Below are 72,089 nucleotides of genomic sequence, written 5' to 3'. Positions count from 1 at the left end.
GGTATAATGTATAGGCAGGGTATTTTCCCAGAGCTAGGGCACTATTAAGCATTATACCCCATTCAATTGTACTGTTATGTATACGTAGAGGAGGGGAATCTGAACTGCCCTCCCTTGACCAGAACAACGATGTCTGAATTTTCAGGCCTTTTCCTGGCCTTGTCCAAAGTACAGATCTCAAGGAAAGGAAACCCGACGCCTGCTTGCAAGTCTGGTGTGCGTAACCAAGCAGACACGACAGGGGCGGCTGTGTGAGGCAGGATTGCTTTCACAATCATAGAGAAATTGCATGGCCCTGTGAAACCATATCAAGAAGGCAAGAAAGAACCTGGTATTGGCACATCCCATTTTTGATAAGCGAAAAATTCCAAATACAGCCATAAAACTGTTAATTAAGCACTTAGTTTACAACATCCTGAGCAGCAGGATGTACCCCAAATATTGGCTTAACAGGTATCTAACACAATATGCAGTTGATTGAAAGATATTATTAGAATGACCAAGACTTGCTTTGCTATAAAATGGGCTTAGTTAGAAGAAGAGATGGGAGGTAAGGAGCAGGATTAGATAATAGACCCTTCCCTCTGGCGATGCCATTGCAAGGCATTCCGAGGCATAGCAATCAAAGGGACCAAGACCTCCTGCCTGGTAATGTAGGGTGCATATGGGTGAAGTTTAAGTGAATTGGGTTGAATTATGGTATCATAATAATCTATTAATTGCATTTGGATTATTTGTACTGTATTAATTACTTTAGAATTTATATAAGAACAGCCGTACTGGATCAGACCAAAGGTCCATCTAGCCCAGTAGCCTGTCTGCTGACAGTGACCAGTACCAGGTGCCCCAGAGAGGGTGGACCGAAGACAATGATCAAGCGATTTGTCTCCTGCCATCCTTCTCCAGCCTCTGACAAACAGAGGCCACGGACACCATTTCTATCCCCTGGCTAATTGCCTTTTATGGACCTAACCTCCATGAAATTATCGAGTTTCTCTTTAAACTCTGTTATAGTTCTAGCCTTCACAGCCTCCTCTGGCAAGGAGTACCACATGTTGACTACACACTGTGTGAAGAAGAACTTCCTTTTATTAGCTTTAAACCTGCTACCCATTAATTTACAGTACTTGAGGATTAAATGGTATAATAACTGTTTTTAAAGCTTGTAAAATTTAAACTAAATTCATTGCTTAAAACTTCCAATAAATAATTAAGTGGTTAAGTTACTCTGGAGTTTCATGGTTTCCCTTGGATCTAAAAATCGAACCACACACCAATGTGTATAGCAAAATAAAGGCTTTGATGGCTGTCTCTGTGTCTCTACACCTGTCAAATGGTGTCTCATGCGGCTCAAATTCAAGAGTGGGTAAGTTGGCAACCAAGCACTCTACCACAGTAGACTCAACATGATTGAAGAGGTTGTGTAGAGGAGCCTAGATGGTCAGGTTTTAAGGAGAACAACAATATCTGCTTTCCTCAAAGAACTGATCTCTAACAAAGCAAAACCCAGGCCTGTCTCAAGTCTGATGAACGTAGGCAAGGTTGGGGCTCTTATGGGCTAGAATGTTATGGCACAGTCATGCGTATCTAGCAGAGCACAGTGTGATCATGCCAAGAAAACTGGGAGTAAACTGGTACATTTTATTTCTGATAAGCAAAAAGCAGAGAATGACATAAAAAAATTGTAAGCAAGCACATACTTTCGCAATATCCCCAGTAGCCGAATGTACTCATAAGGGTATAATAATAAGCATATTACACGCTACATAATTAATTGGTAGTTATTATTAGAACAACCATGTCCTGCTTTGCTATAAAATGGGCTTAGTAAGAACTGATGGGCAGTGGTGAGCAGGACTGACCCACAGGTTCTGCTCATTGTAACTAGAAGTAAAAGACCCTTCAAACCGGCCACAGCAGGGAATAGCATCCCGAAGCATAAGCGTCAAAGTGACCACAAATCTCCTGCCTCCAACTGTAGGCAGAAGACAGGTAAGCTGTTAGTGAACTAGGCTTAAATATTATATTCTTCTTCTTCTTGTAGTAAAGTGCATCTTCTATTAATTGCTTTTGTACAGTTATGTGTTATACTGATGGTTTTTAAATTTTATGGTATTTGAGGCTGAAATTCCGTGGTAATTGCTTTTAAGGCTTGTAAAAGGTAAAGGACTATATTAACACCTAGAAGGCTTGCAATATATAAGGAGGTAGTTAAGTCTCTCTGGAATGTTCTGGTTTCCCTTGGATCTAAAATACATTGAACCACATGACAGCAATGGATCCCAGGCTTCCATCCTAGGTTACGGTCTTCTCATGTCTCAGCCCTACCATCTCTTATCTTTTATTTTCTCACAGCCTCAGCTAGGCAGAGACTGGATTCAGACCTATCGAAGGAGGACCAAAAGGGTAAGTTGCATAGGGGAGCGGCTTTTCAAAGGAGTCCACAGCTCCTAGGTGCTATCACTGCTGCAGTAGGAGCAGCAGGAGTTGATAGCTCTGGACCTGTTTGAAATGCTGTGGCAGAGCTGGCCACACAGCACTCAGGACTGGTGAGGAAGGCCTAATTCCACATTCCAGATAGCGCTAAGGGCTGACTGCCATCGGACCCGTCCCTTCTTCCCAAGGCTACGTCCCTTCTGGGCATGTGAAGTCAAGACTTTCCCTCCTTGCCCCCATGTTCCCTGTGGCTGTCGGCCCAGCTGCCTGTCATCTTTCAATGATTTTCTTTGTTTATTGCCACTAAAGTGCACAGACTGTGCTTGTGATGCAGCAGTTTCCCTGAAGAGAGCACAGTGTGTTTGTCTCCTCAGTACCAGTCTGCAGAGAAAGTGCATTAAGAGTTCCAAAAACAATTGGGCAACAGCGGAAGTAGATGTCAATGCATAGAAATTAGATGTAATGAAGTGCCGAAATATAAGTGAATCTACTGAGATCAGGGAACACTCCATGATGGCAGAGACAAGGATAACAAAGACCTTATTTAAAGTATTTCAGGAAGAAAAGAGTTTCTAAAATGTTCAAGCTTACTTGGAGCTTTTCTTCAACTCTTAGAGAGCTGAGTAAGGTCAAAGGCTAGAGTCTTCCATCAGCAGAAGATGGCCCAGTGAAAGCTGTTTCCTCGCCCACATCAACCTATTGGTTCTCCTGGGAGCAATGCAGACCCAGCAGCTTTGCAAACCCTAATTTCTGGACCCAGAAGATTGAATTGGCTAGTGATATGCACATAAACATGTTACATGACACCTCCTAATACAGCACACTGCCATTGATCTGTCTGGTCAGGGGGATATTAAAATCACGTTGGTCACTGGGTGTTTGGAGGAAGGGAGTGCTGGTGAATTTAATGCTAGCGGCTAGAGGCAGGAGGTAGGGAGAAGGACGAGGCTGCATTGCTCCCCTGAATGAGGAAGCAATGTCCTGCCTGGACAGAGACGAGAGGAAGGAAGAGAGGAGAGGGGAGGAGATATACGGGAAGGAAAGAAAGAGGACAGAGGAAGGGAGGGAGGTGGACATAGCTGCAGGACACAAGAACATACTTAGTGCTGTTTGAGCAATTTCTGGCACTGACATCCTGGGGAACTGGCCCTACCCCTCATTATTTCCACTGGTGCTTCCATAGCTCCAGGTTGCCAGTGCTCAGAAAGAATCAATAGGAGCCAGAAACATATCTGCTGGGGCTCTTAGCAAGGTGGGGGGTCAGATCTGATCCTCTAGAAGAGCAGGGGGGATTCAGAAGGAACGGGCAGGGCTGAGAATTAGCCTTCTCTTGCCAATCCTGAGTATTACCAGTGGCTCTAGTAATAATTTAATGTTCCTAGGTTTGAGCCACAGCAGCTGCCCCTTTTGCCCCTGATAATCAAGCAGCTCCAAGCAGGCTCCTGTTTCCTGTCTCTCTTCCCTCCTTCTTACCTTCCCCCATCCTCTCTTTCCTGTTCCTCTCTGCCTCCTGTCTTCAAAGGACTGCCAATCATGCAGTTGATGTTTGTTAGACAGAAAACTATATTTTGCACCAACTGACGGAAAGGAATTTTTTAACTGTCTTGTACTGAAATTCTCCAGGAACGTTTGTGGAGGTGGATGAATAATACTCATTCTTTTTAATCAATTGCAGCACAAACTTTGTGAATGTGCAATGGTTCAAAATGATATGTCAACAGATCTACATGACGCAATCACCAGCCACACATTAATAGGGACTGTACATCTCCTCTCTAACTTGGGGTCTTGTCTCTCCAGCAACATTGAGTTCCCAGCCAACCTTCAGCCATGAAGATTCTCTACTTTCTCTTTGGTGTCCTCCTCCTGGTGACGCAAAGCTCTGCTGGTAAGAGCATAATGAAATGGAGGAACAATAGAGAGAGACGTTTCTGAGTCTGTTCTAAGACTTTAGAACGTTGTATCATATTCTCTCAACTTTTTTTTCTAAATCATAGCATGGATTTTAACAGAAACTTGATTTGACTCTTTTCCCTATGCAGGATTTAGGTTTTCAGCATATGAGAACGCTGCATGTACGGATGCTAAAGGTCACTGCAAAAGAAATTGTTTCTACCCATGGGTAGAGACTGGAAAATGCAGTAATTATAGGAAGTGCTGTAAGTGGAAGGAGGTAAGTTTGGGATTCCACACATGATACTGTACATCATCTTTACAGAAACTTAAATACTTAAAATACTGGGCGGTTATTATACACCCAAGACCCATGTTCAGATGTCAGGCACATTTACTTTGAAGCCAGGTGTGCAGCCAGTTCTTGTTTTTTGATAGATCTGACTGTGTTTATTAAAAGTTTGTAGCAGCATGTTGCAGTCTGGAAAATAAATCCCCTGCTCTGGCATTAGCCAGAGGTATCTGCACTCACCGTTCTCTAGGGGGAAATACCTACTCCACAATGCATTTCAAATGCAATTTTCTCTTGTTCTTGTTTTAGTGTATGTAAAGCCAGAGTGTGAAAGTTTCTTTCTTTTTTGTAGTTTGCACCGTGAGCGTTAGCAGCAGATATTGTTAATGCAGGATGTCAGGGTATCTGGCAGAGGACGCCTGGCTTCTAACGTCATTGGACACTTTTCTTATGGGCTGCAAAGAATTTCGCACGTCTAAAAATTCACAAGGGAGTCCTTGTGTCACCTCTAATAATTTCATCTTCTCCTTTTAATAAAAGTAGCAGTTTGTAGCCCAAATGTGTGTGTGTGTGAGAGTGCTTTGACTGATTGACAGCCCTTGGCAGTGCTCAAGAGCAGGCTTGTCCTCTATCTGCTCCCCTCGCCTCCCAAACCTCCCCATCATGTGGGCCCCTGTTTTCTACATGATCCTCCAGACAGGGACGTGTGTCAGCAAGTCAGGTTCCAGCGCAGGAATCAGAATGGCAGCACAAATCCCAAATTCTTCAGGCAAACTTCCAGTGTTGGCCACGTGCTTCAGGGCATAGGGCTGGTGGTGAGGACATGTAGTAGTCATGGCAGAGCCTTCGGAATCTGAGACGGGGGCAATCGGTGGGGGGACATATGAGAGTCAATGTATGGAGGATTAGGTGGGCTCAGAGTAAGGTGGGGGTCTCCTGTGGGGGGACTTTTCTCCTCCATCCCCACCTCCCTCTTACTGGCGAGGAACTTCTATTTCCCCTCAGCCCTCCGCAGCCAGCAATGGCCTTTTCTCTCCCCTCTGGCCACCTGTGTCTGGCAGCGGTTCTCTCTCTCCCCCTGAACCTCCCGGCTGGGTGACAGTGCCACTCTCCCTGTCCTCCAATAACTCCTGTCAGGAGGGACCTTCTCTCCACTTCCCCAGGACTCCCCAGACTGACAGAGCCCTTCTCTCCGTGTCCAGCCCAAGAGTCTCAGCAGGCCCCAGTTCCTATAGAGCACACAAAACCCCCAGCCCACACTCACAATAGCTGCCATCCTGGGAAGTCATCCTGTCATTTTTAAAGATTTGCAATGTCTCTGCAATGGGACTGGAGCATATGAACAGGAAACATTTTTTAAAAAACCCCAGTCACTTACGTAACTCTCCTGCCGGTAGCAGTCTGCAGCCAGAAGGACCGGCTTCAGTGTCTAGGGAAGTTCTTTCTAGAAGATCACTAAAACAGCTCGAGCCCTCACTCAGTAAGCTGGGAAAATTCCAACCTAAGCAAAGTACGATCACTAAAGTCTGCATGGCAGTGTCTTTTGCTTGAAGATCTTTAGTACAACCCCTATCTCATTTCGTGTGGTTTCTCCCCATTTCACAGCTCTGTCCTGTTTGTAGACCCAGAGTCCATAGCTATGTCATCCTGATGTCTCCACTCATTGAGCATGTGGCAATCTCTCCTACATGCTGCTTCCGCTGGCTGCGTGCTCCTGCTCCCGCCAGACAAATGCTCCTGCCACCTGCCTGTCGCTGTTTCCGCCAACAAGCTTTGTGATGGTTTTGGATGTGGGACAATCTTAGTGATTTCAGCTCTCTGTGATGTCAGCTTCTCAGTGATTTCAGCTCCTGGCACAGAGCATAGCCAAAAGATTACAGCTTCCACCAGAATAAGATTTTAAACTAATAAAGAGACTCCTGATGGAATCTCTTTTAGTTCTATCATTACAATGGTGGCGGGAGAGAAACTAGTCTTACAGCTCATGCCTGGAGGTCAAGCACCCTGATGGTTCAGAGCTCTGCCCTTCCCCCTACTTGACTTGTGGTTAACATGCTGCATGACCCCACTACAGCCAAATTGCGACGAGGAGTCCTGTGGCACCTTATAGACTAACTGAAGTGTAGGAGCATAAGCTTTCGTGGGCAAAGACCCACTTCGTCAGATGCATGTAGTGGAAATTTCCAGAGGCAGGAATAAATATGCAGGCCAGGATCAGGCTGGAGATGACCAGGTGGCCACCTGGTCATCTCCAGCCTGATCCTGGCCTGCATATTTATTCCTGCCTCTGGAAATTTCCACTACATGCATCTGACGAAGTGGGTCTTTGCCCACGAAAGCTTATGCTCCTACACTTCAGTTAGTCTATAAGGTGCCACAGGACTCCTCGTCGCTTTTGCAGATTCAGACTAACACGGCTACCCCTCTGATACTTGACAGCCAAATTGGTTACCGTAGGCAAAATACCATTCTACCAATTGCATATCTAGCAGGTCTAAGCAACTGTGTGAACTCTATTTACACAACCACACCCAGGATTTCCTTCTCATTCCAGTGTGAACTGTATGTACATAACAGCATTTCAATACCTAGCAGATCTAAGCAACAGAGTGGGCATTTCACTGGATGTGCTAGTAACCAGGACTACCGTTGTTGTAGCTCACTAAATGCAGCTCCTGGCGTTCAGGTTAGTTTGCTCTTTCAGGCTTTAATCTCAAATCTGATTCCCTTCAATTAGGGTCAATACTGCCTCACTGGCCGAGTCACCACATTAATTCGCCCTCATATACCCCTAGGGTATATATGGCTCTCTAGCCTAGTCACAAATCTGGTGCCCCTATTAGGGTATATACATCCTCTCCGGTCTAGTCACAAACCTGGTCCCTATTAGAGTATATATGGCTTCTCTGGTCTAGTCACAAACTCTGCTCCCTCCTCAGGGTACGGATGCCCTTGAAGGCCTTGCTCACTAAGGGTATGTCTACACTACCCCGCAAGTTCGAACTAGGAGGGTAATGTAGGAATACCGTACTTGCAAATGAAACCCGCCATTTTTAAAACCCCGCTGGTCCGAACCCCGTGCAGCGCGGCTACACGGGGCTCGATCTAGGTAGTTCGAACTAGGCTTCCCATTCCGAACTGTGAGGTGTACCGGTAGTTCGGAATAGGCACCCTCATCCGAACTACCTAGTTCGAGCGCCGTGTAGCCGCGCTGAACGGGGTTCGAACCAGCAGGGTTTTAAAAATGGCGACTCCCCGCTTATGCAAATGAAGCCCAGGAAATTCAAATCCCGGACTTAATTTGCAAGTGCGGTATGCCTACATTACCCCGCTAGTTCGAACTAGGACAGTAGTGTAGACATACCCTAATTGTCATCTCTGGGAGCTGGGTTTCTGTGAGGTGGGGGCAGTAGAGGGCCCGGACCCTTCCATTCCACCAAGTCCCAGCCTAGGGCCCGGTTGGCGGTGATAGCGCACACTACCTGCTTAGTGGGGACTCCCCCGGAAGCGTGCTGAGCTCCTGGAGGTCATTGCCCCGCCCGGGCTCCTTCCTAGTGTCCCTGGGTATTGTTCCGGTTTCGGGGCCTGGCTCAAAGAGATGGGGCCTCGGAACAGACCTTCCGGGCCGGGACTGTCACTGCGGCTGTGGCAGGGACTGCTCCACCTGGGGCTGCGGAAATAGCTGATCAGGAGCTCCAAGCCCAACTCCTTCCCCTCTCGTGGTCCACCCCAACTGCCCTGTGTCACCTTCTTTTATTCCAGAGCAGCTGGAGCATGCCCAGGAAGCTACACAAGGCATAGCCTCCTCTACCCTCCGGGTTGCGTTAATCCCTTCCCGCCTAATGTGGAGGGGACTCACCCCATCACAGGGCATAACCCCACACCGGATTCCTTTCTGATTCCTGATGGCTGCAATGGAACCACTGAATCACACCCTTCCTATCCTTAAGAATAAGAATCAACATTGTGTAAAAAGGTACATGACCTATAAACACACAGTTTGCTTCCAAGTCACTGTTGAAGGTGAATTGTTCCCTGAATTCCTTTGTGAACCATGGCCCCTGCAAAACCCGATGGCCCCGTGAATCTATTTCTCTTCCCTTCTGTCAGTTTTTTACCAGGCCGAGGATGATTCTTTGCTACAGGCTGAGGAGAATCATTTGACACAACCTGTAATCCTGGCCCAATGAGAATCTATGACAAGACTCCCATGGGGCTACGTCTACAATGGCATGTTTTTGCACAAGAATTCTTTTGCGGAAGAGTTCTTATGCAAAAACTCTGCCAGAAGAGAGCAACTACACTGGCATGTGCCTTTGCGAAAAAGATGTACTTTTGTGCAAGAACATCCGTGCCAGTGTAGACGCTCACTTGCGCAAGAAAGCTCTAATGGCCATTTTAATCATAGGGCTTTTTTTGTGCAAAAAATTCATGTTGCCTGACTACACTGGCCTCTTGGGCAAGAACAGTTGTGCAAGAGGGCTTATTCCTGAGCAGAAGCATGATAGTTCTTGTGCAAGAAGCACTGATTTCATACATTAGAATGTCAGTGTTTTTGCACAAAAACATGTGGCCAGTGTAGACAGGCAGCAAGTTTTGGCGCAAAAGCAGCTGCTTTTGCGCAAGATCGCACCAATGTAGACAAAGCCCCATTGACTTCTAAGGAGCCAAATTTCAACCAAGAAAGTAACTTCCTACAGGCAGTGAACTTTCGGCTATGACAATGAAACAGAAAATTTGTAGTTAATTTTAATAGTGTCATATATTTACAAAAATTGACAAGAATTTAGAGCTAAGCTCTTAAAATCTGTCAAATCCTAGGTATATCTGGCTGAAAGAGGAATTAGACTGAGTAAAAGAAAGAGCTAGGAGAAGAGTTAGCCATAAACTCTCTCATTTGTGAAGTAATTTCAGCTTTTATCAGTTTCTTCTAAATTATTTGCTTTATACCTAGAGCTTTATACATAAGCATCCAGCACCCCCTTGTCCTTTCTCTGGGGAGAAAGTGCCAAGCAAGGAAATTGGTAACCTCTATTTATTGACAGACATCTGTATTTGGTATTAGGGTCAGAAATGGGAGGAAAAATGAAGAAGATGATGCAGGGAATTGTTATACAGAATCAGCGAAGCTTTACAAGGTTTTGAATGAATATTACAAAGAAGTTTTAGGTGACCGAAGAATCATCTAGTTATAATTTTAGTCCAGTCACTTCCTGCTCTCTTCTTACACAGAGAATGAAACAAATCCCAGAATTATCTGGTAAGAATGGCTTCCACTTTTGTGAGGCATCAATATTGTATGTTTTTACCTATATAGTTATGAGCAAGGGGGTGGTGTTAGTTATGGGGCGAATTGAGAGCGCAATCCAGTATTCACTCATGTCACTAAGCGTGTGTCTGGACTACATGGCTCCATTGATGGAGCCATGTAGATGAGTTTACTTAGCAAAGGGAAATGAAGTGGCGATTTAAATAATCATCGCTTCATTTATATCAAAATAGCCACCGCCTGGGGCCAAACACCTGATTGTTGGCACAGCGCGGTAGTCTAGATGGGGATTAACTGTGGATGTCTTCAGTTCATCTATACAAGAAAAATATATCATCTATTTCTGACACACATCGAGGGAAGTTTTATTTTATTTTATTTCATCTCTCATGTTAAAAATAAATTTAACCACTTTAATGGCCTTGGGTGCATGAAACTTAAACTGTGCTTCCTGGGTACAGCTGTGTTCTCTCATTCCTCTCTGCACTTGGACTCCAATTTAAATGTCATGAGAGGCATTCCTTTGTCTTCAAAGGACTTCTAATAATTCAGTAAATGCTTGCTAGATGGAAAATAACACATTGCAACTATTTTGCACAAGAAATTATTAACCATCTTTTCCTGAAATTCTCCAGGAATGGTAATGTTGCTTTAGAAATAATAATAATTATTATTATTAAACAATTGCAGCATAAACTTAATGTTTCAAAACATAATTTCAACAGTTACACGTTTCAAAATTCCTGGGAAAAGGGCAGTATCTTGTCAATTGTTTTAACTCGTAATTCAAATAACTATGTTTACATTTGGACAAATTAAATGTGTGTATTACAGCTACTTATGCATTGAAAGATGCAGGAAGGTGTGTCCTAATTATTTTCAGAAACCTGAGTGATTGCTCAAGAAAGCTAGAAATTTTATTCAGAGAGTTCACTGACTCAAGAGAGTATGACGATTGTGGTTTTCTCTTTCTGGATTTCACAGATGACCCCTTAGACAGGACTTTAAAGGAAGACTTAATGCGGGGTTTGGTGGAGATGTGACTTTAGCAGTTGCAAGACAGTGTGAAGCTCTCAGTAGTTGGTTGAGAACTATCTTGGAGCTTGGTCCTGCCTTGAGGGCGGGGGGCTGTACTCGATGACCTCTCGAGGTCCCTTCCAGTCCTATGATTCTATGATTCTATGATCTCTCTCAGTAAGACATTTTAGCTTCTGGGACAGACATTTCAACCCAAACCACCTCTTTCATATAGAATTTGAAGACTTGGTGTCTTCTTTGCTAAACAGGTGTAGGCCAGTCATAAAATAACCCCTGGTTCTAGGGAAGATTTGAAATGTCCAGCTACAATTTAGACTTTTTCGGAGAGGTAGCCATGTGCGTCTGGTTCAGCAAAACAGCCAGGATTCTGGGACCAGGTTAAAGACTAACAAATATATTGGGGCATATATTTTCTTGAGGTACGACTCAGATGATTGATGTGAAAGAAAGACGGAGATGGGACTGTAACATCACTGCTAATTAAATCAGGGTGAACGTGGCTCATCTTCAACAGTGATGAGAAGGTAAGTGCGTGAAGGCAAAATTACTTATTATAATAAGGGAGCCAATTATTCCATTTTTTTCCTCTGGAAAATTCCCTGGCCTTTGTGCAAAATATGTTGTGTCATTCCAATTTGCATAAGACACTTTTGTCCACAGTGGTTTGTGTAAAATATTTTGGGATATATAACGAACAGATCTTGAGGCTCATGCCTGAGGACAGGGGATCATCATTGCCACGGGTGCGGGGGTGCACCTGTTGGATCTTCACCCCTGAAAGTAACTTAATGTCTATGCTGGGGATATGTCTAAATCCCCAGGAATACTTTCATATATTCTCTTTAGATGCTGTTAATCCTATGCCAATGAGTTATGAAAGATTTTGAAGGACAACATATTGTAATTGAAACAAGAATAAATGTAAAAAGAATTCCTGCTCCACATCTGATATCTGTCAACTTGACCTGTCCTTCCATGGCTCTACTTCTGTACAGAGCAAGATCCACTCTCCTCCATTAGCAACCATCTACTTACTGGGTAACCTGGACCACAGACAGTATCTCTAATGTGTGTTTTGGATTTCCAGACTGCATTTAGATCCACCTAAATGCACTCCAACTGCAGTAGATGGGCTAATCCTGTGCTCATCCCCTGGATGCAGGAGAAGAAAGGTATTCAAAGGACAAAGAGGGACTACACACTGTGTGAAGAACTTCCTTTTATTTGTTTTAAACCTGCTACCCATTAATTTATAGTACTTAAGGATTAAATGGTATAATAACTGTTTTTAAAGCTTGTAAAATTTAAACTAAATTCATTGCTTAAAGCTTCCAATAAATAATAAAGTGGCTAAGTTACTCTGGAGTTTCATGGTTTCCCTTGGATCTAAAAATCGAACCACACACCAATGTGTATAGCAAAATAAAGGCTTTGATAGCTGGCTCTGTGTCTCTACACCTGTCAAATGGTATCTCATGCGGCTCAAATTCAAGAGTAGGTAAGTTGGCAACCAAGCACTCTACCACAGTAGACTCAACATGATCGAAGAGGTTGTGTAGAGGAGCCTAGTTGATCAAGTTTTAAGGAGAACAACAATATCTGCTTTCCTCAAGAACTGATCTCTAACAAAGCAAAACCCAGGCCTGTCTCAAGTCTGATGCACGTAGGCAAGGTTGGGGCTCTTATGGGCTAGAATGTTATGGCACAGTCATGCGTATCTAGCAGAGCACAGTGTGATCATGCCAAGAAAACTGGGAGTAAACTGGTACATTTTATTTCTGATAAGCAAAAAGCAGAGAATGACATAAAAAAATTGTAAGCAAGCACATACTTTTGCAATATCCCCATTAGCCGAATGTACCCATAAGGGTATAATAATAAGCATATTACATGCTACATAATTAATTGGTAGTTATTTTTAGAACAACCATGTCCTGCTTTGCTATAAAATGGGCTTAGTAAGAACTGTGGGCAGTGGTGAGCAGGACTGACCCACAGGTTCTGCTCATTGTAACTAGAAGTAAAAGACCCTTCAAACCGGCCACAGCAGGGAATAGCATCCCGAAGCATAAGCGTCAAAGTGACTACAAATCTCCTGCCTCCAACTGTAGGCAGAAGACAGGTAAGCTGTTAGCGAACTAGGCTTAAATAGTATATTCTTCTTCTTCTGGTAGTAAAGTGCACCTTCTATTGATTGCTTTTGTACAGTTATGTGTTATACTGATCATTTTTAAATTTTATGGTATTTGAGGCTGAAATTCCGTGGTAATTGCTTTTAAGGCTTGTAAAAGGTAAAGGACTATATTAACACCTTGAAAGCTTGCAATATATAAGGAGGTAGTTAAGTCTCTCTGGAATGTTCTGGTTTCCCTTTCATCTAAAATACATTGAACCACATGACAGCAATGGATCCCAGGCTTTCCTCCTGGGTTAGGGTCTTCTCATGTCTCAACCCTACCATTTTTTATCTTTTATTTTCTCACAGCCTCAGCTAGGCAGAGACTGGATTCAGGCTTACCGAAGGAGGAGCAAAAGGGTAAGTTGCACAGGGGAGCGGCTTTTCAAAGGAGTCCACAGCTCCTAGGTGCTATCACTGCTGCAGTAGGAGCAGCAGGAGTTGATAGCTCTGGACCTGTTTGAAATGCTGTGGCAGCGCTGGCCACACAGCACTAAGGACTGGTGAGGAAGGCCTAATTCCACATTCCAGACAGCGCTAAGGGCTGGCTGCCATCGGACCCATGCCTTCTTCCCAAGGCTACGTCCCTTCTGGGCATGTGAAGTCAAGACTTTCCCTCCTTGCCCCCATGTTCCCTGTGGCTGTCGGCCCAGCTGCCTGTCATCTTTCAATGATTTTCTTTGTTTATTGCCACTAAAGTGCACAGACTGTGCTTGTGATGCAGCAGTTTCCCTGAAGAGAGCACAGTGTGTTTGTCTCCTCAGTACCAGTCTGCAGAGAAAGTGCATTAAGAGTTCCAAAAACAATTGGGCAACAGCGGAAGTAGATGTCAATGCATAGAAATTAGATGTAATGAAGTGCCGAAATATAAGTGAATCTACTGAGATCAGGGAACACTCCATGATGGCAGAGACAAGGATAACAAAGACCTTATTTAAAGTATTTCAGGAAGAAAAGAGTTTCTGAAATGTTCAAGTCTACTTGGAGCTTTTCTTCTACTCTGAGAGAGCTGAGTAAGGTCAAAAGCTAGAAGATTGAATTGGCTAGTGATATGCACATACACATGTTACATGACACCTCCTAATACAGCACACTGCCATTGATCTGTCTGGTCAGGGGGACATTAAAATCATGTAGGTCACTGGGTGTTTGGAGGAAGGGAGTGCTGGTGAATTTAATGCTCTTTTAAAGAAAAGAGTTTCTAAAATGTTCAAGTCTACTTGGAGCTTTTCTTCTACTCTGAGAGAGCTGGATAAGGTCAAAAGCTAGAGTCTTCCATCAGCAGAAGCTGGCCCAATGAAAGCTGTTTCCTCACCCACATCAACCTATTGGCTCTCCTGGGAGCAATGCAGACCCAGCAGCTGTGCAAACCCTAATTTCTGGACCCAGAAGATTGAATTGGCTAGTGATATGCACGTAAACATGTTACATGACACCTCCTAATATAGCACACTGCCATTGATCTGTCTGGTCAGGGGGACATTAAAATCACGTAGGTCACTGGGTGTTTGGAAGAAGGGAGTGCTGGTGAATTTAATGCTAGCGGCTAGACGCAGGAGGTGGGGAGAAGGATGAGGCTGCATCGCTCCCCTGAATGCTGAAGCAATGTCCTGCCTGGACAGAGACGAGAGGAAGGAAGAGAGGAGAGGGGAGGAGATATACGGGAAGGAAAGAAAGAGGACAGAGGAAGGGAGGGAGGTGGACATAGTTGCAGGACACTAGAACATCCTTAGTGCTGTTTGAGCAATTTCTGGCACTGACATCCTGGGGAACTGGCCCTACCCCTCATTATTTCCACTGGTGCTTCCGTAGCTCCAGGTTGCCAGTGCTCAGAAAGAATCAATAGGAGCCAGAAACATATCTGCTGTGGCCCTTAGCAAGGTGGGGGGTCAGATCTGAGCCTCTAGAAGAGCAGGGGGGATTCAGAAGGAACGGGCAGGGCTGAGAATTAGCCTTCTCTTGCCAATCCTGAGTACTACCAGTGGCTCCAGTAATAATTTAATGTTCCTAGTTTCGAGCCACAGCAGCTGCCCCTTATGTCCCTGATAATCAAGCAGCTCCAAGCAGGCTCCTATTTCCTGTCTCTCTTCCCTCCTTCTTACCTTCCCCCTTCCTCTCTTTCCTGTTCCTCTCTGCCTCCCGTCTTCAAAGGACTGCCAATCATGCAGTTGATGTTTGCTAGACAGAAAACTATATTTTGCACCACCTGACGGAAAGGAATTTTTTAACTGTCTTGTACTGAAATTCTCCAGGAATGTTTGTGGAGCTGGATGAATAATACTCATTCTTTTTAATCAATTGCAGCACAAACTTTGTGAATGTGCAGTGGTTCAAAATGATATGTCAACAGATCTACATGACCCAATCACCAGCCACACATTAATAGGGACTGTACATCTCCTCTCTAACTTGGGGTCTTTTCTCTCCAGCAACATTGAGTTCCCAGCCAACCTTCAGCCATGAAGATTCTCTACTTTCTCTTTGGTGTCCTCCTCCTGGTGACGCAAAGCTCTGCTGGTAAGAGCATAATGAAATGGAGGAACAATACAGAGAAACATTTCTGAGTCTGTTCTAAGACTTTAGAACGTTGTATCATATTCTCTCAACTTTTTTTTCTAAATCATAGCATGCATATTAACAGAAACTTGATTTGACTCTTTTCCCCATGCAGGATTTAGGTTTTCAATACATGGGGACTCTGCATGTACGGATAATAAAGGTTACTGCGCAAAAAATTGTGACCCCCCGGCGGTACAGATTGGAAAATGCTTTCATTTTAGGAAGTGCTGTAAGGTGAATGAGGTAAGTTCGGGATTCACACATGATACTGTACATCATATTTACAGCAACTTAAATACCTAATATACTGGGGGGGTATTATACACCCAAGTACTTTATTTGTTGTAGTTGTCACTTCTAGTGTGAGTCTCCGCTTCCTTTACTTGAATGTTAGAGGTACAGGGAGGGCAGACTCATGTTCAGAAGTCAGGCACATTTACTTCCATAGCCAGGTGTGCAGCCTGTCCTTGTTTTTCGATAGAAATGACTGTGCTCATTGAAACTTTGTAGCAGCCTTTTGCAGCCTGGAAAGTGAATCTCCTGCTCTGTTGTTAGTCAGGGGGATCTGCACTCACCATTCAATGATTGGAAAATCCCTGCTCCACCGTGAATTTGAAATGTAATGTTCTATTCTTTTCTTCTTCTAATGGGTATAAACCTAGAGCGTGAAAGTTTCTTTGTTTTTTGTAGATGAGCCAGTGAGTGATGGCAGCAGAGATTGTTAAAGCAGGATGTCTGGGAATCTGGCAGAGAACGCTGGGCTTCTAAAGTCATTGGATGTCTTTCTTCTGGGCTGCAAAGAATCTCACACACCTGAAAATTCACAAGGCAGCCCTTGTGTCACCTCTGATAGCTTCTTCTTCTCCTCTTAATAAAAGTACCTGGTTATGCGCAGCATCGCAATCGTGTATGCGTGAGTGTTTTGACTGATATTTTGGGGCTGTTTAGCTATTTCTTTTTCCAGAACATTTTAAAATTGCATACAAATAAAATAAAAGGCTACGTGTATTGGTAACTCTAGCTGCGAGGGTTCCTAGAGCAGGAGATGCACATATTTATGTGTTTCCCTAATGTCCTGTAGATAGATTTTTGCTTTTTCCTTCATCCTGTTACAAAGCCCGTCAGTTTGTGCAATGGTCAGAAGAGCTGGGTTCAGTCACAATGTGGTTGCACAGTATTGATAACCCAGGACAGTGTTCCGGGGCAGGCTTTTCCTCTCTCTGCTCTACTCGCTTCCCAAACCTTCAGAGCGTGAGGGCCTCTTTTCTCTATGTGACCTTCCAGACAGGGCCGTGTGTCATCAAGTCAGGTTCCAGCACAGGGACCAGAATGGCAACACAAATCCCAAATGCCTCAGGCAAACATCCAGTGTTGTCCACGTCCCTGAGGGCATGGGGCTGCTGGTGAGGAGGTGTAGTAGTCAAGGCAGGGCCTTGGGTATCTTGGTGGGGGGCATAGGAGAGTCAGTGTACATAGGATGAGGTAGACTCAGTGCAGGATGAAGGTTTCATGTGATGGGACTTCTCTCCCCTATCCTTATCTCCCCCTTACTGGCAAGGACCTTCTATCTCCCCCCAGCGCTCAGCTAGCACAGGCCTTTTCTCCTCTCCCTCCCCCCCCCCGCCTCCTCTGGCTGTCAGAGGTCTTTGAACTCCCCCTGAACCTCCAGGGTGGGTGACAGTGCCAGGAGGGGTCCTCTCTCCCCTTCTTGAGGACTCTCCCAAGTGCACTTCTCTCTCTGCCAAACCCCACAGTCTCAGCGGGTTCCCCTTCCTGTTCGGCACCACAATGCCCCCAGCCTGCACTCACAATACCCGCCCTCATAAGAAGTCATTCTGTCATTTTTAAAGATTCAGAATGCCTTTGTGATAAGGTGGAAGCATATGAACAGGAAACATTTTTTTTTTTAAGAGACACATTCGCATCTGTAACCCTTCTGCTGCCAGCAGTCGAAAGCCAGAAGGGCCAGCTTCAGTGTCTAGGGAGGTTCTTTCAAGAAGGTCCCTAAACTGGCTCGAGACCCCACTCAGTAAACTGGGACAATTCCAACTACCCGTTGGGTCCCTTTCTAGGCCATTCTTCCCCTCTCACAAGCATAGAGTCGGAGATAGAAACAGTCTGTTTAATAACAGCAATCTAGTATCAACCTATAGGAACACACGTAAACAAAGAAACCCTGTAAGCAAGCTACGATTACAAGAGAATGCAGGGCAGAGTCTTTTGCTTAAAGATCTTTAGTCCAACCCCTACTTCATTTCATGTGGTTTCCCCCCCACGTCAAATACCACGCACATGGCTCTGTCCAGTCTGTGCAGACCCACAGTGCATACGTACGTCATCCTCATGTCTCCACACATTGAGCGTGTAGTAATCTCACCTATACACTGCTCCTGTTGGTTGCCTGCGCCTGCTCCCCCCCGCCAAACGCTCCTGCCAGCCATCTGCCACTGCTCCCGCCGGCCGGCCTTGTGACAGTTTTGGCTGTAGGCCAAACCTTGTGATTTCAGCTCTCTGTGATGTCAGCTTCTCAGTGATTTCAGCTCTTGGCCCAGAGCACAGCTAAAAGATTCCAGCATCCACTGGAATCATATTTTCAAATAATAAAGACACACCTTATGAAGTCTCTTTTAGTTCTATCCTTACAAGGGTGGTGGGAGAGAAACAGGTCAAACTAGTCTTACCGCTGACGCCTGGAGGTCAAGCAGCCTACTGGTTCAGAGCTAAGCCCTTCCCCCCAGTTGACTTGGTTTGGAAGAGAAAGACTTGTCCATCCCAGATTCTTTACAATGACAGTGGCTCTACTTTGAACTGAGGTAAACACAGTCTGACTTTTTCTGATAGAAATGTAGCCGTGTTAGTCTGGTGTAGCTGAAACAAAAACCAGGACTATGTAGCACTTTAAAGACTAACAAGATGGTTTATTAGATGATGAGCTTTCATGGGCCAGACCCATTTCCTCAGATCAAATAGTGAAAGAAAATTGTCACAGCCATATATACCAAAGGATACAATTAAAAAAATGAACACATATGAAAAGGACAAATCAAATTTCAGAACAGAAGGGGGAGGTAAATGTCTGTGAGCTAATGATATTAGAGGTGATAATTGGGGAAGCTGTCTTTGTAATAGGTAAGATAATTAGCGTCTTTATTCAAACTTGAGTGTAAAGTGTCGAATTTAAGCAAGAATGACAGTTCAGAGGATTCGCTTTCAAGTGAAGTCTTAAATGGCCTTTTTCTGCATGCCCAATAACTGCAAGCATTGCTGGTCACATTTTACAATTAGGGTTAACACAATGTATGACTCCCCAACAGCCAAACTGGTTACAGAAGGCAAAATACCATTCTAACAATTGAATATCTAGCAGGTCTAAGCAACAGGGTGGACATAACCACACCCAGGATTCCTTTCCCATTCCAGCTGGCTATAATGGAAGCATTAATTCAGACCCTGCTTACCCTTAAGTATAATAATCAACATTGTGTAAAAAGGTACATGACCTGCAAATAGTTTGCTGCCGAGTCACTTCTGAAGGTGACTTGTTTCCTGAATTCCTTTGTGATCCATGGCCCCTGCAAAGCCCAATGGTGCTTGTAAATTCCTTTCCATCTCCTTCTGTCAATTTTTTGCCAACCTGAGGAGAATCAGTTGATACAGCCTGGAATCCTGTCCCCATGAACATCTATGAGAAGATTCCCATTGACTTCCAAAGAGCCAAATTTCAACCAACATAGTAACTTCCCTCAGGCGGTGAACTGTCAGCTGTGACAGTGAAATAGAAAATATGTCGTTGTTTTTAATCATGTCATATTTATTTAAGTTTTATTTAATTTCACTCTCATTTGAAAAATATAATTTTAACCTCTTTTATGGCCTTGGGTGCATGAAATTTAAAATCTCCCTAAAGAAATGTAAATCTTGTTTAAATACAGTAAACTTCCGATAATCCGGCACCGTTAGGACCCAGGGGGTGCTGGATTATCAGATATGCCGGACTAATGGAAGGGGGGGCTATGAGGGGTCTGGGATGGAGTGTGGGGGATGCTCCCCGCTGCGCTGCGGGACCAGCACCCCGGGCTTCCCGGAGTCAGCCTCTGGTCAGTTTCAGCAGCGGCTGAATCGAGGAAGCTGGGGGCAGAATAGCTCCAATTGTTTGGCTGCCCAGAGCACTTCCAGGTTCCAGATGGTGCCGGACCATCAGGAGTGCCGGACCATTGGGTGCCTGACCACTGGAGTTTTACTGTATTGTACAAAATAAATAAATCGATGCACACCTCTACAGCCAGTGCTTCCTGGGTACAGCTGTGTTCTGGCATTCCTCTCTGCACTTGGATCCCCATTTAAATGTAATATGAGGCATTTTGTCTTCAAGGGAATTTTAATAATGCAGTAAATGCTTTTTAGATGGCAAATAACACATTGTAACTATTTCACAGAATTTTTCCTGAAATTCGCTAGGAATATTTATGTTGCTTTAGAAATAATAATCATTATTATTAAAAAAATTGCATCATAAACTTAATACACATCCAATGTTTCAAAACAAAATTTTAACATTTCCACATTTCACAATGCCTGAGAAAAGGGCATTATCTTGTAAATGGTTTTAACTCATCATTCAAATAACTATGTTTACATTTGGACAAATTGAATGTGTGTACTACGGCAACTTACGTGTTGAAAGATGCAGGAAGGCGTGTCCTAGCTATTTTCAGAATGCTTAGTGGTTGCTGAAGATCACTAGAATGTTTATTCAGAGAGTTCATTGACTCAAGCGATTATGACGATTGTGGTTTTCTCTTTCTGGGTTTCACAGATGACTCTTTAAACAGGAGTTTAAAGGAGGACTTAATGGGGGCTTGGTGGAGATGTGAACAGTCCCTCCTCCTATCTCACTCAGCCCAATGTTTTAGCTTCAGGGATTGACACTTTGACCCAAACAGCCTCTTTCATACAGATTCTGAAGACTTGGTATCTTTTTTGCTACACAGGGTTGGACCAATGAGAAAAATGACCCTTGGTTCTAGTGAAGGTTTGAAATGTCCAGCTACAATTTAGACATTTTTCAGAGAGGTAGCCATGTGAGTCTGTTTCAGCAAAACAACCAGGAGTCTGGTAGCACTTTAATGACTAACAAATATATAGGGACATAAATGTTCTTGAGATACAACTCAGATGCTTGAAGTGAAAGAAAGACGGAGATGGGACTGTAACATCACTGCTAATTAAATCAGTGTGGACATGGGTGATGAGAAGGTAAGAGTATGTGAAGGGAAAATTGCTTATTGTAATAAAGGAGCTAATTGTTTCATTTTGTTCCCCTGGAAAATTCCATGGCCTTTGCACAAAATATTTTGTGACATCCCAGTTTGCATAAGACACGTTAGGCCACAGTGGTTTGTGCAAAATGTTTTGGGACATATAACAAATGGATCTCGAGGCTAATGCCTGGAGACAGGGGCTCCTCATTGCCATGGGTGCAGGGCCCACCTATTGGGTCTAAGCCCCTTGAAACAACTTAATGTCTGTGCTGGGAATGTGTCTAAAACCCCGAGAAAAGTTTTGAATTTTCTCTGCAGATGCTGTTAATCCTATGCCTATGGATGGTGGAAGCATTTGAAGGTCAACATATTGTTATTGAAACAAGAATAAATGTAAAAACAATTCCTGCTCCACATTTGATATCTGTCAACTTGACCTGTCCTCCCATGGCTCAACTACTGTATGTAACTAGAACTACTCTCCTCCACTATCAAACAGCTACTAACTGGGTAACCTAGACCACAGACAATATCTCTAATAAACAACAAATAGTCTGGTAGCACTTTATAGACTAACAAAACATGTAGCTTTTGTAGGCACAGCCCACTTCTTCAGATGACCAGAGTTTTGAATTTGGGATGTGCAGACCCAAAGTAAATAGGGGAGAAGGGAGACGGGGAAAGGGGAAAAAAGGAAGGGGCCTGAAACAAGGAACAGAGGGTATGAAAATATCAAAGGGAAAAACAAGTAGGCAGAACTCGTAATCTATAAGCACTTGAAGATTGGATATTTAAAAAGAAGCAGATAAGGATCAAAGAATAGCAATTCGATACGAAGGTAGTATCACAAGAATCTACACAGACAAAGAGCTACAAGCACCTACATTGAATGTTAGGCTGATAATGTCCCAACCATCCATAATCTCGATTGAGAAGATGATCAGTGGAGGAATTGGATTTGTGGATGAATTGTAATTCCAATGCCTCTCAGTGTATTTGGCTTGTAGAACTGGTTTGTGAGAAGACAGCCACCTGGAGATCTTTTAAAGAGTGATTTAGGTAGATTTAAGTGTTCTCCAACAGGTTTCTGTATGTTCCCTTTACGTATATCCGATTTGTGTCCATTGATTCTTTCCCATAGGGACTGTCCAGTTTGTCCAATATATATATACCAGTGGGGCATTGCTGGCATTTGATGGCATAGATCAAATTACTGGATGTGCAGTCAAATGAGCCTTTGATTTGGTAGCTTATGTTGTTGGCTCCAGTGATGAATTCTCTTATATAGATATGTGGGCAGAGTTGGCACTGTGGCTGATTGCAGGGCTGGGTTCCTGGATTCTTATGATGTGGTTGTGTAGCATGGTGACCGGAAATAATTCATTTCAGGTTGGAGGGTTGTCTGTAAGTGGGAATAGGCTTTTCCCCAAAGGCCTCTGAGAGTGAGTGATCATTTTCCAAGATGGGTTGCAGATTGTGTATAATGTATTGGAGGGGTTTGAGTGGTGGACTGTAGGTAATAACAAGGGGTATGTCTACACTACCACCCTAGTTCGAACTAGGGTGGTTAATGTAGGCAACCGGAGTTGCAAATGAAGCCCGGGATTTGAATTTCCCGCGCTTCATTTGCATATTGCCTATCTGTGGGATGGGAGCAAATCTGGTTGTATCTTAGGGCTTGGCTGTATACACTAGATTGAGAAATGAGTCTGGGATGGAAGCTGGAGGCATGAAGGCAAGTGTAGAGGTTGGTGGGTTTCTGGTATAGGGTGGTTGAAATATGTCCATTATTTAATTGATTGTAGTGTCGAGGAAATGGATTTCTCGTGTGGAATGGTCCAGACTGAGGTTGATGGTGGGGTGGAAGTTGTTGAAATCCTTGTGAACGAGTATTAAGTATTAAGCCTAGTTCGAACTAGCTAGTTCGAATTAAGGGGTGTGTAGCCACTTAGGGTGTGTCTAGACTACATGCCTCCATCGACGGAGGCATGAAGATTAGCCAGATCGGAAGAGGGAAATGAAGCCGCGATTAAAATAATCGCGGCTTCATTTAAATTTAAATGGCTGCCCCGATCTGCCGATCAGCTGTTTGTCGGCAGATCGGGGCAGTCTGGACGCGATGCGCCGACAAAGAAGCCTTTCTTGATCGACACAGGTATGCCTCGTGAAACCAGGTTTACCTGTGTCGATCAAGAAAGGCTTCTTTGTCGGCGCATCGCGTCCAGACTGCCCCGATCTGCCGACAAACAGCTGATCGGCAGATCGGGGCAGCCATTTAAATTTAAATGAAGCCGCGATTATTTTAATTGCGGCTTCATTTCCCTCTTCCGATCTGGCTAATCTGCATGCCTCCGTCGACGGAGGCATGTAGTCTAGACACACCCTTAGTTCGAACTAGTGGGAGGCTAGCCCTCCCCAGGTTTCCCTGGTGGCCACTCTGGCCAACACCAGGGAAACTCGTCTGCCCCCCTCCCGGCCCCGGACCCCTTAAAGGGGCACGGGCTGGCTACGGTGCCCGTGCCAGGTGCAAGCCTGCCAGCACCCAGCCAGCAGACCCTGCACCTGGCACGGATCGAGCCACCCACCCAATGCCCCCCAGCCCTCCCCCTCTTCCCGAGACCAGGCTGGCGGCTCCCGGTAGCTTGCCCGGGACCGCAAGAGGCGGGCACCCGCCTGGGCTAGTGCGGACATCGTGGACCTCGTCCACGATCTCCGCACTAGGCACAGGAAAGTGGCCGGCTTGGGCAGGAGAGCTGCCAGCCTGGCCACCCAGGAGCAGGTGTGCAAGAGAATCAAGGGGGTCCACTGAGACCCCGACTCTGAGCCCTGAGCTTACAATGGCCGTCCTGGGTCAGACCAAAGGTCCATCTAGCCCAGTAGCCTGTCTGCCGACAGCGGCCAACCCTAGGGACCCTGGAGGGGATGGACCGAAGACAGTGACCAAGCCATTTGTCTCGTGCCATCCCTCTCCAGCCTTCCACAAATCTTGGGCAGGGACACCACTCCTACCCCCTGGCTAATACCACTCCATGGACCCAAACTCTATGACTTGATCTCACTTCCCTTTAAACTCTGTTCCAGTTCTAGCCTTCACAGCCTCCTGCAGCAAGGAGTTCCACAGGTTGACTCTTTGCTTTGTGAAGAAGAACTTTCTGTTATTATTTTGAAGCCTGCTACCCATTCCTTTCCTTTGGTGTTCTCTAGTCCTTCTATTATGGGAACTAATGAAGAACTTTTCTGTATGCACCCTCTCCACCCAACTCCTGCTTTTAGAGACCTCTATTCTATCCCCCCTCAATCTCCTCTTTTCTAAGCTGAAAAGTCCCAGTCTCTTTAGCCTCTCTTCATATGGGACCTGTTCCAAACCCCTCATCATTGTAGTTGCCCTCCCCTCTCCCACCCTCTCTCTTCCCCTCTCCCACCTCCTTTTCCCAGTCTCCCCCAGTTTTGTTCAATAAAGAGAGATTCTATTTTTGAACACAATTGTCCTTTATTTTGTACATCAGGAAGAGGGGCTAGGGAAGGGTAAATGGAAGGAGGTGAGGGAGGAATGGGGCACGAGCCCCCGATGGGGAGGACTGGGCTGGCTCTGCGGGCTTCTGTGGGTGGAAGCTCTACTGCAGCCCCCCAATTGACCCCTCTCTCCAGATGGCAGCCTGCGGCAAGTGCAGCCGGGCTGATGGCCGAGTGGTGTGATGTGCCCAGTGTGGGTAGTCCGGGCACTCCAAGCCAGGACTGCTTTGCAAGCGGGGCACCCCTGAGAACTGTCTGTCTGGGGTGGGGGTCGGGACCCTTTAAGCACAGCCCTCGGCTAGCCTGAGACAGCATCTCTACGCTCTAAGTCCTCCTCTGATGCCCTGCCGGCACTGCTTCCGGCCATCCTTAAGCCCGGTTCAGGGTCCACTTAATGTGGACATGCTAGTTCGAATTAGCAAAACGCTAATTCGAACTAGTTTTTTAGTCTGGATCCGTTAGTTCGAATTAGCTTAGTTCGAATTGACTAATTCGAACTAAGTTAGTTCGAATTAATGTTGTAGTGTAGACATACCCTTAGGTGCCACAGGACTCCTCGCCGCTTTAACAAATATACTGTAACATAAATATTCGTGAGATACAACTCAGATGCTTGAAGTGAAAGAAAGACAAGGCAGGGACTGTAACATCACTGCTAATTAAATCAGGGTGGCTCATCTTCAACAGCAATGAGAAGGTAACAGTATGTGAAGGCAAAATTATTACTTGTAATAAGGGAGCAAATGGTTTCATTTTTTTCCCTGGAAAATTCCATGGCCTTTGTGCAACATATTTTGCGTCATCCCAATTTGCATAAGACACTTTTGACCACAGTGCTTTGTGCAAAACATTTTGGGATATATAACACATAGGATAATGCCTGGAAACGGGTGTGTAGGGGTTTTTGCCATAAGTGCAGGGTGCACTTATTGGCTCTTAACCCCTTGCAACAACTTAATGTCTATGCCGGGGATACATCCCAAGAATAGCTTTGTTTTATCATAGAATCATAGAACCATAGAACTGGAAGAGACCGCAGAAGGTCATCAAGTCCAGCCCCCTGCTCTAGGCAGGACCAATCCCAACTAAATCAACCCGGCCAGGGCTTTGTCAAGCCGAGACATAAACACCTCTAGGGATGGAGACTCCACTACTTCCCTAGGTAACCCATTCAAGTGCTTCACCACCCTCCCAGTGAAATAGTTTTTCCTAATATCCAACCTGGACCTCTCCCACCACAACTTGAGACCATTGCTCCTTGTTCTGCCATCTGTCACTACTGAGAACAGCCTCTCTCCATCCTCTTTGGAACCTCCCTTCAGGAAGCTGAAGGCTGCTATCAAATCCCCCCTCACTCTTCTCTTCTGCAGACTAAACAGAACCAAGTCCCTCAACCTCTCCTCATAAGTCATATGCTCCAGCCCCCTAATCATTTTGGTTGCCCTCCGCTGGACCCTCTCCAATGTGTCCTCATCCTTTTTGTAGTGGGGGCCCCAGAACTGGACACAATATTCCAGATGTGGCCTCACCAAAGCCGAATAAAGGGGAATAATGACATCTCTGGATCTGCTGGCAATGCTCCTCTTAATGCAACCTAATATGCCATTAGACTTCTTGGCTACAAGGGCACACTGTTGACTCATATCCAGCTTCTCACCCACTGTAACCCCAAGGTCCTTTTCTGCAAAACTACTACTTAACTGGTTGGTCCCCAGCTTGTAACTATGCTTGGGATTATACCGTCCCAAGTGTAGGACTCTGCACTTGTCCTTGTTGAACCTCATCAGATTTCTTGTGGCCCAATCCTCCAATTTATCTAAGTCACTCTGGACCCTATCTCTGCCCTTAAGCGTATCTACCTCTCCCCTCAGCTTAGTGTCATCCGCAAACTTGCTGAGGGTGCAATCCATCCCCTCATCCAGGTCATTAATAAAGATATTGAACAAAATCGGTCCTAGAACCGAACCTTGGGGCACTCCACTAGAAACCGACCGCCATCCTGACATCGAGCCGTTGATCACTACCCGCTGGGCCCAGCCTTCTAGCCATCTTTCTATCCATCTTACCGTCCATTTATCCAATCCACATTCCCTTAACTTGCTGGCAAGAATATTGTGGGAGACCGTATCAAAAGCCTTGCTAAAGTCAAGGTATATAACATCCACTGACTTTCCCATGTCCACCGAGCCAATTACCTCATCATAGAAGCTAATCAGATTGGTCAGGCACGACTTGCCCTTTGTGAATCCATGCTGACTATTCCTAATCATTTCCTCTCATCCAAGTGCCTCAAAATGGATTCCTTAAGGATCCCTTCCATGATTTTTCCAGGAACCGAGGTAAGACTGACCGGCCTATAGTTCCCTGGATCGTCCTTCTTCCCTTTTTTGAAGATGGGCACTACATTTGCCTTTTTCCAATCATTCAGGATTTCTCCCGATCTCCATGACTTTTCAAAGATAATAGCCAAAGGCTCGTCAATGACATTTGCCAACTCCTTCAGTACCCTCTGATGCATTAAGTCCGGACCCATGGATTTGTGTATGTTTAGAATTTCTAAATAGTTCCTAACTGTTCTTTACCCACCACGGGCTGTCCATCTTCATCCCATCTTGCGTCACTTAGTGCAGAAGTCCAGGAGCCGACCTTATCCGTGAATACAGAGGCAAAGAAAGCATTGAGTACTTCAGCTTTCCCCACATCATCTGTCACTAGGGGTACGTCTAGACTACAGGCTTTTGTCGACAGAAGTTTTGTCGACAGATACTGTCGACAAAACTTCTGTCGACAAAGAGCATCTACACTACATTCAGTTCTGTCGACAAAGCAAGCTGATTTGTCGACATGGTAGTGTAGACGCAAAGGACAGTTTACATGCAATAACACCTTTTGTCGACAGAAACTCTGTCGACAGAAGGCGTTATGCCTCGTAAAATGAGGTTTACCAGCGTCGACAAAACTGCTGAGTTCTGTCGACGTTATGTCGACAGAACTCAGCGGTAGTGTAGACGCAGGTATAGTTTTGTCGACAAAAGTCCACTTTTGTCGACTAAACTCTGTAGTCTAGACACACCCTAGGTTACCTCCTTCATCCATTAGGGGCCGCACACCCTCTCTGATCACTTACTTCTTGTTAACATGCCTGTAGAAACCTTTCTTGTTGTCCTTCACATCCTTAGCCAGTCGCAATTCCATTTGCGCTTTCGCCTTCCTGATAACCCCCCAGCATTCTCGAGCTATACATTTAAACTCCTCCCTGGTCATTTGTCCAAGTTTCCACTTTTTGTAAGCTTCCTTTTTGTGCTTAAGTTCACCAAGGTTTTCCCCTGTAAGCCAATCCGGTCTCCTACCATATTTGCCTCTCTTGCTACGCGTCGGGATGGTTTCTTTCTGTGCCTTCAATAAGGCTTCTTTAAAATACTGCCAGCTGTCACGGACTCCTTTCCCCTTCATGTTAGCATCCCAGGTGATTCTTCCCATCAGATCTCTAAGGGAGTCAAAATCTGCTTTTTTGAAGTCCAAGGTGTGTATTTTACTACTCTCTTTTCTTCCTTTGGTCAGGATCCTGAAATCTACCATCTCATGATCACTGCTTCCCAGGTTGTCACCCACCTCCACTTCCCCTAATAGTTCCTCCCTGTTTGTGAGCAGAAGGTCAAGCTGTGCACGGCCCCTGGTCGGATCCTTCAGCACTTGTGTCAAGAAGTTATCCCCAACATTCTCCAAAAACTTCCTGGATTGCCTGTGTACTGCTGTATTGGTTTCCCAACAGATGTCAGGGTGATTAAAGTCCCCCACAAGAACCAGGGCCTGCGATCTGGAAGCTTCGCTCAGTTGTCCAAAGAAAGCCTCATCTACCTCTTCCACCTCATTAGGTGGCCTGTAGCAGACACCAACCACAACATCACTGCTGTTGTTTGCTCCTTTAAACTTAACCCATAGACTCTCAACAAGTTTTTCTCCCTCTTTATACTGGAGTTCAGAGCAATCGTAGTGCTCTCTTACATATAGTGCAACTCCTCCTCCTTTTCTCCCCTGCCTGTTCTTCCTGAACAGTCTATACCCTTCCATGACAGTGCTCCAGTCATGAGAGTCATCCCACCAAGTCTCTGTTATCCCAATTAAATCATATTTCTTGGACTGGGGCAGGGCCTCCAGTTCTTCCTGTCTGTTGCCCAGGCTTCTCGCATTAGTGTACAAACACTTCAGGCAACTAGTTGATTGCCCTATCTTCTCCATTCAAATTTATATTTGCAGGTATTAATGGCTCACTTGATTGTAACAAAAATCCAAGTAGAATAAGCATTTGGGAACAGGCATTTGGGGAAACAATAAACACAAAATGGGCTAAACAACTCGGATATACACGGGGGCATGAATGGACTTTGGCATGGTGGGGGCACAGCATGGTATTATCTCTCCACCAAACTCACTAACCCAGCAGAAGTACCCACTCATTCCAGTCACACTGTGCCTAAAGATTCTGCAATATTTCCACCTGGAATTATTGAGGATTTTATTACACTAACATGGAATATTAATATTTCCTGTATGCATCCCAATTGTAATAGATGGGCTAATCCTATGCTCAACACCTGGATTCTCAAAGGGCAAAGTAGGATCTAGAAGCAGTCCTAGAAGATACCCAACTGGGAACTAGATTAGTAAATTTAATAGCCCTGAAAACAGTGCAAAACAGTGAAAAACAAATTGGTGAAATTGAGGCAGCTAAATCATCAAGTCATGAAATGGGACAGTGCTGGATTTCATTCCTCCCATATTAACAACCTCCATGTCACCCTTCCGCCTCTATACAAGGTGGTAGGAATATTTGAATTGCTCCTGCAAACCTTGAGAGGTTTGACTACCAAGAAAGGCGTGCCCATAGCTTGTGTTAGTATGCAAACCTTTGCAATTAACCAATTTTTTTTAAAAAGGCAGGTGTCCATTATAATTAGACACCATTACAAGCAGTTGTGTAAGCTGGCAGCAGATATAAAGTAAGTAGCAAGGGAATATTTATACAATATATCTGCAGGGTTTTTTCCCACACCTAGGGCATTATTAAGCATTTTAACCCATTCAACTGTACTGTTATGTATACATAGTGGAGGTGAGTCTGAACAGCCCTCCCTTGACCAGAACAACAATGTTTACATTGTTAGGCCTTGTCCTGGCCTTGTCCAATGTACAGATCTCTAAGAAAGCAAACCCAAGGTCTGTTTCAAGTCTGATTCCTGTAAGCACGCAGACAAGGCGGGGGAAGCTGTGAGAGGCAGAAATACTTTGCACAATCATGCAGAGACTACATGGTCCTGCGAAACTTTGTCAAGAAGACCAGAAACAACCTGGTACTGATACATCCCATTTTTGATAAGCGAAAAATTCCAAATACAGCCATAAACCTGTTAATTAAGCACTTAGTTTTGCAACATCCTAAGTAGAAGGATGTACCTCAAATATTGGCATAATAGGTATCTTACACAATATGAAGTTGATTGGTAGATATTATTACAACCACCAAGACTCACTTTGCTATAAAATGGATTTAGTAAGAAGAGCTGATCGGAGGGTGGGAGCAGAATTCACCCACTGTTCCTGCTCATTGTAACTAGATGTAATAGACCATTCACTTCAATAATGTCAGTGCGTGGCGTTCCGAGGCATGGGAATCAAAGGGACCATGACCTCCAGCCTGTACTGTAGGGAGCATACGGGTGAAGTGTAAGTGAACTAGGTTTAATTATGGTGTTATAATAATCTTCTCTTAATTGCTTTTGCATTGCTTTGCACTCTAATTGCTTTAGAATTCACAGTATTTAAGGTTAAAATTGTATGTTAATTAATTAAATTAACTGCTTAAAGCTTCCTGTACTTAAGTAAGTGGTTAAATCTCCCTAGAGTGTCCTAGTTTCACTTGGATCTAAAAACTGAAACACACGACAATACGTATACCAAAGTTAATGCTTGTATGGTTGGCTCTGTGTCTCTATACCTGATGTGTGGTGTCTCATGTGGCACATATTCAAGAGCAGTTACATTGGTACACTCCTGACAAAGTGCTCTATCGCCACAGATTCAACATGGTAGAGAGGGAGAGTGTAGGGGAGCCTCCAAACAGGGTCATAACCAAAACAACATAATCTGCTTTATCCAAAGTACTTATCTCTAACAAAGCAAAACCCAGGCCTCTCTCAAATCTGGTACATGTGTGCAAAGCTGGGGCGTTGAGGGGCTGGAATGTTTGTGACGGAATGGAACGTTTGGGCACAATCATGCATATCCAGCATAGCACAGTGTGATCATGCCAAGAAAACTGGGAGTAAACTAGTACATCTTATTTCTGATAAGCAAAAAGCAGAGACAGCCATAAAAAATTGTAACCAAGAACATAGTTTTGCAACATCCTGAATAGAAGATGTTATTAGGTATCTTACATGCAATGTCATTAATTGGTAGATATTATTAGAACGACCATGTCATGCTTTGCTATAAAATGGGCTTAGTAAGAACTGATGGGCCCACAGGTCCTGCTCATTGTAACTAAAAGTAAAAGTCCCTTCACACCACTGCAGGATACAGCATCCCAAAACGTGAGAGACAAAGGGACCACGTGAGAGACAAAGGGACCACGAACCTCCTGCCTGCTACTGTAGGCGGAAGACGGACAAACTGTAAGTGAATGAGGCTGAAATATGGTCTTCTTCCTTTTCTTCTTCTTCTTCTCTTCCTTGCTTTTCTATTGTTTTGTATTGCAATAATTGTTTTTAAAACTTATACTATTTAAGGCTGAACTTATGTAGTAATTGTTTTCAAGGCTTCTAAAACCTAAAGGACTATATTAACGGCTTGAAGGCTTGTAATAAATGAGGAAGTGGTTAAGTCTCTCTGGAGTGTCCTGGTGTCCCTAGGATCTAAAATAAATTGAACCACACGACAGCAAGGGACCCTAGCATCCACCTTCGTGTTGGGGTCTTCTCATGTCTCAACCCTTCAATCCTTTATCTTTTATCTTGTCACAGCCTCAACTAGGCAGAGGCTGTATTCAGGCCCACTGATGGGGGAGCACAAGAGGCAGTTGCAGAAGGGCCTGGCATTTGAAAGGAATCCACAGTTCCCAGCTGCTACCACTGCTGCAGTAAAAGCAGCGGTAGCCGGGACCTCTGGACTCCTTTGAAATGCTGTGGCAGCGCTGTCCACACAGAACTTCTTTCTGCTTCCCTCTCCTCTCTGCCTCCCTCCTTCTCCTGCCTCCTGCCTGCTCTCCTGTCACCCCCGTCCTTTCTCTTCCTGACCATTCTTCTCTCGGTCTTCACCTTAACCCTTTTTTCATCTTTCTCGCCTGTTGGCTCACTCCATGCCCCTTCTTTTCTCTCCTCCCCTCCTTCTCCCTCATTCATCCCCCTTTCCTTGCTGTCCTCATCCCTAATTCCTGAATTCCTTCTCCATGTAAGGTCCTACAGCCTTAATGTTAGTTAGTTAGCAGATGTAGGGGTTATAGTGGTCCACAAGTTGAATATGAGTCAGCAGTGTGATACTATTGCAAAGAAAGCAAACATGATTCTGGGAAGCATTAACAGGTGTGTTATGAGCAAGACACGAGAAGTCATTCTTCCGCTCTACTCTGCGCTGGTTAGGCCTCAGTTGGAGTATTGTGTCCTGTTCTGGGCACCGCATTTCAAGAAAGATGTGGAGAAATTGGAGAGGGTCCAGAGAAGAACAACAAGAATGATTAAAGGTCTAGAGAACATGACCTATGAGGGAAGGCTGAAGGAATTGGGTCTATTTAGTTTAGAAAAGAGAAGATTGTGGGGGAACATGATAGCATTTTTTCAGGTATCTAAAAGGGTGTCATAAGGAAGAGGGAGAAAACTTGTTCATCTTGGCCTCTGAGGATAGAACAAGAAGCAATGGGCTTAAACTGCAGCAAGGGAGGTTTAGGTTGGACATTAGGAAAAAGTTCCTAACTGTCAGGGCAGTCAGACACTGAAATAAATTGCCCAGGGAGGTTGTAGAATCTCCATCTCTGTAGATTTTTAAGAGTAGGTTAGATAAATGTCTATCAGGGATGGTCTAGACAGTATTTGGTCCTGCCATGAGGGCAGGGGACTGGACTCGATGACCTCTCGAGGTCCTTCCAGTCCTAGTATTCTATTCTAATTCTGGGCACATTTAAGGGAAATACAATTGACAAATCCCAACCCAGAGTGAGTGGCACATTACAAAATCCATAGTGTTGCCCAGTGGAACCAATTAAAAGCCACCCACTGACCTTATCGGCTTTAGGCAAGGGCCCTGTTGCAGAAGGAGCTCCAGGAACCAGAGCAAGCTGGAGAGAGGTGTGGCAGCCTGGTGTGCCTGCTCTCTATCCATTGTACCAATATCCTATGTGTGTTTGTGCATTCAAACCCAGAGGGGGAAGCTGGTGAATGAGGGAGGGCGGGTGAAAGGGGAGCCAAGAGAGCTACTGACACTCAGGAAGAGGTGGAGGAAAACCAGAGTGTACCAAGACTGATCCGTTACTGCACCGAACATGGGAAAGTGAATGGTCTCCACATATACTGTGAACCATTTGTGGATACATCCCATTCCCAGTATTCAGAGGAGAGAGAATGAGAAGTGATTGCTCTTTTGCTGGAGGCAAGAAAACTAAATAAAATTTTGCAGATTTCCAACATGACTTTTTATTGATGAAATAAATCAATAGTCAGAAATGGAAGAAGATGACGGGAGAAATTTTAAGTGTCCCGAAACACATAAAAATATTCATTAAATATTGTACAAAACAAACAAGCAGATGCACACACTTATTGTCAAAGCTTCCCAGGTAGAGCTGTGGTTGTCAATTTCTTTCACCAACTAAACTTTGATTTAAATGCAAATGGAGGCATTGCATAGGCTTCAGAGGACCGCCAATCATGCAGTTGATGTTTGCTAGGTGGAAATATATATTTTGCAACTACTTATGGAAAGGAATTTTTTAACTGTCTTTTCCTGATATTCTCCAGCAAGGTTTATGGAGCTGGATGAACAATAATCGTTATTATTAACCAATTGCAGCACTGTAACTTGGGATCTTTTCACAGCAGTGACATTGAGTTCCCAGCCAACCTTCAGCCATGAAGATTCTGTTTCTTCTCTTTGCTGTCTTCCTCCTGGTGCCAGAAAGCTCCGCTGGTAAGAGCATAATGAAATGAAGGGACTATACAGAGAAACGTTTGTCAGTATGCTCTAAGATTTTACAACGTTGTATCATACTTTCCCAACTTCTTTTTTAAATTGCAGCATGGATTTTAGCAGGGACTTGAACTGACTTTTTTCTCTGTGCAGGATTCGACCGTTTTTTCCAGGGGTACCGTGACTGTCGGAAGTCGGGGGGTTACTGTTTCCGTGAATGTTTTGAACCATATTTATTGATTGGAAAGTGCAATAATGTAAAGGAGTGCTGTAAATTGAGGAATGTAAGTTCCAGATCCCACACGTGATACTGTACATCATATTTACTTAAATATCTAATTTAGTGTGGGGTTATTAATCACCCGAGTACATTATTTGTTGTGGTTGTCATGTTAAGTATGAGATTCTGCTTCCTTTATTGGAGAGTTAGAGGTACAGGGAGGGGAGACCCATGTTCAGAAGTCAGGCACATTTACTTCGGGACCCAGGTGGGCAGACAGCTCATGTTTTTCAATACTACTGACTATGTTCATTAAAACTCTGTAGCAGCCTGTTACAGACTGGAAAGTGAATCCCTTGCTCTGGCATTAGCCAAGGGTATCCACACTCACCATTCAGTGACGGGAAAATGCAGTGTTCTCTTGTTCTTGTTTTAATGGGTATAAACCTAGAGCATGAAAGTTTCTTTCTTTTTTGTAGAGCAGAAAGTGAGCGATGGCAGTGAAGATTGTCAATGGAAGATTTCTGGGAATCTGGCAGTCAATGCCTGGCTTCTAAAGTCTTTGGACGCTTTTCTTCTGGGCTCCAAAGAACCTTGCAAACCTTCAAATGCACATGGGAGCCCCTGTGTCACTTCTACTAGATTCTTCTTCAACTTCTAATAAAAGTAGCTCGCTGTAGTGCAGCATCAGAAACGTGTGTGTGAGAGAGTGTTTTGACAGATACTTTTGGATCATGTTGCTATTTATTTTCCATAAAAATCATTTTTTTAAACTGTATATAAATGAAATAAAAGTCTATCTTTATTGGTAACTGCAGCTGGGGGTGTTCCTAGAGCAGGATACGTGCGTATTTATGAGTTTCCCTAAGGTCCTGTGGATAAATCTTTGCTTCTTCCTTTATCCTTTTATGAAGCCCTTAGTTTGTGCTGTGTTCAGAGGAGCTGGGTTCAGTCACAATGTGGATGCGCAGTATTGACAACCCATGGCAGTGCTCAAGAGCAGGTTTTTCCTCTCTCCGCTCGCCTCGCCTCCCAAACCTCCCCCACATGAAGGCCCCTTTCTTTTACATGATCTTCCAGACAGGGCCGTGTGCCATCAAATCAGGTTCCAGAGCAGGAACCGGAATGGCAGCACAAATCGCAAATGCCTCAGGCAAACATCCAGTGTTGGCCACATCCTTGAGGGCATGGGGCTGGTGGTGAAGAGGTCTAGTAGTCAATAATGTCATTTGAATGCATGAATACGCCAGAGTCCTTGGAATGATTTAGGCCTGGACCTTTAAAATATATGCAATTACACAGGCTGCTTCTGATTTTCATAGAAGGGTTACACTATAGGAGCAGTTTCTAGCTAAGCTGACCCCATACCCTTTATCTTTTTCCCAATGTTATCTCCTTTGTGTCAAGAAGCTTATGAGAGAGATAGGGTAAATAAAAGTCTTACTTAATTTGGCAGTACAAGGTATATAGCTTTAATGGGAAATGTGAGGTAAAATGTAAGGCTGTCAATAAAAGTTTAAAAAACTATATACAAATTTGAAAGCTCTAAAAAGATGATTCTTCAAACAAGGGTGTGTAATTTAAGGTTTTTACTGTCAGGGAGAGATGAACTCAAAGCGTGTTGCAAACAACTCCTAAATGCTATCTATTTACCGTAAGTTATAATTGTGAACATGTAATATATACTCATGTTTAACTAATATTTCATAAAGGGAAAAAGACCCTTGATTTATATTGCAGAAGGTAATATGTTACGAAGCCAATGAAAAGCAAAAGTCTCTAAAACAAGTCCAGTTATCTACCATATATTTTAGAGAGTTTGTACAATCTCTGTCCATGTGTCTCTCCGTCCATGTGTCCATTTCTTCAAGAATTCCTCCTAAGCATTATGGCTGTGTCTACACTGGCGCGATCTTGCACAAAAGTGGCCACTCTTGCGTAAAAACTTGCTGTCTGTCTACACTGGCCGCATGTTCTTGCGCAAGTAAACTGACGTTTTAATGTATGAAATCTGGGCTTCTTGCACCAGAACTCTGATGATCCTGCTCAGGAATAAGCCCTTTTGCGCAACTGTTCTTGCGCAAGTAGCCAGTGTAGACAGGTAACATGAATTTCTTGTGCAAGAAAGCCCTATGGTTAAAAATGGCCATCAGAGCTTTCTTGCGCAAGAGAGCGTCTACACTGGCATGGATGCTCTTGTGCAAAAGTCCATCTCTTGTGCAAAAGCACATGCCAGTGTAGATGCTCTCTTGTGGAAGAGTTTTTGCAGAAGAACTCTTCCGCAAAAGTTCTTTTTGTGAGAACATGCCAGTGTAGACATAGCCTATGAGTGAGGACCATCAAATTTAGCTTCACCGCCATCTTGTCATATCTCAACGCATGGTCAGGTTTTGATTGTGTCAGGACACAGAGGGTACGTCTAAACTACATGACTCCATCGATGGAGCCATGTAGATTTGTTTGTTCGGCAAAGGGAAATGAAGCCACGATTTAAATAATCGCGGCTTCATTTAAATTTACATGGCTAACGTGTTGAGCCGACAACAGCTGATCTGCTGTTTGTCAGCTCAGCGCGCTAGTCTGGACGCTCCGCTGCCGACATGAAAGCCCTTTATCGACCTCCCCGGTAAACCTCATCCTATGAGGCATAACAGGGAGGTCGATAAAGGGCTTTCAGGTCGGCGCGGAAGCATCCAGACTAGTGCGCTGAGCCGACAAACAGCTGATCAGCTGTTTGTCGGCTCAGCGCAGCAGCCATGTAAATTTAAATGAAGCCACGATTATTTAAATCATGGCTTCATTTCCCTTTGCCAATCAGCCTAATCTACATGGCTCCATTGATGAAGCCATGTAGTTTAGACACACCCTGGGATGTATGTGGAATGTGATTGTTTCACATCAAACAGAAAGGGAGGAGTTTGATAGTGGGGAGAGATATACTCATGAATGACCACCAGGGGCCTCAAGCAGCCCAACCCTGGGAAGCAGTCACTGGCTAGGAGCATATCCCCTGCCTCACCAAGCTGCCCCTAGAGAGTGGCTGCCAATCAAGCCATGAAGCTCCCAGGCTGGCCCCAGGGGAAAAACAGCAAGCAGGCGAAGTAGCCCCCATGATCCCAGGCCAGACGCAGGCCTGGGTAAGTTTTCTAACATGTCATAAAGTCTGACTAAGGCCAGATAAGCTGCTTGTAGACAATTGCATGGAGACATTTTTATTTACGAGGGGCACCTATTGTAAGAAGGGCCCATTGATCTCTGATTATGTCTAATGATTAGCAGGGGAATGGGGAGCACCATCAGAAGAAGACCATAATTGCACAGAAACACTAACTGTGCCCTGGTAATTAGCGGACAGTCCTGCTTTGCCAAAGCAACTTCTGTCAGGTGACGAAGGGAGCAAGAAAGGTGGAGTCAACATCCAGTGGTTCCTCCGAAAAATACAGAAGAGAATTGGCTCGAGATGCCACTCACTAGTGTAAGAAAAATGAACCACACCCTGAGCACCTCTACGGAGCAATACATCCCTACTGGCAAAAATTGCATCTGTCTATAATAGGAGTCTTTCATTAAAGAAGAAAACATGATATTTATATAGCAAAATGCTGCAATGTCAGCACTAGGAAGTAATCAAGCAGCTCTGAGTGGACACCTGACTCCTGTGGCTCTTACCTCCTTTCCTTCCCTTTTTCTTTCCTGCACCCTCTTCTCTGCCTCCCTCCCGCCTCTCCTTTCTCTCCCTAAACACTTCCCTTTTCAGTCTTCATCGTTACCCCTTCTTTTTTCTTTTTTTTCTTTCTTTCTTCCTCATTCGCCAGTCCAGATTATGTAAAACACATAGTTTGTGCAAAATATCTTGGGACATATAACGAAAATGTACTGGTTTAACTCTGGTCAACAACATTCTTCATCAGGCAACTTCCCCTTGCCCTTCCTCTGTTGCATTCTTTGACCAACTTGACATGACTTTGTTTCTTTCCCCTGTGGCTGTTTCAGTCTCATAGAGGCCAATTTTGAAGTCAGGATAGATACTTTCTGTAACATTTTTTAGAATCAGAGAAATGGAGGGTTAAAAGAAAACACAACGAGCCCTGGTTTGAGTGGAGATTTGAAATGTCTAACCACGGCTGGAACTTAGGAATGCTCACAATTTTGTCTCTGTGAAATTCCATCATCCTAGTTTGCATAAGACATATTAAGCCACAGTGGTTGCTGCAAAATTCTTGGGACATGTGATGAATAGGAGGAGTGCTGGCCAACATCCAGTGACTAAGGGGTTAAACTCAGGGGATGTGTCTAGACTACATGGCTCCTTCAATGGAGCCATGTAAAGTTGTTTACCCAACATAGTCAATGAAGCGGGGATTTAAATAATCCCCGCTTCATTGAAATAAAAATGGCTGCTGCACTGTGCCGACAATCAGCTGATCCGGCATAGCGTGGTAGTCTAGACGTGGATTGATTGACAAGGGAAGTCTTTGTTGACAGCTCCTGTAAACCTGTAAACCCCCACCACCTGTGCCAGCATCCTGCCACCCAGCAGCACCCTCTCCCTGGCTCCAGATCCTACTAGCACCCTGTCTCCTGCCCGCACCAGCACTGTTGGGACCACATTAGTGAGGCTTGGGGGGGGGGGGGTTGCATCTCACTTGTGTGGCCATCTGGGGGGTCCAGCAGAGGGCTGTCAGGATCCAGGAGGCCCTGCAGGAGAGCGTCCACCCCGAGGAGCCCTCAGAGCCACCCCGGTCCTCCCGACCGGGGGCTCGTGCCCCATTCTTCCCTCATGTCCTTCCACTTATCCCTCCTAACCCCCTTCCTGATGTCAAACAAAAGACACGTGTGTTCAAAAATAGAAACTGGGTTTATTGAATAAAACTGGCAAATGAGTGTCCTGAGCCCATCATACTCAGAGCCTCCTTGCCCTGAGCCCCTCACATATCCAACCCAAACTCCTGCACCCTCACATCCACAAGCCTGTGACTTGCTCGGCACCCCAACCTTCCACCTGAGCCCAACACTCCCCAGCTTTGAGCACCCTCCCTGAGCCAGCATCCCCATCTCCTGCATCCAAATTCCCTCCCAGAGCTTGCACTTCTCACCCCTTCCCACACCCAAATCCCTCATTCCCACCCCAGAGCCCGCACCTCCTGTCTCAACCCAGCAAGTGATGGAGAGGAGGGGAACAGAGAGGATGGGGCCTCAAAGGAGTGGGGGTCTTGGGGAACGAATGTGATTTTCATTAGTGGGTTCATATCGGTGATGACAAGTGGTGTTCTATTGTTGGTTTTCTTGGGTCTGTCTTGAAGTAGATGGTTTCTGGGTATTTGTCTAGCTCTAATTTGTTTTTTTATTTCTCCGGATGGGTAATTGAGGTTTATAAATGTTGGTAGAGATTTATCAATTACCCACCCGGAGAAATAAAAGTGGACCTGGCTCACAAAAGCTCATCACCTAATAAACCATCTTGTTAGTCTTTAAAGTGCTACATAGTCCTGGTTTTTTTTTCAGCTACACCAGACTAACACGGCTACATCTCTGTTACTACTCTGTGTATAAAGTCTGTCAGAATCCTAGCCATGGAAGGATGAAAGGGGCTTCAGTGGGTGATCAAGCCCAGCTTCCTGCTCTGAGACATGACCAAGTAAACCTGAAAGAAGCCTAGCAGCTGTTTTCCAAAACTGTTCTTAAAGCCTCGTCTCATTCCCACTATTCAGAGAAGAGAGAATGGGAAACCACTGGCCTGTGGTTGCAGGCAGGAAAACCAAAGGAAATTTTGCATGTTTCCAGAATCACTTTTTATTTGGTGACAATGAATGGTCAGAAATAGGAGTAAAGAGGTAGAAGAAGGGGGGAGGGTGTATTCTAGGGTGTGCCTAGACTACATGGATGGAGCCATGTAAAATAGTTTACTCAGCATAGTCAAAGAAGCAGAGATTTAAATAATCCCTGCTTTATTAAAATAAAAATGGCCGCCACACTGTGCCGATGATCAGCTGATCCAACACAGCGTGGTAGTCTAGATGCGGTACGGTCGACAAGAGAAGCCTTTGTCAACCACTCTGGTATGCCTCGTGAAACCATTTTTATTTTAATGGTTTGACTATGCTGAGTAAACTACTTTACATGGCTCCGTCGATGGACCCACGGGCTACGTCTAGACTGGCATGATTTTCCGCAAATGCTTATTAAAAGCATTTGCGGAAAAGAGCATCTAGATTGACACAGACGCTTTTCCGCAAAAGCACTTTTTGTGCAAAAGCATCCGTGCCAATCTAGATGCGGTTTTGCACAAGAAAGCCACGATCGCCATTTTCACAATCAGGGCTTTTTTGCGCAAAACAATAATGAGTTGTCTACACTGGGCCTCTTGCGCAAAAGCATTTGCACAAGAAGGCTTTTGCCCGAATGGGAGCAGCATAGCATTTCCACAAGAACACTGACAATCTTACATGAGATCGTCAGTGTTCTTGCGGAAATTCAAGCAGCCAGTTTAGACAGCTGGCAAGTTTTTCCGCAAAAGCACCTGCCAGTAGTCTAGACACACCCATAAATATGTTTGTGAAGCTCTAAAAGGGTTCCATGAATCCCACAAGAAAGTTTCGGGTGTCCAAGCCTCCATAGCACCCTTAGACATTTTCAGAAATATACCTGGCCACAACGGAAACCCAGTCACTTCCAGGTAGCTTCTTCCAAGTAGAATTAAACAAATCCGGAAGTGTAGCTGGTCAAATGCAAGTACCAGTGTCCTCCACATATTTGATGCATCAAAATTATATGTCTCCATCTTAGATGCCTACTGTTAAAGCTCATGCTTGGTATGCAGCGTGTGGGAGGAGAGAAAAAAATACAGGGTTTACGCATTTTACTAAAGGTAAAATTCCTTAGTTTGAATATATAGGGAAAATAACTCCAGACCCATATCTTTCTGACACACCTTGAGGGAAATTTTGTTTATTTTATCTTTCATTTTAACCATGATTTTTAGCCTCTGTTTATTGGCTTGGATGTGTGAAATTAAAAAATTCCCCAAACACATGTGAAATATTCATTAACTATTGTACATAACAAACAAACAGATGCATACACTTAGGCTATGTCTCGACTGTAGGCTTCTTTCAGAAGAAGATTGTCCAGAAGAGAGTGTCCTCACAGAAAAGGCGCATCGAAAAAGTAATTGATTGGGCACTATCTCACATTTAAGTTGTGATTACTATGGACAGCTTGGCCACCAGGGCACCTGTGCTTTTTCCTGGAGGCTTTTTCTTTAAAAAAAAAATCCCTCTTTCCTCTCCACACATGCCTTTTTCTGAAAGTGCTCTTTCAAAAAAAGGTTTCTTCCTTGTAGAAAGAGGTTTACCACAGTCAGAAAAACTCCTTGGTTTTTGACTTTCTGTCCAAAGAATGCTATAGCAGTGTACATAGAAGTGTAGCTTTTTCTGGGAAAATGGCCATTTTTCCAGAAAAATTCTGCAGTGTAGACATACCTTTATTGTCAAAGTTTCCAAGGGACAGCTGTGGTCTAGAATTTCTCTCAGAAATTAGACCCTCATTTAAATGTATTGGGAAGCATTTCTTTGTCTTCACAGGACTTTTAAACATTTCCATATGTTTTCTAGGTGGAAATATGCAAATTGCAACTAGTCAAGGAAAGGAATTTTTAACTGTCTTTTCCTGCAATTCTCCAGGAACGTTTATGGAGGTGAACAAATAATAATCATTATTATTAACCAATTGCAGCACAGACTTGATAAACGTACAGTGTTTCAAAACAAAATTTCAACAGTTCCACATTTCGCAACCCCCAGCAGCCCATAAGTAGAGAAGTTCCATATGATCTCTAACTTGGGGTCTTTTCTCTCCAGCAACCTCGGGATTTCAGCCAACCTTCAGCCATGAAGATTCTCTACCTTCTCTTTGCTGTCTTCCTCTTGGTGCTGCAAAGCTCCCCAGGTAAGAGCATAATGAAATGAAGGGATAATGTAGAGAGACGTTTGTGAGTCTGCTCTAAAATTTTAGAACACTGTATTATATTTTCCCAACTTCTTTTCTACCATAGCATGGATTTTAGCAGGGACTTGATCTGACTCTTTTCCCTGTGCAGGATTCACCCAGTTTAACACTAGGGACCGAGCATGTGAAAGGGCTGCAGGTAATTGTGCCCGTCAATGTTACTACCCTTATAAAAGGATTGGAATTTGCAATCGTGGAAGGATCTGCTGTAGATGGAGCAGGGTAAGCTCAGAATCCACATGTGATACTGTACATCATATTTATAGCCACATTAATAACTCCCCAGCAAATTCAATATGAATCACCCAAGAACTATATTTGTTGTTTGTCCCTTTACATTTGGGGAATGTTACAGGATGGGTTTTTGTTAGAAAATGAGACTCTGTTTCCTTTACTGGAGAGTTAGAGGTACAGGGAGGGGAGACCCATGTTCAGAAGTCAGGCACATTTACTTCGGGACCCAGGTGGGCAGACAGCTCGGTTGCGTCTAGATTGGCATGATTTTCCGGAAATGCTTTTAACAGAAAAGTTTTCAGTTAAAAGCATTTTCGGAACAGAGCGTCTAGATTGGCACGGACGCTTTTCCGCAAAAGCACTTTTTGCGGAAAAGCATCCATGCCAATCTAGACGTGCTTTTCCGCAAAAAAGCCCCGATCGCCATTTTCGCGATCAGGGCTTTTTTGCGGAAAACAAATCTGAGCTGTCTACACTGGCCCTTTTGCACAAAAGCTTTGTGCAAAAGGGACTTTTGCCTGAACGGGAGCAGCATAGTATTTCCGCAAGAGGCACTGATTTCTTACAGTAGGAAGTCAGTGCTTTCGTGGAAATTCAAGTGGCCAGTGTAGAGAGCTGGCAAGTTTTTCTGGAAAAGCTGCTAATTTTCCGGAAAAACTGGCCAGTCTGGACTCATGTTTTTCAATACAACTGACTATGTTCATTACAACTCTGTAGCAGCCTGTTGCAGCCTGGAAAATGCATCTCCTACTCTGGCATCAGCCTGGGGTATCTGCACTCACTGTTCAGTGACGAGGAAGCATTTGAGATGAAATGTTTTGTTGTTCTTGTTTTAATGGATAGAAACCTAGAGTGTGAATGTTTCTTCTTTGTTTTGTAGATCAGAGTCTGAGCATTAGCCGCAGAGAAGGTTTATGGAGGATTCCTGGGAATCTGGCAGAGGATGCCTGGCTTCTAAAGTCATAGGACGCTTTTCTTCTGAGCTGCAAAGAACCTCGCAAACCTTAAAATCCACAAGGGAGCCCTTGTGCCACCTCTAATAGCTTCTTCTTCTCCTTTTCATAAACATAGCTGGTTGTAGTGCTGCATCACAAACGTGTGTGGGTGTTTTGATTGACATTTTGGGGTTATTTAGCTATTTCTTTTCCACAGAAATCCCTTCTTTTAAACAAAATTACAGATTAAAAAAAGGCCACCTTCATTTGTTAAATCTATATGGGAGTGTTCCTGGACCAGGGGACGTACATTTCTGTGTCTTTCCCTAAGACCACGTGGATACATCTTTACCTCTTCCTTTGTGCTTTTTACGAAGCTCTTTAGTTTGTGTTGTGGTCAGAGGACTTGGGTTCAGCACAATGTGGCTGCAGTGTATTGACAGCCCGTGGCAGTGCTCCAGGGCAGACTTTTCCTTTCTTTGCTCCCCTCACCTCCCAAACTTCCCCAGCCTAAGGGACCCCTTTCCCCCTGCTCTTTTTCCATAAATGGTCATGTGCAGCAGGGTCTAACACAGGAACCAGAGCAGCAGCAAAAATCCCAGATGCCCGAGATATCCACTATTGTCCATGTCCTTCAGGGCAGGTGGCTGGTGGAATGGAAGGTGCCATAGTTGGGGTAAATACGCCCAGGGGCCTAGTCCTTGCAGGGCTCCCCATATCAGGGTAAATACGGCCCCGTGGCCTAGTCCACAGGTTTGCGGGCTTTCCTCTGCTCCGGAGCACTGCAGAGGGAGGGTAGTGGGGCTGGGCCCTCCCATTCCACCAGGTCCCAGCCTGGGGCCCTATAGGCAGTGGCTCAGTCCACTGAATGCTCAGTGCGGGGTTCCTCCATCTCAGGGGATGTGGCACATTTTGACAGGGCTCCCGTTACCCACTGGGGGACAGTCTCAGAGGGGAGGTGAATTGTTCCTGCAGGGATCCCATTGCCTGGCCTCTATCAGTGTCACTGTTCTAGTGGGCCTCATTTCCCAGCGAGTTTCCTTACCTCTGGGGTCCCCGCAGTTTGCAAAGCCGGGAAATCCCCTCCCTGGCCAGCTGGCTCATGTCCTGGGCTGGGTCACACATGGACCATCACAGCTAAGCCACCACCTTCCCTAGGTGAGGTTGGTGCTAAGGTCGAAGAGAAGGGAAGAGAGGGGGGCTCCATCAGTATTCTCCTGTCCACTCCCAATCTCCCCGGGGCCAGGAATATTTCTTTCCCAAGGGGTCCTGGAGCAAAGGGACATGGACTTCCACCCCCAGCTCCTGCAGAAGAACAAGAAGGGACCCAACGCCAGGCAGGAACCTTAAAGGCCCAGGGTCTCCACTGAACCCGGAGAAGATGAACTGGACAGAAGTCTAATTCCTTCCCTGCTCTGGCTCTGCCTGCCTCAGGGGAACACGCCCACCCCACAGTCCCTGCAGCTGGAGGTTCTACAGCCTGTGGGAGCCGCCTGTCTTTGCCTGGGGTCAGGGAGAGGGGGAGAGGTCTCTTAAATCCAATCCAAGGAGGGGGATGGTGAATCAGAACCAGGCTCCTGCTGCTCCTTATGGCCGTGGCTCTCCCCTGGGACACTCTGGGCCCAGCGCAGGAGTTGACATGCTGTGTGGGAGAGAGGCAGACCAGGATCAATAGACACATCAAGGTGACACAACTCATTCCTGGATCTGACTGGGGGCTGGACATGGGAGGGGTGAAGGGCGTGAGCCTATCACTCAGAAGCCAGCCAGGGTCACCACCAGAGGGGATTGGTCTCAAAGTAATTCCAGCACCATCTCTCCGGGATGGCCTCCCACAAAGCCATGGAGGGGAAGTCCTTGACTTGTGTTCACCTGGCTCCTCTTTCCTGCCTGGCTGATCTCAGAGTCTCTGGGTGAGGTCACCATCTCCCCACCACCTTCCCCTAATCATCTGAGGTCCCGCAACAGCTTTTGTGATGTCTCTGCCGCACACACACCCCACCCTTCCCTGCAAGGTTGGTGTCCTGCCCCCACCCCGCCCCTTGGGACACACTCACTGACCTGAACATGGGACTCTCAGGGTACGTCTAAACTACATGCCTCCGTCGACAGATGCATGTAGATTAGCCAGATCGGCAGAGGGAAATGAAGCCGCGATTAAAATAATCGCGGCTTCATTTAAATTTAAATGGCTGCCCCGCTCTGCCGATCAGCTGTTTGTCGGCAGATCGGGGCAGTCTGGACGCGACGCGCCGACAAAGAAGCCTTTCTTGATCAGCACAGGTAAGCCTCGTGAAACCAGGTTTACCTGTGCCGATCAAGAAAGGCTTCTTTGTCGGCGCGTCGCGTCCAGACTGCCCCGATCTGCCGACAATCAGCTTATCGGCAGAGCGGGGCAGCCATTTAAATTTAAATGAAGCCGCGATTATTTTAATCGCGGCTTCATTTCCCTCTGCCGATCTGGCTAATCTACATGCCTCCGTCGACGGAGGCATGTAGTCTAGATACACCCTCATAGAGATGTAAAGGGGTTACCAGTGCCAAAAAGCCAGAGTGACTCCCCTCCCCCATCCTGGGTAACTAGTTAAACGTAACAGTCAACCAGTTAATAAGTTAAAGGGGATTTTACACCCCTACTCTCACACGAGCGACAGACCAACAATTCCTCCTAGTTCCCATTCAGCAAGTGTCTGAGAAGAACAGGTGCATGAGAGGGAACTGGGAGCTGTGCAGAGACAATAATTGCAGAGAAGCTGCACAATCAATCCAGTCCATGATGGCTTGTGACTTATTTGTGTGGCTTTTAAATAAAACAAAAAGACCTGAGTCTTCCTGTCAATAACCGCCTTGCTCAGCCAATCAGCATCGAGATTCTGAGACGTAGGAGGCAGAGGGGTCTCAGAAGATGTACCAAAGGATGGTCCAGGTCACCACCAACCTCTCTGTGAGGGCCTCCTACAGTAAGAGTAACCCGCCTCCTCCACACACACACCCTTTAGTGGAAAGAGGGAAGAAAGGAATTGGGGGAAAAGAAGCTTAAGAAGAAGAGAAATACGGAGGGAAGGAGAAACCTAAAAGGAAAACCCCTCCCCGTCACCAATACCCAGGGGCTGTGTCTACATTGGCACCCTTTTCCGGAAAAGGGATGCTAATGAGACCAGTCGGAATTGCAAATGCCCCAGGGATTTAAATTTTCCCCGCGGCATTTGCATGAACATGGCTGCCGCTTTTTTCTGGCTCGGGACTTTGCTGGAAAAAAGCACCAGTCTAGACAGGGCTCTTGCAGAAAATAAACCCTTTCCCAGAAGAACCCTTATTCCTCTTTAAAATCAGGAATAAGGGATCTTCCGGAAAGGGTTTATTTTCTGGAAAATCGCGTCTAGACTGGCACTTTTCTCCGGCATAACCCCGAGCCAGAAAAAAGCGTCAGCCATGTAAATGCAAATGCCGTGGGGGATATTTAAATCCCCCGCGGATTTGCAATTCCGACTGGTCTCATTAGCATCCCTTTTCCGGAAAGGGATGCCAATGTAGACACAGCCAACTGGTCCCAAAACAGACTCCTAAGGAACTCCACTTGTTATGCCTTTCCAGCAAGATTGTGAACCATTAATAACTACTCTCTGAGAATGGTTATCCAGCCAGTTATGCACCCACCTGATAGTAGTACCATGTAGGTTTGTACTTCCCTAGTTTATTGATAAGAAGATTGTGCAAGAGCATATCAAATGCTTTACTAAAGTCTAGGTATAACATCCACTGCTTCACACTTATCTACAAGACTTGTTATCCTATCAAAAAAAGCTACCAGATTGATTTGACATGATTTGTTCTTTATAAAACCATACTGGCTGTTACCTAACCCCTTATTTTCTTCCAGATGTTTGCAGATGAATTCCTTTATTACGTGCTCCAGTATTTTTTCCTGGCATTGAAGTTAAGCTGACCGGTCTGTAGCTTCTTGAGTTGTTCTTATTCCCCTTTGTATAGATGGGCACTATATTTGACATTATTTCGGCTTCCAGTTCACTGAGGAGAGTTGTTTAAACAGTCAGTATTTAAGAGCCTTTTCAGAGCTCTGGTACCAAGTACCTGCTTCTCACAGGACACTGGGACACCTGGCTACTAAAGTCTTTGGATGCTTTACTTCTGGGCTTCAATGAACCTTGCAACCATTAAAATTCACAAGGGAGCCATTGTGCCACCTCAAATAGTTTATTCTTCTCCATTTAATAGAAGTAGCAGGTTGTTGTGCCGCATTCAAGAAAGATGTGGAGAAATTGGAAAGGGTACAGAGAAGAGCGACAAGAATGATTAAAGGTTTAGAGAACATGACCTATGAAGCCAGGCTTCATGAACTGGGCTTGTTTAGTTTGGAAAAAAGAAGATTAAGGGGGGACATGATAGTGGTTTTCAAATATCTAAAAGGGTGTCACAAGGAGGAAGGAGAAAACTTGTTCCTCTTGGTTACTGAGGACAGGACAAGGAGTAATGGGCTTAAAGTGCAGCAAGGGAGGTTTAGATTGGACATTAGGAAAAAATTCCTAACTGTCAGGGTGGTCAAATATTGGAATAAATTGCCAAGGGAGGTGGTGGAATCTCCCTCTCTGGAGATATTTAAGAACAGGTTAGATAGACATCTGTCAGGAATGGTGTAGACAAAGCTTGGTCCTGCCTTGAGGGCGGGGGGCTGGACTCGATGACCTCTTGAGGTCCCTTCCAGTCCTATAATTCTATGATTCTATGATTACAACTGTGTGTGTGTGTGTGTTTCGATTGACATTCAGGGGCTATTTAGTGATTTCTTTTCTATAGAAATCCCTTCTTTTAAAAAAAATGACATATAAATAATATAAAAGGCCACCTTCATTTGTTAAACCCAGGGGTGTTCTGAGACCAGGAGACCTAATTTTTTGTCTTTCCCTAAAATCATTTGGATAAATCTTTACATGTTCCTTCGTCCTTACCCAAATCTTTAGCTGCCTAAGGAGGAGTCTCAGGATCAGCTTTTGGTCAAAGGAGTTAGGATCATTCACCACATGGCTTCACAGTGATGACATCCCATGACAGTTCTCCAGGGCGTGCATTTCCTCTCTCTTTGCCCCTCATCTCCCAAACCTCATCACCACGAGGGCCCTTTTTTCCCCCCCTGATCTTCTAGACATGGCCGTGTGCAGCAGGCTCCAGCAGAAGAACCAGAATGGCAGCACGAATCTCAATGCCTCAGGCAAACACTCAGTGTTGCCCACGTCCTTTGGGGCAGGTGACTGGTGGGGTGGGAGGTGCAGTGGGAATTTGGGTAGGAGCAGACACTTGGGGTCATGCGACAGGGTACAGAAGGTGGCGCAGGCTCAGAGCAGGTGCGGTTCATGTGGCGGGACTTTGCTCTTCTCTCCCTCACAACTCCCCTTCTGGCAAAGGCTTTCTACCTTCCCCCAGCCCTCCTCATCTAGCAGGGGCCTTTTCTCTCCTCTTGGTCTCCTCTGGCTTGCACAGGTCTTCTCTCTCTCCCCTGGTCCTTCTGGGTTGTGAGGGCTTTCTCCATTCTCCACCACCCTCTACTGGCAGGTGCCTTCTTCCTCCCTCCAGGTTGACAGCTATCTTCGCTCTCTGCCCAGCCCCGTTGTACAGGTGGGCCCTAATTCCTATACAGCACAGACTGCCCCCAGCCCATATAATTTATTAGACAGGAAACAAAGGGTAGGAATAAATGGTCAGTTTTCAGAATGGAGAGAAGTAACTAGTGGTGTTCCCCAACGGTCCATATTGGGACCAGTCCTATTCAACCTATTTATAAATGATCTGGAAAAACAGTGAGGTGGCAAAATTTGCAGATGATACTAAACTACTCAAAATAGTTAAGACCAAAGCAGACTGTGAAAAGTGTTCAAAAGATCTCACCAAATGAAGTCATTGTGCAACAAAATGGGAAAATTCCTGCTCCACCTTCCATTTGAAATGATTGTATTGTTCTTGTTTTTATGGACACAAACCTAGAGCATGAAAGTTTCTTCCTTTTTTGTAGATCAGAGAGTGAGCAACAGCAGAAGAGAAAGTTAATGCGGGATTTCTGGGTATCTGGCAGAGGACACCTGGTTTACAAAGTCATTGGACGCTTTTCTTCTGGGCTGCAAAGAACCTCGCAAACCTAATAACCCCCAAAGGTGCCCTTGTGCCACCTCTAATAGCTTCTTCTATTTTTAATAAAGGCAGTTGGTTGTTGTGCAGAACCAGAACACCTCTGTGTGAGTGCATTGATAGACATTTTGAGGCTCTTTAGTTATTTCTCTTCCATAAAAGTCCCTTCTTTTTTTAGAAATTACATATAAATCAAATAAAAGGCCACCTTCATTTGTTAAATCCTCTTGGGAGGGTTGTGAGACTCAGGGATGTACATTTTTATGGGGTTCCCTAAGATCATGTGGATAAATCTCTACCTGTTCCTTTGTCCTTTGACAGAGCCTTTTGGTTTGTGTTCTGGTCAGAGTTGGGCTCAGTGACAATATAGCTGCACAGTATTGGCAGCCCATGACTGTACTCCTGAGCAGGCCTTCACGCATTCTGCTCCCCCCTCCCCAAACTTCCCCCACCATCAGGGACCCCTTTTTCTCCTTGGTATTCCAAACATGGGCCGTGTGCAGCAGGGTTCAGCACAGGACCTGGAATGGCAGCAGAAATCCCAAATGCCTCAGGCAAACACCCCATGATGCCCACATCTTTCAGGGCATGGGGCTGGGGAGGTGCAGTAGTCAAAACAGTGCCTTGGGGCTCTGGTTTGAAGGCAGGAGACTGAGGACATATGAGAGAGAGGGTGGGTGGTGAGGTAGGTTCAAGGAGGTGGGGGTCCCATCTGGCTGGACTTTTTCCCCCTGTCCAGCTTCCCCAGATGGCAAGGGACTTTTGTCTTTCCTCCAGTCCTCCCCAGTCAGCATGGGCCTTCTCTCTCCCCTCAGCCTCCTCTGGCTGGCATAGGTATTCTCTCTTCCCTAGACCTCCTCAGCCAGTAGGCATTGCCCGGACAACTGTCCTTATCCCTTCCACACTTTAGGGACACCCACCTTTACCCAATTCCTAGGGCTCAGGGCGTAACTTCCTGCGGGTCTGCAGGATCTTTTGCCACTGAAAGAGCCTTACACAGTAATATTCTTCATCTCTATGTATTCACACTTTCCAACAAAGCAGAATACACATGCTAAGCACATGGTGTCATACTCCCCAAGCGTGCTAAAGACAGCAGACTCCCTCTGTTGCTCAGTCTCTCGGGATCCTTCTTGCTCCATGTCATGGTCGTGCAGAGAAGTTCTGCCACCCCTGGGCTTAATCTGTGTCTTGAAAGTGAGTTCTTCTTCCAGGTCTTCCCTCCTTCTTCTTCTGGCTGTTCCTTTCCTGCTTTCTTCTTTCCCTTCCACTTTCCCTTTTTCCCTCTGGGTCTCCTTCTTGGACCCCAGTTTATAAAATGAAACTTGAGTCCTGCTTAGCTATCCCTTAACCAATTATTTTAATATCATTTTATTAATCAGAACATACCGTAACAGAATTTACCCACCACCTGAGTTGAAAAATTAATTATGCATCAGACAGAAACAGTTACACCCCAGACAGAGATCACACAGACAAACAATAGGAAAGTGAGGACAATAATCAGAGAATGAGGATTCCACAACCTCAACTATTGATAAACCGTTTCCTGCCAGATGAAATGCTGCTAACTAAGTTTTCTCTACCCGTCGTGATCTCTATTTCTTTCTGTGGGGACACTGGGTGCCATGAAGACCTTCTCTCAGCCTGGTGTGACACCATTTTAATGCAGTTTAGACAGAATGTGAGTTTGTGACTTCAAGCTTTACACCCTAATGGCTGCTGCTCTTCAGTCTGGCTACAGAGGAAGGCTGTTACACTGAGGCCTTCTCTCTCCACTCAGCCTCTCCAAGCTGGCAGCGCCCTTCTGCCTCTGCCCAGCCCCAATCTCTGCTAGGGGCTCAGTTCCTACACAGCACACAGTGTGCTCAGCCCACATTCCTAAAAGGCTATGTCTACACTGGCACCCTTTTCCGGAAATGCTTAAAACGGGACAGTTTTCCATTATAAGTATTTTCGGGAAAAGCACGTCTACATTGGCAGAATGCTTTTCCGGAAAAGCACTTTTTCTGGAAAAGCGTCCATGGCCAATGTAGACGCACTTTTCCACAAAAAAAGCCCCGAACATAATTTTCTCGATCGGGGCTTTTTTGCGGAAAACACTACTGTGCTGTCTACACTGGCCCTTTTCCGGAACAGTTTTTCCGGAAAAGGACTTTTGCCCAAATGGGAGCAGCATAGTTTTTCCGGAAAAACAATGACGATTTTACATTAGATCGTCATTGTTTTTCCGGAAAAGCAAGCGGCCAGTGTAGACAGCTGGCAAGTTATTCCGGAAAAGCGGCTGTTTTTCCGGAATAAGTGGCCAGTGTAGACCCAGCCCTATGGTCTTGGCTCACAGCATACACAATCGTAGTAAGCCATTCTCTCCTTTTTTAAAGATTTGGCACATCTCTGTAATGGGATAGGAGTCTAGAAATAGGAAACATTTTAGAAAACCACATACACTTCAGAATAATAATCAACATGGTAGGCAAAGGTGCATGAGCCTCTGAAACAGGCAGAGCTAGCTGCCAAGTCACGTCTGAGGGGGAAATGTTCCCTGAATTCCTTTATGAACCATGGACACCAGCAAAGCCCAAAGCAGCCTGAGAATCTCTTTCCATTCACTTCCACCAGTTTCTTGCCAGACTGAAGAGGATTAATTGGTACAGATGTTAAACCTGTAATCCCAGCCCCATCAGACTCCATGCCAAGAGTTATGAGGACTTCCAAAGAGCGAAGTTTCAACACAGATACTAATTACCTACAGGCAAATATTTGTCAGCTGTAACAGTAACAAAGAAAACATGCAGTTAATTGTAATAGTGTGATATATTTCCTAAAATTGGCTGCAATTAGTGCTGAGCTCTTAAATACTAGGTGCTGCATCTCTGGCTGACAGAGGAGTTAGACTGAGTAAAAGCAACAGCCACAAGCGGAGCCAACCACAAACTCACTCTGTTGTGAAGTAATTTCAGCTTTTATCTGCTTCTTCAATATCATTTGCTTTATTCCTGGAAGTCCGTAAACATCCAGTGCCCCTTGGCCTTTCTCTATGGAGAAAGTGCCAAGCAAGAAGATCAGTCTCCTCCATCTACTTACAGACAACTGACATAGAGGGTAATGCCTGGGGGCTGAGAGGGACACCTCACTACCCTGTCACAGCCTCTCTTTGCCCTGTAGGTGTCTGTGTTGGGTGTGGGGGAAGGCTTCATTTATGTAGGCAACCAGAGTTGCAAATGAAGCCCGGGATTTGAATCCCCCGGACTTCATTTGCATCTTGCCGGGCGGTGCCATTTTTAAATGTCTGCTAGTGCGGACTCCGTGCCGCGTGTAGCCGCACGGCACGGAGTCCGCACTAGCGGACATTTAAAAATGGCACCGCCCGGCAAGATGCAAATGAAGCCCGGGAAATTCAAATCCCGGGCTTCATTTGCAACTCCGGTTGCCTACATTACCACCCTAGTTCGAACTAGGGTGGTAGTGTAGACATACCCTAACTGTAAAATTCCTCACTTCGGATATACTATATTTGGACACTTCTTTAAACGTAATGGGAGGCAAAAAAAAAAAGAGGAGACTAAGGAGGGATATGCTAGAGGTCTATAAAATCACGAATGGTATGGAAAAAGTGAATAAGGAAAAGTTATTTACTAATTCCCAACATATAAGATCTAGCAATCACAAAATAAAATTGTTAGGCACCAGGTTTAAAACAAACAAAAGGAGGTTTTTCTTCATGCAGCGCACAGACAACCTGTGGAACTCCATGCCAGATGATGTGTTGGAGGCTTGGACTTTAACTATCCAAAAAGAGTTAGATAGAATCATTGAGGTTAGATCCATCAATGGCTTTAGGCAGCATAGGTAGGAATGGTGTCCCTAGCCTCTGTTTCTCTGGAGGTGGGTGACAGGAGAGGGATCATGTGTGAATTACCTATTGTGATCCCTCCCTCGGGGGCATCTGGTATTGGACACTGTCAGCAAACAGAATACTGAGCTAGATGGACCTTTGGTCTGACCCTGTATGGCCATTTTTCTGTTCTTATGTTCTTATTCCATTGTCTTCAAAGTATGGTCAATCATGAAGTAGCTGTCTGCTAGGTGGAAGTATACATACGGCAAATACTTAACAAAAGGAATCAACTATATTTTCTGGAATTTCTCCTGGAACGTTTATGATGCTTTACAAATTATCATTGTTATTATTAACCAATAGTAGCGTAAACTTAATACACGTGCAAAGTTTCAAAATGAAATTTCATCAGATCCACATGTCACAACCTCAGCAACCCAAAAAGAGAGACGCTCCATCTGCTCTCTGACTTGTGCTCTTTTCTTTCCAGCAATGTTGCGTTCCCAGCCAACTTTCAGCCATGAAGATTCTCTACCTTCTTTTTGCTGTCTTCCTCCTGGTGCCGCAAAGCTCTGCAGGTAAGAGCATAATGCGATAAAGGGACAATATAGAGAAACATTTGTGAATCTGTTCTAAGATTCATATCATATTCTTTCAACTTTTCTCTAAACAGAATTATGGTTTTCACCAGGGATTTGACATTTGACTGGAGAATGGTTACAGGGTCAGGAAGGCTTCATTAATATGGCTTTTAAGATCTATTTCTTTTGTCTGAATTAATCCTTGCAATAATATCACTAACAATTTACCTGTAGAGTCCCACAGGGGCTGGGTTTTGGTGCTACGCTAGTCAATTTTTTTCCGAAGGACCTGAATGGAAGAACTGAAATCATCATATATAAAGGTTACAGTGACAAACCTTAAAGGACAGGTCACTGGTACAGAGGGATTTTGATCCCTGTGTGAGGTAGGCACATGCAAACAAATACAGAGCTAAATATCAATATACAGATCTAGGAACAAAGAGGTGAGTCACATTTAGAAGATGATGGATTCAGTCCTGAGAAGATGGATAATGAACTGAACAGGATTGAAAGATTTAATTGATACTTTCAATGTATAAAGATAGAAAGCTCAAGTAGAAGAAGAGAGATTATTTTAACCTCACAGACATACAATGGGCTTGTCCTGACCAGGTATGTACTGATCAATACAAGATCCACGTTTCTGTGGATTCAGGTTGAGACTGATGTTAGCTGGTGTCGCTCTGCAGGATAATTCAGGAATGAGCAGCTGGTAATATTCCTACAACTCAGCGGGGAAGGGGATGACTTTACAGGAGAGGGGCTGTGCTTCAGCAGGACCAGAAGTGGTTGTTTTCACAGGCGAGCCGTTTAGGAGACATCCCACATTTGAGAGGTGAGGGCACAGGGCTGTTCGTTGGTCCAGACTGTATCTTGCAGAATGACATGGTGGATACTTTAAGGAATGCACAATCTATTTTAAAAGAGTTGAATATTAATCTCCTAAAGTGCCACATTCTCCTAAGGACCAGCCTGTCTGCAATCTCTAAGCCTGGCAATTGGCCATTGAGATCATAATCCCAAGAGCTGAGTCTTCACACACATGTTTGTGCAGAGTCCCACAGACAATCAGGCGTTCTCACTGGAAGAGGCTCGTTCAAAGTCTTCTCTGCCTACGAGTTCCAATCACCCAACTCACCACTGTGCCAGTTCACCCCTGCTTGGGCATAGAACTACAGACATTCACATTACTATCAAAAATCCAGAAAAAGAGGGCATAGGAAAAGAAGTGGTTTGATTCTGCTTTCACTTAACTGGAGATTCCGTTAATCAAAAACACACCAGATGCTGCAATCACAGCTTTTCTGTATCCTGCTGTGTGGATGACATTCAAGATTATTTTCTCTGTACAGGATTCATGCAGATCATTCAGAACAAACAGGCATGTTGGTTCCTTCAAGGTTTCTGCGCCCGTCTGTGCTTGTACCCTTTTGCAGAGATTGGAACTTGCGGTTTTGGAAGGAGCTGCTGTAGAAGGAGGAAGGTAAGTTCAGGATTCCTGGTGTGACACACAACAGTGTAAACAGAAAATTTGTGTCTGTTCTTTCTGTAGCTGATATTTCATGACCTTGGTGGTTTGGGACACACAGCACCACTCTGGGACATGGCACGAAGGAAACTCTTGTGCTGTCCTGCTTGTGGACTTTCTGGAGTATGTCGATGGTATATATGTCAATGGGAGAAGGCACCCATTAATCTAGTGCTGGGCTGGGCTGAGGTCCATTTAATTTCATCATTGAAGTTAATTTGAAATAGCACTGTAGTGTAGACATACCCACAGATATTGCAATCACAGCTTTTCTGTACCTTGCTGTGTGAATGAAAATCAAGACTGTTTTCACTGTGCAAGATTCACCCAGTCTATTAAGAACCACTAGGCATGATTCATAGAATCATAGAATACTAGAACTGGAACTGACCTTGAGAGGTCATCAAGTCCAGTCCCCTGCCCTCATGGCAGGACCCAAAACTGTCGAGACCATCCCTGATAGATGTCTTTCTAACCTGCTCTTAAATATCTCATGAGATGTAGATTCCAAAATCTCCCTGGGTAATTTACTCCAGTGTTTCACCACTCTGACAGTTATGAACTTTCTCCTAATGTCCAACCTAAACCTCCCTTGCTGCAGTTTAAGTCCATTGCTTCTTCTCCTATCCTCAGAGGCTAAGTAGAACAATTTTTCTCCCTTCTCCTTGTGACACCCTTTTAAATACCTGAAAACCGCTATCATATCCCCTCTCAATCTTCTTTTTTCCAAACTAAAGAAGCCCAATTCTTTCAGTATTCCTTCATAGGTCATGTTCTCTAGACCTATAATCATTCTTGTTGCTGTTCTCTGGACCTTCTCCAATTTCTCCACATCTTTCTTGAAATGTGATGCCCAGAACTGGGCACAATACTCCAACTGAGGTCTAATGAGCACAGAGTAGAGCACAGTGACTTCTCATGTCTTGCTCATCGCACACCTGTTAATGTGTCCCAGAATCATGTTTCCTTTTTTTGCAACATCTTCACACTGTTGACTCATATTCAGCTTGTGGTCCAATTGGTCCCCTAGATTCCTTTCTGTAGTACTCCTTCCTAGACAGTCACTTCCCATTCTGTATGCATGATACTGATTGTTCCTTCCTAAGAGGAGTACTATGCGTTTGTCCTTATTAAACTTCATCCTATTTACCTGAGACCATTTCACCAGTTTGTCCAGATCATTTTGAATTATGTCCCTATCCTCCAAAGCACTTGCAACCCCTTCCAGTTTGGTATCATCTGCAAACTTAATAAGCGTACTCTCCATCTCAATATCTAAATCATTGATGGAGATATTGAACAGATCGGATCCCAAATTAGACCCTGTGGAACCCCACTTGTTATGCCTTTCCTGCAGGATTATGAACCCTTAATAAGTACTCTCTGAGAACGGTTATCCAGCCAGTTATGCACCCACCTTATAGTAGCCCCATCTAAGTTGTATTTGCCTACTTTATTTATAAGAATATCATACGAGACCGTATCAAATGCCTTACTAAAGTCTAGGTATACTATGTCCACCGCTTCTCCCATATCCACAAGACTGGTTATCCTATCAATGAGAGCTATCAGATTGTTTGACATGATTTGTTCTTTACATATCCATGCTGGCTGTTTCCTATCACCTTATTATCTTCCAGGTATTAGCAGATTAATTCCTCAATTACTTGCTCTATTATCTTTCCTGGCACAAAAGTTAAACTGACTGGTCCTGTAGTTTTCTAGGTTGCTCTTATTTCCCTGTTTATAGATGGACACTATATTTGCCCTTTTCCAGTCTTCTGGAATCTCTCCCATCTTCCATGATTTTTCAAAGATGATAGCTAAAGGTTCAAATACCTCCTCTATCAGTTCCTTGAGTATTTCATCAGGCCCCGGTGACTTGCAGACATCTAACTTTCCTAAGTGATTTTTAACTTGGTTTTTTTTCTTTTTATCTTCTAAATCTACCCCCTTCCCACTCGCATTCACTATGTTAGGCATTCCTTCATCAGACTTCTCAGTGAAGACTGAAACAAAGTCTTTAAGAATCTCTGCCATTTCCAAGTTTCCTGTTACTGTTTCTCCATCCTCACCGAGCAGTGGGCCTACGCTGTCCTTCGTCTTCTTCTTGCTTCTAATATATTTACAGAATTTCTTCTTGCTTCCCTTTATATCTATAGCTAGTTTGAGCTTATTTTCTGCCTTTGGCTTTCTAATCTTGCCCCTGCATACCTGTATTGTTTGCTTATATTCATCCTTTGTAATTTGTCCTAATTTCCACTTTTTATATGACTCCTTTTTATTTTTAGATCATGCAAGTATTCCTAATTAAGCCAAGGCAGTCTTTTACTATACTTTTTAATCTTTCCTATGCAGTGGAATAGCTTGCTTTTAGGCCCTTAAAAATGTCCCTTTGAAAAACTGCCAACTCTCTTCAGTTTGTTTGGCTTTGCTTTTGTTTTTTTGCTTAGTCTTGCTTTCCATGGGACCTTATCTACCCGCTCTCTGAGCTTAACAAAATCTGCCTTCCTGAAATCCATTGTTTCTGTTTTTCTGTTCTCCCTTCTACCATTCCTTAGAATCATGAACTCTGTGATTTCATGATCACTTTCACCCAAGATGCCTTCCACTTTCAAATTCTGAACTGGTTCTTCCCTATTTGTTAAAACTAGCTGGAGTTACGTGGCGTTGCTCAGGAAACCGGAGGAACAAAATGTAGAAAAACAGTAATCCATTATCTTTTTTTGATAATCTACCTGCATTGTGATTGGTTTCCCAGAGACCTGGCTAGGGACAGGAGACATGGTTAACCATTTAGTTACCAGGTTCCTGGTTAGCCCTCCTGGGCATGAGAATCATTTAGTAGCTGTCTGGTAGGTGGAAATATGCATATTGCAACTACTTAAGGAAGTGAATCATTAACTGTAATTTCTGGAATTTCTCCAGGAATGTTTATGGTGCTTCACAAATTATCATCATTACTATTAACCAGTTGCAGCATAAACTTAATACATGTGCAATGTTTCAAAATGAAATTTCAGCAGATCCACATGTCACAGCCTCAGCAGCCCATAAATAGAGATCCTCCATCTGTTCTCTAGCTTGTGGTCTTTCATCTCCAGTGACGTTGAGTTTCCAGCCAACCTTCAGCCATGAAGAATCTCTACCTTTTATTTGCTGTCTTCTTCCTGGTGCTGCAAAGCTCTCCAGGTAAGAGCATAATGAGATGAAGCGACAATATGGATAAATATTTGTGAGTCTCTTCTAAGATATGTATTATATTCTTCCAATTTTTTTTCTAACAGAACAATGATTTTCAGCAGGGACCTGCCATTTGACTGGAGAATTGTTCCAGGGTCAGAAAGGTTTAATTAATGTGCCTATTAAGGTCTATTTCTATTTGTCTGATTAAGACCTGCTATAATAATGCTAGCAATTTACCTTTGGAGTCCCACAGGGACTGGTCATTGGTGCCTTGCTAGTCAATTTTTTTTCAAAGACCTGAATGCAAAAATTAAAATCATATATAAAGGTTACAGGTGGCAAACATTAAGGGACAGGTCATTGGTACAGAGGGATTTGGATCCCTGAGTGAGCCACATTCTCCTAAGGACCAGCCTGTCTGCAATTTCTAAGCCTGGCAAATGGCCATTGAGATAATAATCTGAAGAGCTGAGTCTTCACAGGAATTTCTATGCAGAGTCTCACACACATTCAGGCATTCTCACTGGAAGAGGCTTGTTCAAAGCCTTCTCTGTCTAGAAGTTTCAATCACACAACCGAGCACTGAGCCAGTTCACCCCTGCTCGGGCACAGAAATACAGATGTTTATATTAATATCAAAGATCCAGAAAAGGGGGCACAGGAAGAGAAGTGGTTTGACTGTTTTCACTTAACTGGAACAAAAAACAGGACTATGTAGCACATTAAAGCCTAACAAGATGGTTTATTAGGTGATGAGCTTTCGTGGGCTAGACCCACTTCTGATCTGAGGAAGTGGGTCTGGCCCATGAAAGCTCATCCCCTAATAAACCATCTTGTTAGGCTTTAAAGTGTTACATAGTCCTGTTTTGTGTTTCAGCTAGACCAGACTAACACAGTTACATCTCTATTACTTAACTGGAGATTCAGGTAACAAAAAACACACCAGATGTTGCAATCGCAGCTTTTCTGTATCCTGCTGTGTGAATGAAAACCAAAATTCCTTTCTCTGTGCAGGATTCACCCAGAGAATTAAAACAAAGGGGCACTGTAGGATAGCGGGAGGTTTCTGCACCCAGCGTTGCCACCGCCATCATCCATGGCTTGGAATTTGTAGCCCTACAGTGAACTGCTGTAAGAGTTTAAGGGTAAGTTCAGGATTCCTCACGTGAGACATCGCTGGGTATACAGAATATTTGTGTCTATCCTTTCTGTAGCTGATGTTTAATGAACTTGGAGGTTTAGAACACACAATTCTGGAACATGGCACAGAGGAAACTCTTATTCTGCTCTGCGTGTGAGCTATGGGGAGTATATTATTGGTATGTATATCAAGGAGAGAACGCACCCATCGACCTAGTGCTGGGGTGGGATCAGTTTAATGCCTTACTCAGGAGGGTGTATTTTTCATACTCCTGAGTGAAGTAGTTACAACAACTGAATTTCCCAGAGCAGACCAGATTAGTTCTGGGGTAGGGAATGTGGAATGTAGCAACTGAAATGCTTCTCTCCTGGCTGTTGCACAGAGCACGTATAGAGATTGTCATCAGCTAGAAATCTGCCATCTGAATGGGGTCAAGCTTTTAGGTTGACAGGAGGTGGAAGAGAAAACAGTCCAGGCATTCTCTCAGAATAATAAAAATGTTCTACAATAAAATATCTTTTGCTTTAGCTGTGGAAAAAACCTGCGTTTGAAAGGAAAATGGTCAATGGACATGAGTCACGATATTCTACGTATGTTATAGTTCTATATTTATATCTATCATAAAGATAGTCAACAATTTTAATGTGCACAATTTTGGTTTCAGCCCAAAATGGAATTTCAAATCGCAGCAAGTTTTTTAAAAAGTGTGATGACTATTTCAGTGATGCTGTACATCCTATTTCTGACCAGTTGAATACAGAATTTGCCAGGGAGCTGTTAATAATTCCAGTACTTTATTTGTTGTGGTTGTCACTTTCAGTGTGGAGACCGTTACTGGAAGGACGTTTGTAAGAAAATGACATTCTGCCTCCTTTACTGGAGTGTTGTGGGGAAAGGGAAATCCATGTTCAGAAGTCAGGAACATTTTCTTTGGGAACCCGGGAGCAGCCAGTACACGTTTCGATGTAACTGACTACGTTCATTCAGAATAGTGATAGAGATGCAGCTGTGTTAGTCTGGTCTAGCTAAAACAAAATACAGGACTACGTAGCATTTTAAAGCCTAACAAGATGGTTTATTAGGTGATGAGCTATCGTGGGCCAGACCCACTTCCTCAGATCAATTTGTGGAAGAAAATCGGCACGACCATATATACCAAAGTGATACAATTAAAAAAAAGGTGAACACATTTAAATTGACAAATCAAAGTGGGGCGCTTAATTCAAATTTGGTAAACCTCATTCTAAAAGGAGTAACGCCAAATTCAAAATAGCCAATTCAAAATAAATGCTGTGTAGACGCTTATTTCGAATTAGCTAGCCTCCAGCCCTTCCCAGTTTCCCCTGGTGGCCACTCTGGGACAAACCAGGAAAACTCCTCTCCTCTCCCCCACTAGACGGAGGAACGCAGCTGTCTACGGCCGCATAGCTGCCACCATAGCCCAGAAAGGCCACAGGCACACCCAGAAGCAGGTGTGCCTGAAAATTAAAGAGCTGCAGCAAGAGTACACCAGGGCTACTCGGGGCAGCTCCTCAGCAGGGGCAGACATCTGCCCCTACTTCGAGGCTCTGGACTGCATCCTGGGGGGGCGGGACCGTGCCACCCCAGAGGACAGCAAGACGGGACCAGAGGACCCTAACCAGGGCATGGCGCAGGAGCCGCCACACTACCAGGACCCCGAGCAGTCCCACCTGCAGAGTCAGCAGGGTCATCTGGGGAGGCCACACCGTGTAAGTGCTTCCCCTCCCCCTTTCTCACCTTGCTTTCCCCTTCCAGCTCCCTCCTCCCAGTTTTCCCCCTCCCCTCTCCCACCCTCTCTCCTCCTGTCTCCAACCTCCTTTCCCCAGTCTCCGAAGTAATTCATCCCTCCCCCTACCATTTTGTTAAATAAACAGAGTTTCTATTTTTTAAAAAAAATTGTATTTTATTTGACATCAGGAAGGGAAGCTAGGGAGGGGTAAGTGGAAGGACATGAGGGAGACAAATGCTTTGCTGTCCCTCATTGAAGTAGACAAGCAAGCAGGGAAAGCTGAGAACTGTCTGTCCAGGGTGGGGGTAGGGTCCTTTTAAGCACGGAGCTCAGTTAGCCTCTGGCAGCAGCCCCACACACTAAGTCCGACCCTGATGCGCTGCAAGAACTGGTTCCGGCCAGCCTTAACTCTGATTCAGAGTCCACTCAGTGTGGATGCACTATTTCGAAATAGCAAAATGCTAATTCCAACTGCATTTTGTGTGTAGATGCGTTAATTCGAATTAGCTTAATTCAAATTAACTATTTTGAATTAAGATAACTCGAATTAATGCTGTAGTGTAGACATACCCTTAAAGGGTAGCCTTCACTTTAGATGATAGCCTTTGTGCATCTCATTGAATTAATGAAATGTCAGACACACAATGGGCTTGTCCTGTCCAGGTATGCACTGAACAATACAGATGCTCATTTAGGTGAGATAAGGATGAAGCTGATGTTGACTGGTGACACTCTGCAGGATAATTCAGGCGCAAGCTTCTGGTAGTATCCCCACAACTCAGGTGGGGGTGACTTTACAGGTGAGAGGCTCTGCTTGAGAAAGGCCAGAAGTGGTAGTTTTCACAACAGAGGCATGTAGGAGACGTCCCACATTTGAAAGCTGAGGGCACCCAGCAGTTTATCGGTCCAGATTGTACTCTGAGGAATGTCACAGTAGATACTTTAAGGAAGGCACAGTCTGTTTTAAAACAGTTGAATATTAATCTCTTAAGGGGCCACTTTTGCCTAAGGACCGGCCTGTTTGGAATTTCTAAGCCTGGTAATTAGCCATGGAGGTAGTAATCCCAAGAGCTGAGTCTTCACGCGCATTTCTGTGCAGAGTCTCACAGACAATCACTGGAGTCAGGGTATGGAGGGTGAGAGTTCAGTGTGGAGGGGGTCCCATGCATTGGAACTTTTTGCCCCCCAGCAACTCTCCTCGAGGGCCTTCAAAGTCCCCACAGGCCTCCTCAAGCAGTATGAGCCTCTTCTCTCCTTCCAGCCTCCTCCAGCAGGCATAGATCTCTGTTCTGCCCCGGGTACTCCCAGCCAGCTTCCCTCTCCCCCAGTCCCTCCTGCCAACAGGGTTTGTCTCTCTCCCCCAGCCTCCCCAGGCCGACAGCGCCCTTTTCTCTCTGCCCTGCCCCCCTGTCTTGGCAAGCCCCAATTCCTATACAGCACAGTGTGCCCAGCCCACGCTGCTTGTGGCTTACAGTGTCCTCAAACACAGGAAGCTATTCTGTCCTTTCTTAAAGATTTTAAATGCCTCTCTAATGGGATGGAGCATAGAAACTGGAAACATAAAAGCCACATTCACTTAAAAGTAAAAATCAACATGGCATGAAAAGGTTCACGGCCTGCAGAAACACACAGCATTTGCTGCCAACTCACTTCTGGAGGCAACTTGTTCCCTGCATTCCTTTATGAACCATGGGACCTCTGCAAAGCCCAGTGCAGCCTGTGAGTCTCTTGCTATTCACTTTCCTCTGTTTTGTACCAGGATGAGGAGAATTAGTTGGTACAGACGTTCAGCCTGAAATCCCGGCCCCAGGAGAGTCCATAACAAGACTCTCATTGACTTCCAAGGAGCCAAACCGCAATCAAGATATTAATTTCCTAAAGGCAGTGATTTTCCAGCTGTAACGATAGCAAAGGAAATATGCAGTTAATTTTAATAGTGTCGTATATTTCCTAAAATTGGCCGGAATTAGGGCTGAGCTCCTCAAACCTTGCAAATACTGTATGTGTCAGGCTGACCGAAGAGTTAGACTGAGTAAAAGCAATAGCCACTACCAGAGTAAACCCCAATTTCACTGAGTTGTGAAGTAATTTCAGCTTTTATCAGTTTCTTCTACATTATTTGCTTTATTCCTAGAAGTCCGTAAGCATAGAATCATGGAATCATAGAACCGGAAGGGACCCCAAGAGGTCATCGAATCCAGTCCCCTGCTCTCACGGCAGGACTAAGCACCACCTGGATCAGGGGTGGGCAAAAGGGCCTCCGTAGGCTGGATACAGCTCACCAAGTGGATTAATCATGCCAGCGGAAGCCCTGCTGCTCCCCCACCCCCAGGCCAATTAGGGTCTGGGGGCAGGGGGAGTGCATGAAGTTTCCTCCGCCCTGCCAGGAATGCACGGCACTTAGAAGTACCACATGCTCCTGGAAGGGTGGAAGGAGACGTTGTGTGCTACCCTGCCCCCAAGCCCTGATTGGCCTGGGAGAAGAAGGGGTAGAGTGCAAAGTCTCCTCCCAACACCAGGGGAATGGGCACCTAAGGGAAACCTCAGAGGGGGTGGGAGGAAGCAAAGACTTCACATGCTCCCCCACACCCAGACCAATCATAGTCTGTGGGTGGGGAAGCAAGGAAGTATCCTGGCCCCGCCCCTTCCACTTGAGGCCCTGCCCCTTCTGGCACGACCCGGGGCACTTCAAAAATTTCTGAACTGGACCCTAGCAAATAATTATTCCCCACCTCTGGACTAGATTATCCCTGACAGATGTCTGTCTACCCACCTATTGAATATCTTGTGATGGAGATTCCACAACCTCCCTAGGCAGTTTATTCCTGTGTTTAACCACCCTGACAGTTAAGAAGTTTTTCCTAATGTCTAATCTAAACCTTCCTTTCTGCAATTTAAGACCATTGCTTCTTGTCCTATCATCAGAGGCCAAGATGAACAAGTTTTCTCCCTTTTCCTTGTAGCACTCTTTTAGATACATGAAAATTGTTATCATGTCTCCTCTCAGTCTTCTCTTTTCTAAACTAAACAAGACCAATTTTTTTAGTCGTCCCTTACAGCTCATGTTTTCTAGACCTTTAATCCTTTTTGTTGCTCTTCTCTGGACCTTCTCCAGTTTCTCCACATCTTTCTTGAAATGTGGTGCCCAGAACTGGATACAATACTCAAACTGAGGCCTAATCAGTGCAGAGTAAAGCGAAGAATTACTTCTCCTGTCTTGCTCCCAACACTTCTGTAAATGCATCCCAGAATCCTCTTTGCTTCTTTTGCAACAGTATCACACTGTTTACTCATGTTTAACTTATTGTCCACTATGACCCCTAAATTCCTTTCAGCCATACTCCTTACTAGACAATCGCCTCCCATTCTGTCTGCGTGAAACGGATTGTTCCTTCCTAAGTGGAGCACTTTGCATTGATCCTTATTAAGCTTCATCCTATTTATCTCAGACCATTTCTTCAGTTTGTCCAGATCATTTTGAACTTAGTAGCCCCATCTAGATTGCATTTGCCTAGTTTGTTGAAATAAGGTCATGCAAGGTCATACGAGACCGTGTCAAATGCCTTACTAAAGTCCAGTGATAGAAATGTAGCCATGTTAGTCTGGTGCAGCTGAAACAAAAAACAGGACTGTGCAGCATTTTAAAGACTAACAAGAGGGTTTAATAGGTGATGAGGAAGTGGGTCTTTAAAGTGCTACACAGTCCTGATTTTTTTTTTTTACTAAAGTCCAATCATCCACCACTTCTCGCTTATTCACACGGCTTGATATCCTACAAAGAAAGCTATCAGATGGGTTGACATGATTTGTTGTTTAAAAATCCATGCTGACTGTTACCTATCACCTGATTATCTTCCAGATGTTTGCAGATGGATTCCTTAATTACTTGCTCCATTATCTTCCTTGCCACAGAAGTTAAACTGACTAGTCTGTAGTTTCCTGGGTTGTTCTTATTTCCCTTTTTATAGATGGGCACTATATTTGCCCTTTTCCTGTCTACAGAAATCTTTCCCAACTTTCATGACTTTTCAAAGATGATAGCTAACAGCTCAGATTCCTCCTCTATCAACTCTCTGAGTATTCTAGGATACATTTCATCAGGCCCTGGTGACTTAGAGACATCTAACTTTTCTAAGTAATTTTTAACTTGTTCTTTTCTTTTAATTTCTAAACCTACCCCATTTCCACTAGCATTCACCATGTTAGACATCCCATCACCATCCATCTTCTTGACAAAAAACAAAAACTGAAACAAATAAGTCATTAAGCACTTCTGCCATTTCCAAGTTTCCTGTTATTGTTTCGCCCCTTCACTGAGCAATGGTCCTACCATGCCCTTGATCTTACTCTTGCTCCTAATATATTTAGTTCATTTTGTGCCTTTGCCTTTCTAATCTTGCCCTTGCATGTTGTTTGCTTATATTCATCCTTTGTAATTTGACCAGGTTTCCATTTTTTATATGACTCCTTCTTGATGTTTAGATTCTATAAGATCTCCCAGTTGATCCGAAGTGGTCTCCTGCCATACTTTCTATCTTTCCTATGTAGTAGAATAGTTTGCTTTTGTCCCTTTAAAAAACTGACAACTCTGTTTAGTTGTTTTTCCTCTTAGTCTTGCTTCCCATGGAACCTTACCTACCAGCTCTCTGCCTTCCTGAAATCCATTGTCTCTATTTTGCTGTTCTCCCTTCTACCGTTCCTTAGAATCATGAACTCTATAATTTCATGACCACTTTCACCCAAGCTGCTGGTCTCTCTCAAATCTCCCCTCTGTTTGTTAAAATCAAATCTAGAACTGCTCCCTCTCTCCCCCAGTGGCTTTCTTCTTTGTTGAAGTTTGGCTCTTTGGAAGTAAAGGGAGTCTCGTCATGGATTCTCATGGGGCCAGGACTCCAGGCTGAACATCTGTACCGACTAATCCTCCTCAGCTTGGTAAAAAACTGATGGAAGTGAATGGAAGGAGATTCACGGGCTGCATTGGGCTTTGCAGGGCCGCATTGGGGACATTGTTTGCTGTTTAGGAATTGGGACCCTAGACGACGGGGGGCTGGGTAGAAAGAGAAGGCCTCGGTCAGAAGGGTGGCTCAGTGGGGATGGGTGCGGGGGGTGCAGAGAGAAGACCTCTGCCAGCTGGAGGAGGACAGGAGAGAGAAAAGGCCTGGCTGGCTAGGTAAGCAGGAGGGAAGAGAAGGCCCTTGCCAGATGGGTAGTGAAGTGGGGAAAGAAAAGTCCCCCCAGAGAGGAACCCCCAGCCCTGAGCCCATTTCACCCTCTGTCCCAGCACTCTCCCACACCCTCAGCCTTCTGCCTCTCACGGAGATCCCCAAGGCCCTGCCTTGTCGACTGCCCCTCCCACACCGCAAGCCACCTGCCCTGAAGGACACGGGCAACACCGGGTGTTTGACTGAGGCATTTGGGTTTTGCGCTGGACCCTGCTGCACACGGCCCGGCGGAAGATTAGGTAGAAAAAAGGGCCCCCTGGTGGGCAGGTTTAGGAGGCGAGTGAAGCAAAGAAAGGGGAAACCTGCCCTGGAGCACTGCCATGGGTTGTCCATACTGTGCAGCCACGTTGTGACTGAACCCAACTCCGCCACTTGCGTTGTGTTTCTGACCACAATTCAAACTAAAGGCCTTTATGCAAGGACAAAGGAACAGGCATAGATTTATCCACATGCTCTTGGGAAACTCATAAAAATGTAGGTCCCCTGGGTCTAGGAACACATCCAGGTAGACGACAGCGGCCTTTTATTTAAGTCATTTTTAAAGAAAGACTTTTTCTGAAAAGAAAAAACTAAGCAGCCCTCAAATGTCAGTCAAACCACTCTGACACACACGTCTGCGATGCTGCACTACAACCAGCTACTTTTATTAAAAGGAGAAGAAGAAGCTATTAGAGGTGACACAAGGGCTCTCTTGCAAGATTCTTTGCCGTCTAGAAGAAAAGCGTCCAATGACTTTAGAAGCCTGGCGTGCTCTGCCAGATTCCCAGAGATCCTGCATTAGTACTCTCTGCTGACATCGCTCACTCTTTGATCTACAAAAAAGGAAGAAACTTTCACACTCTAGGTTTCTATCGGTTAAATCAAGAGCAATAGAACATTGCATTTCAAATGGAAGGTACAGCAGGACTGAATGGTGAGTGCACAGCCCACTGGCTACTGTCAGAACACGGGATTCATTTCCCAGGTTGCAATAGGCTGAAACAGAGCTTTAATGAACATAGTCAGTTATACCTAAAAAAACAAACAGGCTGCCCACCTGGCTCCTGAAGTAAATGTGCCTGGCATCTGAACATGGGTCTCCCCTCCCTGGACTTCTCACTCTCCAGTAAAGGAGGCAGATTCTCATTTTCTTATAAAACCCCTTCCTGTAACATTCGCCACCCTTACAGTGACAACCACAACAAATAAAGTGTCTGTGTGATTAATACCCTCCCCCCAGCGCATGAAGTATTAAAGTTGCTGGTAATATGATGTACAGTATCAAGTGTGGAATCCTGAACTTACCTTCCTCGATTCACAGCAGCTCCTTCCACCACTGCAAGGTGCAATCCATGAATAAGGGAAGTAACATCGACGGAAGCAGGAACCACCTCTAAGCTCACAAACACGGTCCAGATGGATTAACCTACTGCATCCTACACAGGGAAAAGAGTCACATCAAATCCCTGCTAAAAGCCATACTACCGCTTAGGCAGAATATGATACAAAGTTTCAAAACCTTCGAGCAGACTCACAAATGTTTCTCCGTATTGACTCTTCATTTCATTATGCTCTTACCTGGGGAGCTTTGCAGCACCAGAAGGAAGACTGCAAAGAGAAGGTAGAGAATCTTCATGGCTGAAGGTTGGCTGGGAACTCAACGTCGCTGGAGAAAAAACACCCCAAGATAGAGAGGAGATGGAGCGTGTCTATTTATGGGCTGCTGGAGGTTGTGAAATGTGGAACTGTTGAAACTGTGTGTTGAAACTTTCTAAGTTTACACTGCAATTGTTAATAATAATAATAATAATGATTATTATTTGTTAAGTGCCATAAAGATTCCTGAGGAACTGCAGAAACGACAGTTAATAAATCCGTGTGTGATGTAATTGAGATATGTAAATTTCCACCTAGCAAACAACTACGGCATAATTGACAGTACTTTGAAGACAATGGAATGCTTCTCATTCCATTTAAGGAGGGTCCAGATAAAGTGAGGGATTCCAGAACACAGCTCAAACCCCAGAAGCATTGTCTGCAGGCTTGTCCTTCGGTGTATTTGTTTTGCCCAATATTTAATCAATATTTTACATGTGTTTAGGGTAATTTTATATCTAATACATCTAAGCCCTTAAAAAAGGGTAAAATGATGTTTAAAATGAGAGGTAAAAATGGGAGTTTTCTCAGGGACTCTCATGGGGTCAGGATTTCAAGCTGAACATCCATACCAACTGATCCTCCTCAGCCTGTTACAAAATGGTCGGAAGTGAATGGAAAGAGATTCAGAGGCTGCATTGGCCGTTGAAACGACTCCATGGTTCACAAAGCAATTCAGGGAACATTTCCCCCTCAGAAGTGACTTGGCAGCAAACTCTGTGTGTTTAAGAACATAAGAACATGAGAACAGCCATACTGGGTCAGACCAAAGGTCCATCTAGCCCAGTGTCCTGTCCGCCAACAGTGGCCTATACCAGATGCTCCAGAGGGAGGGAACACAACAGATTATCATCACATGATCGCTCCTGTCATCCACCTCTAGAGAAACAGAGGCTAGGGACACCATTCTTACCCATCCTGGCTAATAGCCATTGATGGACCTAACCTCCATGAATCTATCTAGCTCTTTTTTGAACCCTGTTAAATTTCTAGCCTTTACACATCCACTGGCAAGGAGTTTCACAGATTGACAGTGCGCTGAGTGAAGAAAAAATCTATTTTTTTTTTGTTTTAAACCTGCTGCCTATTAATTTCATTTTGTTACCCCCCTAGTTGACATATTGTGGGACTAAATACATTGCTTTTCCTTATTCAGTTTTTTCACACCAGTCATGATTTTATGACCTCTATCATATCCCCCTTAGTCCCCTCTTTTCTAAGTTGAAAAGTCCAAGTCTTTTTAATCTCTCTTCATATGGGACCCCGTTCTGCAGCTACTATCCTCTTTTAATACAATGTTGATTATTATTCTTAAGTGTATGTGGTTTTTTAATTGTTTCCTGTTTATATGTGCCCATCCCATTACAGAGACATTAGTCCGAGGCAGGAGTCCCTAATTTGGAGCCCTTGGAAGCACTGGGGAGTAATTATTTTCAATGGTCTTGGGGAGAAGCTATTTTAAAATAGCAGCAGTGGAGCGTGTACATTACCTCTATTTCAAATAGCTATTTTGGAAGAGGCATTATTCCTCATGGAGTGAGGTTTACAGATTTCAAAAAAAGCCGCCCGTTATTCGAATTTATTTCAAAATAATAGAATTGCTGTGTAGATGTTCACATTGTCATTTCGGAATAACGCTGTGGAGTAGACACACCCTTAGGCTATGTCTACACTGGCACCCTTTTCTGGAAATGCTTAAAACGGAACAGTTTTCCGTTATAAGTATTTCCGGAAAAAGCGCGTCTACATTGGCAGGATGTTTTTCCGGAAAAGCACTTTTTCTGGAAAAGTGTCCGTGGCCAATCTAGATGCACTTTTCCGCAAAAATTCATCATTTTCGCGATCGGGGCTTTTTTGCAGAAAACACTACTGTGCTGTCTACACTGACCCTTTCCGGAACAGTTTTCCGGAAAAAGGACTTTTGCCCGAACAGGAGCAGCATAGTATTTCCAGAAAAGCGGCTGATTTCTTACAGTAGATCATCAGTGCTTTTCCGGAAATTCAAGGGGCCAGTGTAGACAGCTGGCAAGTTATTCCGGAAAAGCGACTGATTTTCCGGAATAAGTGGCCAGTGTAGACACAGCCTTACAGAGTCCAGCTACAAGCTGGCTCTTTAGTTCAAGCTGAAGACACTTAAGTATTTAGCTGTGGAGGGCCCCGGTGCAAACCAGAGAGCACCCAGGAGGGCATGAATTCTGCACAGAAGGAGAACCCGGCACATCCATGAATGTCTGCTTTATATCCACGGGTATCCACATCTGCAGACGTCACTGTGGATGTCCATGGCACATTTTTGCACACTCAGTTGTGGATGCAGATACAAATTGTGTAGCCATGCAGCGCTCTACTCTGAAACGCCTCCATCCCACAAACACACGAGAGCAACGTTATGCTCAATGCAGGTCCTCACGTCAGCAGGATCTGGGGCCATATGTTCTATAACTGCAGTACCTGAGCATCACATGGCTCACATCATTGTAAGCACCAACCACAGCTGGTGCTGGCTCTCAGAGGGACAGAAGGGGCAGGACGACAGCAGCCAGCCTTTAGCACCCCCCAGAGTGAGCCACACCTGCTTTGATCCAGCGACCCTCAGAGCTACGTGGAGCATGCAGCGAAGCACTTCGGTGGCAATTTAACTGGCTTGGAGCTGCTCTTCTGGCAGTGATGGTCTCCTTAGAATGGCCGAGGCCCAGGGCAGGCCTGCAGTGGGGCAATCTCTGTAGCACTAAGCTCTGTGCAGATTCTGCGTTGCGCCAGGCTGTGGGCAGGTCATGGGCCGCCTGGGTAAAGCGACTTTAAAGTGACTGTCACACATAAACTCCACTTCTGGCCCTGCCCGTGCACAGCCCCGAGCCTGTAAAGTCACCCTCAGCTGAGCAGGAAGAATACGTCCAGTAGCTCATTGCTGAATTATCCTCCAGAGTGTCACCAGCCAAGATCAGTCTAGGGGTTACTATCTCAATGGCCATTTGCCAGGCTTAGAAATTGCAGACAGGCTGGTCCTTAGGAGAATGTGTTTCTATAGGAGATTAATAGTCAACGGTCTTAAAACAGACTGTGCCTTCCTTAAAGTATCCACTGTGACATTCCTCAGGGTACAGTCTGCATCGATAAACATCATATCCCCATAGCTCTCGAATATGGAACGTCTCCTCCATGCCTCTGTCGTGAAAACAACCGCTTCTGGCCCTGCTCAAGCACAGCCCCTCGCCTGGAAAGTCACCCCCAGCTGAGTTGTGGGACTACTTCCAGCAACTCGCTCCTGAATTATCCTGTAGAGTGTCACCAGCCAACCCGTCCCAGCTTTATCCCACAGAAATGAGCGTCTCGTACTGTTCAGTGCATACCTGGACAGGACAAGCTCATTGTATGTCTGTGATTTTATTAATTCAATGAGATGCACAAAGGTTAGCATCTAAAGTGGAGGCTGGACTTGAAGAGTGTTGGTGAGGGACCTTTTCAAAGGCTCTCTGACAGTCTAAATACACGATAGTCCCAGAGCAACATTGCCCATATATTTGTTGCCCATTCAAACAATTCTAATAGATAACTGAGGCATGCTTTCTCTTTATAAAACTATGTTAACTCTTCCCCAACAAGTACTGTTCATCTCTATGGCTATGTCTAGACTGCACACCTTTTTCGACAGAGGCTTTGTCGACAGATACTGTCGAGAAAGCCTCTGTCGAAAAAGAGCGTCTAGACGAAAAGAGCGTCTGTTGAAAAAGCAAGCCGCTTTTATGAAAGCGAGCATAGACACTCTCTTTCGAAAAAGCACTGTTTGCATGCAATGGTGCCTTTTTTCGAAAGAGTAGTTTTGAAAAAAGGCGTTCTTCCTCGTAAAACGAGGCTTACCACTGTTGACAAAACTGCTGCATTCTGTCAACTTACTGTCGACAGAATGTGATGGTAGTGTAGATGCAGGTATAGTTTTGTCAACAAAAAGCCACTTTTGTTAACAAAACCCTGTAGTCTAGACACACCCTATGTCTGATAATTCTCTTCTACACGGTAGTATCAATCAATTTGCCTGGTACTGAAATACTTTTGTGAA

At 44.7% G+C, this 72,089-nt stretch overlaps 2 long non-coding RNA genes across 2 annotated transcripts; both read left to right on the top strand.

Moving 5' to 3' along the window:
• The first annotated feature begins 30,973 nt into the window (after positions 1–30,973).
• LOC112546499 (uncharacterized) lies at positions 30,974–34,582 on the top strand. Its single transcript, XR_016349035.1, has 4 exons — positions 30,974–31,111; positions 33,524–33,614; positions 33,768–33,898; positions 34,314–34,582. It is a non-coding gene; the product is annotated as an uncharacterized LOC112546499 (long non-coding RNA).
• A 7,058-nt stretch (positions 34,583–41,640) lies between these two features.
• Positions 41,641–43,170, top strand: LOC102452239 (uncharacterized). Its single transcript, XR_332357.4, has 3 exons — positions 41,641–41,781; positions 41,933–42,063; positions 42,956–43,170. It is a non-coding gene; the product is annotated as an uncharacterized LOC102452239 (long non-coding RNA).
• Positions 43,171–72,089: the final 28,919 nt, after the last annotated feature.

This window comes from Pelodiscus sinensis, chromosome 3, assembly GCF_052426305.1.
Source record: "Pelodiscus sinensis isolate ZL-2025 chromosome 3, ASM5242630v1, whole genome shotgun sequence".
In the NCBI taxonomy this organism is placed as follows: Eukaryota; Metazoa; Chordata; order Testudines; family Trionychidae; genus Pelodiscus; species Pelodiscus sinensis.
The sequence above is the reverse complement of the archived record's forward strand: the minus strand, read 5'-3'. Positions and strand labels throughout refer to the sequence as shown.